The following is a 72,089-nucleotide window of genomic DNA, read 5'->3' on the forward strand; positions in this document are numbered from 1 at the left end:
TAATTTAGCTGTCACAGAAAATGGCGACCGTGTTACCGGACTTTGAAGACAGATGTCGTTACTGGTCTCAGATACGGAGTCAGAATGTAACGACAATGATCTGAAAAGATATCAGCGTTCAGGATAGTGGATACTAGAAAAAAGTTTTTGAGAAGCTTTTGGGACTTCGAAAGTAGGCGGAACATTATATGCATAATATTGTAAGGAAAAATAAAGTTGATAAAAGTGATAAAAGCAGAGACAATTTAATGTATTTGTGTTATGAAGGGGTGGAAGTAAGTGGAAAGGATACTGATAACAGTATAGTGTGTAATACTTGCCGTAATTATTTTCATCCGTCCTGTGAAAAAGTGGAATCAACCAAATTAGAAGAAATATTAAACACTTGGTGTTGTAGTCGATGCAACAGTAAAGATAGTCAATCAATAGTAGAGGATGATGAAGCTTCTGATGAAGAATAAGTTGCTGAAAGTAGTAATATAAGATCTGAAACAATTTTCACAAAACTGTGGAGGGAGATGACGCGTATGAATAAAAATTTTGAATAAAATTTTGGAAAAGAAATCCGAGAACCAGGATAAGAATTTTTGAACTTCATTGTCAGAAGTTGGAAGAGCGGATGAATAAAAGGATAATTGAGACTGAACAGAAGTGGCATCAACAACTGTAAACAAGAGTTGATGGAGGATTTGAGAACTGAGATACAAACTGTCGATATCCGATTGAATCAACTGAGTAAGTAAATGGACAAAACGATCAATCTTGTGACGGATTAATAGAACCTATTCTGACGAGCACTGCTCAATGGACCACTAATGTGATTGAAGATATGACGGTATATGGTGAAAGTACGGATGGTAAAACTGTATCATGTAAAAGTACGAAAACACCAAATGGACTAGTCGAAAGACCTTATAAGAAGATAAGGAAACACAAAGAACAAAGCACAATACAACAGTTGAAGAAAAGAAGTAAGACGATAATATGGAAAAATAGAAGCTGGAGAAAAAGAAGGAAGAAAATAAGGGAAAACGAAAGCAGAAGCAGAAGAAAGAAAGACACTGACAGAAATCATCATCAGAAATCGGAAGCGTAGGAAAAGGTAAACCATTTGTATGGAACGAAACAGCTCTAACTCCTTTCGAGAAATTACGTATATTAGCTAGTACACCTCCTTGGCTTGGACAACCAGACTTTACTTTAAGATTCAATATCTTGAGTGATTCGTGCGCGGAAAATCTAGCGGGGTATTTAGCATAGTTTCATGGAACTGACGAAAATCCATCAGTTATCGGTTACGCCAGTAGACGATTAAGACTTCATGAATTATCGTATTCTGTGTTTCAACTAGAATTAGCTGCGATCTTATTGGTGTGCGAAGGTTTTGCTAATTTTATTCTTGGGAGAAGTGTAATTGTTCATTGTGACAACAAAGCAGCCACTCATGCTCTCACATTAAAACATATGGACGCTAGAACTACGAAACTAATACTAAAACTTCAACTATTTGTTTTACGCTTTCAGCATATTGCTGGGCAACACAATAAAGTTGCACATGTTCTAAGTCATTGTCCACCTGACTGTGAGGAATCTTTGGAACTGTTAAATGTAAGAATTTAAAGAAAAGTAAATATGAACTTTTCAATTAAAGTTTTAAATAAGAGCTTGTAAATAGCGAGTTCTATGTTATTAATGTTACTGTTTTAAAAATCGTTTAGTTGTAATTTCTATTAGTTTATACAGTCCTGAGAGATCAAAAGATATGAATGTAAAAAAAACTATGAATAGTAGAAGGTAAAAATTTTATGCTGGTCTATCAGGAATATAAATTTTTTCCGGTTAAGCCGTGGAATTATAACGATCTGAAAAGTGATCGCTACAAATCTGATTTGTTTAGTCTACATTGTAATTATTTGATTGTTTTATTTTATTGTAAATACTGTTCATTTCATTTTTAAGATTGCTGTTACTAATTTTAAAATGTTGTTATCAATTTTCAACTCAAATTTTATAAAAACGAGTCGATAAATTATAGTTGTTCTGGAATACTAAATGAGTCACTGGGAGGAAAGTGCTTTAAATTCTGTATATATGCATTTTCATCTTTTACTTATTATTTATCGATTGATGGTTATACAAGAATAAACAGTAAAAGTTGATAAATGTAAAACCGAATTAATTTGACGTTTAAAGTAATTTTAAGTGTTATTTATTCGAACGGCCATAAATATTGAAAACTATATTTTTTGTACAGTAAATAAATATAAATGGTATGATGTGTTTGTGGAATATCGTTGAGATGTACCATAATATGAATTGCTAAGATCTTATCTCCGCCTACTTCCGTATCCCAGATGATTCCCAATGTTAAATTATTATGTCAGATTTTGTATGCAATAACTATTTTATTAAATAATATGGAGTTTCCGGAATCTAGAAAGCTAATATTACAGCCTATGTACTAACACGAGATGGATGTTACGGATGTTTTTTTGAAATGTATTCTTAGCAATTGTTTATAAAGCTCCGCAGTCATGTGGAAATACGTCGTTGTCTTGAAATAATATATGTCCTAACTGCAGGAAGTAAAGTGGTGAGATAACTGTTGTATCCTACAATCCATATCGTTTGAAAGCAGACAGCTGTAATATAGCTCTTGTATCCTGGTATTTAAATAAACATTAATTTTCGAGCTGAGATTTGCAATCGATATGACTATTGTTATGTTTGTTAAATGCTCTGAATCTGCTTCATGATATCCGGTTCTGCTCGACTGGTGATAATTAGAATGGAAGTCCGAAATACAAATTACATAAAAGTTAAGGTTTTCTTAGGGCAACGAATGGTTGTTCCTCTTGAAAGAAAATGGGAAGTACTAGTGAGTGTTTTAGAAAGAATTTATCTGTTACAGTGCTTATATTGCATGTTTATTTACATTTAGTTCAAAAGAAATACTTAAAGGACTCCTCGTTGAAATTTCTAGAAAAATCAGTTACTCTTGGATGGGTGAAGTTAGACTGAATAAATGCAAACAAGCAAACTGGAAAATCATATAAAGAAGGAAAGGAAGTTGATTCTTTACAGGATAAAAGGGTGAATTGCCTTATAAGAGATACTTTGGAATGATTAGTTTGTAAGCCCTGAGAATGCGCCTTATAATTATATTCATTAATTCTTTGCTAAACACATTACGTTCTCACTGTGAGACAGTACGAATCAAGGTCGTAGACATGTGTTGTTATGTTGTTACTATTTCCTCTGGAAAGAAGATCGTTTCAATTCTAAGGCCGAGAGAGGTGGAATATTTTTCATGTTGTTATACGTCAGAAGTATCAATAAGTAAATGATAAAAATCTCCATATTGACCTATGCGAAATCGAAACCAGGACCCTTCGTTACGAAACGAATGCTCTAGCCACTACCCTGACACGGCTCTGTTAAATAAGAGGAAACAATCTCGCGTATGTATCAAATTCCACACTTTTACGATTCAAAGGCTTCAATAAAGTCGAAACACTCTTATTTTGGTCAGGATAAAATAAAATAGTGCAGAAATTTCTAATTTACATTTGAAAGCAAAAGAAGATGCACAAACACACAAGGACATAAAGGGGAAAGTGATCTTGAGAATCATTCGAACCCTTAACTGGAACATCGTGCTTCAGACCACTTTCCTTTTTTTTTTTTTTTTTGTTTCACTGAAAATATCTCCGTAACTTGTCTCGATTTTCTACTAGATTAGGCTCGTTTTGTAGTTCCATTAACTTTGAACGACATGACACGAACACAGATATGGAGAACATATAAGATTTCAAAAACTCTCCCATAGTGAATTCAACCTGAGTCCCCAATAGTGAAGTATCTGGTGGGTAGAGCAAATGGTTCGTTTCCAAAGCAAGTAAGCCTGGGAAGTTGAGGTGGACAATACTGTGCCCGTGGGTTTCTGTGGGACACTCTCGTACTCCTGATTCTTCTCATTTTCTCATCCCACCAATTCGTCCTTCATAATTTACTTGTTTTAATAATGATCTCGCTTAAATTAACAGCCATAATCGTGGCCATTAAACCCCCCAAAAATATTTCATTTAATTTTCAAATGGTTAAACGAAACCAAACCGAACCGAAAAACATTTTTATTTTCCATTGTTCATTAACGTGCTTTTACAATTATATACATATACATATACATATATATATATACATATATATATATATATATATATATATATATATATATATATATATATATATATATATATTTAATATATATATATATATATATATATATATATATATATATATACACAGAGAGAGAGAGAGAGAGAAAGAGAACATGTGAAATGGTAATACCATTCAAAAGTGAAACAGAATACGGAAGCATTACATATCTTTTGGAACTTTTTGAGAATATGTTTGGATATTCTAAAAAGCGGCAATATAATGTCTGTTTTCAAACAAAACTGAACCATATTACAGTTTTGTTTCTGAAATAAACTGACATATTTTGCTTGAACCTAAACGGAATCGAAACCAGTTAATCGAGTTTTGGAACGTGTATAGTAGCTAGACTGTCGTTTATGTTCTATTATCTCGTGAAATCAACTGCCATTATGTAGTGTAAATTTGGTGATAAAACTTATAATCCCCTATTCTCGACCATATATAATGCCTGTTTTACAATTCGTATAATTTTCTACAACACTGAAAGCTTTAAACTATTAAGGTGAATTTACGCATTCTTCTTGAAAAATGTCTGCGTTTTTCAAGTTTTAACAGTAATGAGAGAAAGTCATCGTTTTCTGGACACGTAAGCACAAAACTTTGTTTTCTTATAGGAGATTCAATGCTAATTTTTGAAGCAGCTTTATCCAATGATTATTGGTAAGGATTTCGGGGCCCATCAGTATTATTTGTCACAAAATGCAATAACACTCATCCTAAATGATAGTATACTGGTCTCGAACATTATTTTTGTAAGTCTCCTCTTTTGGGTGCCAAGCGTCGTTAAGCAGGTGTCGACGAAGTGTAACCAAATCCCAAATTTTATTTCGGAAACGCCAGTAAGCTTCAGCTTAATCAGAAATGTCACAGAATTGATGCTCTGATGCTCCTTGCATAGGCCAGTGAGTGATATTGGGCTATATTACAACCTCTAAAATTCACATACAAAATCATCATAAATATCCGTAGTAGATACTATAAGAAGGTATTTTCTTTAGATGAATTAATATGAAATCCGGTGTTATTTTGATAACTCACCGCCTTAGGGGAGCACAGGGGGTGAAACATGATTGTGAATATTTATATGAGATCCAAATGGCTATGGAATTGTGGAAATGGCTATGAGCGTCGGATTAATCATATATTTCACAGGATTAATATTCCCATGCTTCTTGCATGTGTCAGTGACTGGTGTGTGTTTACAGCTCGCGTAAAAATTTCACATAAAACTTTGGTATAAATATCATTAGCAGGGACATATGGGAAGAAACTTTTTTGGTCAATTAATGTGAAAATTGGCCTTCTTGTAGTATAAAAGGTATGCGTTTTTGAATTTTGGATTGCAGTTTTAATAACACAGCGCCTTGTAGGACGCAGGGGACGTAGGAAATGATGTTGAATCTTAATAAAAACTCCAAATTTTATTCTGAAAATGAGAGTGACTGCCAGATTATGACAAATGTTATAGAAATAATACTCCGATGCTCCTTGGACATGCCAGTGACTAATGTACGGCTACAGTGTGTCTTGAAAAATTACATGAACAATTTACCATAAAAATCCTAAGCACAAACACACTAGAAGAAGCTCTGTTTTGGGTCAATTAATCTGAAATTTGATGTTGTCCTATTAGGCAGATATGAAATTTTCAAATTTGGAATGCTATATTTGTATCGGGCAGCCTTAGGGTGACACAAGGGAAAAGGAAGGGGTTTCTTTTCTTTTCTTTTTTTTTTACAAAATGCAAATTTTTACTAGAAATAAAAATGAGCGCCAAATTGATTCAAATGTCGTAGAATTATTATTCTAATGCTATTTTCGTATGAATATAGGGCTACGCTAACCCTTCCAAAAGTTATATCAAAATGGACGATAAATGTCCTTAGCATGGATATACGGGTACAAGGTAGATGTTCTGTATTTTCCATTATTCCAAGCAAATTTTGTGATTTTTTTTAAAAAATCTGAAATCCACTGTAAATAATTATCTCCTATCACTGTAACAGATTATACACATAGCTTTGTTCTTATGGTGTCACTGGAATATAATCAGATAATTTCTATTTGTTAAAAGTTAATTGGGACTCTTCTTAAAGCACAAGATGAAACACATAAGTCGACAACGTACTTTCTGCGTACCTAAGGAAAACTAGGTCGAAATGTGAGGTTCTTGCGACATAAAATAACAACGGAAAATGTCGCAGCAACCGCAAAAAATCTTAATGAAAAGTAACATTTTAAAAGTAACAAGTTTAGTAGGTTAGCTTTACATTTCAACAATGTTTTCTTTATAAGTAAATAGAGTGTATCTTTTTCATACTTCTTCCACAATAACTGCAAAATATCTATACTATCATTTAGGATATGTGATATTGCATTTCATAACAAATAATATTGTTATGCCCTAAAACCCTTCCAAATAATGACTGGAAAAAACTTCAAAGATTAACATAGAATATTCGTGAAGAAAAATCACATTTGTGTTTATGCCACCAAAACAGGGGCTAAACAAGACTTTCTCTCATTTGCTGGTAAATTTTTTAAAAATTTAGACATTTTTCAATAAGAATACCGAATTTCATATTAATAGTGCGAAACGTTTGTCTTCTTCCAGTGCTGTATAAAATTACACGAAGTGTGAAACAGGCTCTATATAGATATATATACTAGGGTGGAGCGAAAAAATCAAAAATTGTCCGATTAAATAGCACTAGGTTTCAAATGTTGTGTATTGACTAGTATAACATTCTTCATTTTTTTCAGAATGTTTGTACTTCATCTTCATTCCCCGCAAGGACACTAAAACTATTGACTACTTTATTCATGATTTTAAAAAATAATTTACGTCTTTATTCCCCACAAGGGCCTGAAATTTTGCTGTTGTTATGGAAACTTCTAAGACATATTGTAGAGCATTTAGATGGCGCAATGAAGGTTCCTAAAATTATCGGCAACTAGGAAAAGGTTTAATTTATTGTGAGGATTACCAGTCGTTACTTTTCAAGCGAATGAAGGAACGTTCCCAGCCATGGAAGAAAATGGCGTCAGAAACGAAAGATACAAGTGGGATATTTGCAAAGCAATCTCTGGTTGTGAGTGTTCACCGAATCTTGAATCAAGAAGTCCTGGAAAATTATTCCATGCAAGATAGACCACTACTACAAACATAGTGCTTAGAATGTACTTAAGCATTATTCATCCATCTTCGAAGTTGAAGGATCTCGTTTTATTCATCGTGAGAGTGTATGCCCCGATGTGATTTAACATTAAATGTAACCCTACACTCAAGGATGCTCATGTGAACTTAAATCGTACTATAGCTTTCTCACGGTGCATAAGAATGAACTGAAGCTCACTGTAGGTAGGGCAAGTTAGAAAATTGTTTTCTCGTGCATCCGGAAAATTTACTTGTATATATACTCGCCGAAAATCGAAATAATATTCGAGAATTAGGTACGGGTAGAATTATTGACTCAAGGTCAAAATCTCAAACCAAACACCTTCTGTATGCAAGTTCATTGTTCCAGCAATTCGCTTTAGTGCTCAGCATTACATTCTCTTCTCAACTGGCAGGAACGCGATGAAACAGAGTCACCCCTGACGAGACATTTGTCGGAGAAGGATCCACAGAAATGTATAACTGGAGGTTCATCTGTCCGTCCGCTTGTTTTCCACCTGCCACGTCATACCCAAGGAATCGAGAGGTACGCTAAAACTATTACCTAAGCTTCATCTGATGTGTGTGGTGTCTTACCTCGAGATTGATTTATCACAGCAAGACTTTTGGGAAAAAATGAAATGAAATCTTTGAGTTTTAAGTCCCACGATTATGCCGGTTAGGCTAAAGGAGACGGTGATAATGAGTAATGAATGAAATGGTGGAATGAATAAAGTGGGAGGAAACGGGAGAACCCCGAGAGAAAAGTTACACGTTGTTTGTCCACTACAAAGTTCACTTGGCGGGAGCTGGGATCGTACCTGGGATCCCAAGCACCAGAGGTGAACTCTCTACCACTGAGCCACCGCAGCCCCCAAGACTTGTGGATATGTCAACTATGTCCACATTGGAAACAAAATCTGAATACAAACCCATGACTTAAAAAGATCATTTTTAAAGGTAGAGTGGATGGGTGGAAATCCTCGTGGTGAATGCTGAGTGGTTCAAAAATAATTTCAATCCAAAATTGTTAAATTTACATAGTGTGTCTTAATATTATGTTTAATATATTTTTAGATAGTACTGTGAAACTGCATTTTAAAATTTGTTTGAGATAACTAGGATGAAGGAAAAATAATTTTAAAAATTATCAAAATTATACTAGTCACGCACAAGGCTTGAAATTCAAGGATGTTAGTTGACAGTTCTTGGAAATTGTCAGTTTCCAATGAATTTTGAGATTTACTGTATGAGTTCCAAAATGTTAAGGCCTATGTAGGTAATAAGATAATGCACAGACACTAGTTAAAAACCATAGGTGTTATGGTAGTGAACACAACTCTTCTTAAGCAAGTGCGAAGTGATCTGGTGGATTTTGGATATATTTTTATATATTTCAAGTGAAATTTCAAAATTTACCATTAAAACTGCAAAATTCCAGGCCCTTGTGAGGAATGAAGATGCAGGTTACTTTTAAAATCATGAATGGAGTAGCCAATCTAGTCATTATGCAACCTTTATTACCTAGTTCGAATTTATTGGGCAGCTTTAAGAAAAATTCAATTTTTTTTAAAAAAATGAAATTTTCATAAAAATTGAAATACTTTGATGCCCTCTCAGGGAATGAAGATGAAGTACAAAAAATCTTTTAAAAATCACGAATGTTATACTAGTCGATACACAACTTTAGACACCTAGTTCTATTTAATTGGAGAAATTTTGATTTTTTCGCTCCACAATAATATATGTGGTCGGAAATAGGGCATTATTGGAACATTATCTCCAAATTTACACTACATAATGGCAGTTGTTTCACGAGATAAGAGAAACATCAACTACTGTCTAGCTACTATACGCATTCCAAAACTCGATTAACTGGTTTCGGTTCCGTTTAAGGGTCAAACAGAATGTGTCATTTTATTTCAGAAACCGAATATGGTAATATGATTCAGTTTTGTTTGAAAACAGACATTATATTGCCACTTTTTAGAATATCCAAACATATTTTGGAGAAGTTCCAAAAGATATTAATATTTTCGTTTTAATTTAAAGTATTATGAATCTGCTGTTTCACTTTTGAATGGAATTACGATTTCACATGATTTTTTCTCGAGACCATTATTAAAACAACTGAATTATGAAGCACGAATTCGTGGAATGAGAAAGTTGCAGGAAACGGGAGTACGGGAGTGCCCCGAGACAAACTACGTGCATGATGTTGTCCACCTCAAGTTTACAAGCCTTAGGAACGAACCACGTACCCCACCCACTAGGTTGTTCACTAGTCGGAGTCAAGAGTTTGATTCCCATCGTGAGAGCATTTCAGCCCAATTTCGGCGCAACACAACATTATTTTAATATATTTTTTACTGTAATAAAATTATTTAATTAGTAGCAAATAATTCTCATTCTTTTAAAATGGACCTAATCTGATCGAAAAAAAATTAGTTCGTTTGAAACTGTTGTTGTTCCTTTGTCAGTGTTGCACCAAAAATTGGATTTTTAAGGTAAGAGAGAGGTGCAGTTTTGAATAATTGTTAAAATATTTACAAATAATTTCAAGCACACAAAATACGTTATTTAGTATTTAAAATAATTCCCTTTTATGCTTTGTAAAGTGCTATAAAGAGAAATAGTTGGACTTTATATGTTAAATCAGTGCTTTGTTTTTAATTTAATGTTGCGTTTACGCAACGTTGGCTCTTCGCGTTGTCTTTTCAGTTTGGTCTGACCTGGTACAAATGCGCAAAGCACTTAGATTTATCATGCTCCGGGACGAATAACATGTATTTATACGTTGTAGTTGCAGTAAACTTATAGCAAAGAATATATGCCTTTGTATCTACAGAAGAAGCAGAAGACGAAGAAAAAGAAGAAGAAGAAAAAGATGATATTTTAGTGAATGGTTGTATGAATTGTTTACAGAACAAGAGAATTATAGGTTAAGATGTGCTAGTTTCAAAATTTGGTCACATTGTAAGGTAAGTAAATATATGTTTGTAGGCTTTTAGAATCGAAAGTAATCAACAATAGGTACTCGGTATTATATACAAGAAAAGTACACAAATATATTTTCATTGATTCTTATCTTATAACATTGTTTAGGGTATTGTTCAGTGTTTCTAATTTTTCTTGCAAATTAGAATACGAATAATAAAGTATATTTCAGTGAAAAAAATTGGATTTCATCATTTTATTTGAAAATAAATATGTAATATACTTGAAAAGTGCAAGAGAGAAATAAACTTAGTACAAGCAAATAGTTGCTAGTATGCAGAACAGTATGAAAAAGTCGGCTTCCAATGTTATTGTTCGTGATGTATGACTATTACAAATGTTTTTACAAAAGTAAGGATCATGTTTCAGTTTAGGAACGAATTTAGTTATGAAGCATTCTAGATAACATGAAATTTAAATTTACTTTATTATGTGTTAAATGAACTGTTTCTAGCAAATTTTATATTTGCGGTTTTTCAGTTCATTTTAAAATTATTTAAATTTTTTAACACCTTTTTCACTTGTTACTCTTGTGAGTTATTTATGTAATACATACTTATATTTATTTCTAGATGTATACGGTGAAGAAGTTTCTATCCCTTGGAGAAATAATCGAGGGCCTCGATGGAGATTTTGGAGACGAAGGTGCAAATATTGTACTGGTGCCACCGAATGGCGATGCTCGAACAGACGAGGAAGCAATTGATGAAGATGATGTGCTCATAAACGATGATGTGAACTTACCAAACGATGTAGTCGGCGCACTCTAATTTCACGTTTCAACAGACAAGTCTGATAATACAGAAACAAATAATGTATCTGAAACGTCAGCTGGTGAAAGATAGGCACATAAAAAGAAGAGAAAGAAAATTCTTGAACCTCATTGGGTGAAGACAAAACCTAGATACATACATGCTAGTTCGAATAAAGAGGATAAAGTAGTTAACTATTTGAAATCAGAGTATGGAGAAATGGACCCCTTTTCAATTTATTTTTTGATGAGGATCTAACTAATTGCATTATTAAATTTTCTAAGAAGTATGCTAACGATACTAACAATCTCCACGACAACAGTGTTGAAAACTACAGAATTGCAGTAGGAGGGGAAAAATTGAGGTGGCCCTTATTCAAAGACATTATTGATAGTATACTTGTTAACACTTGGAAATTTTATAATCTAGTAAGTGAGAAGATGTCTCAATTAGAACTTAGGTCTGTAGTAGTTAAGTCGCTTGTGTTTCGTGAATCTGAAGTACCACAGCCTCAATCTAGAGCAGCCGAAGAAGTGAAATTAGAAGAAACTTACGTACAACTAGGACGACCATCTTCAATAAGTCTGCCTTCTTCTGTACGCTACGGCAATATTGGTCATTTTGCAATTTCTCACCCTCAGAAGAAAAGAAGAAGGTGTAGAGCTTGTCAGTCTCAGACAATTTATCTTTGCAGCAAATGTAATGTTCATCTTCACTCAAACATCTTCATGTCACTTCATGAAAAGTAACTATATGCGATTTATGTAATCCCATCAGTTTATTCTGTACATTTTAGGTTTGTTACAGGGCTCGAGTTACTATAGAAACTAACTCGGAACAAGACAAAAAAGTGTTACGGTAAAGTGAAGACAAATTATTTATTTCGCTTATCAGAGTTTATAGAATTATTATCAATTTATTAAAGATTTATAATAACAGCCATGATCATTGTGAAATAAATGTAGGCAACACTTGAAATAAATATTTTGGAATTTGAAGATATGTGAAATAATTTTAATGTGAATCACACTTCTAAATATAATGAACATTCTTACAGAAGTAGTGGTCAGACGAAAGACAACACGATCAGCCAACGTTGCGTAAACGCAACATTTTTTCCCCACTAAACTGTGCGGCACAAAAATTTTTTTGTCGTTATTTCCCTTCGAATGAGGCAAAATGTATTCCAAAACTACTATTGGTTTCGACCCACCTCTATAATTTCGATCCTTGGCCTCTAATGGCTTAAATTATATATGTTATTGATGTCCGTGTTCGTGTCGCTGTTGTTCTTGGTAAATTGAAGTGTAAAACGAGTCTATCACTTTGTTCTTCATGTTCTTGCATGTTTGTATGTCTTCTTTTGACTATGCACTGTAGTATTTCGTACTTGTTAAAAACTTTGAATTGTAAATGTTTGCAATTTGTTATATACACGAGAGGTTCTTCCTCTCACTTAACATAACCATCTTAGAGTAGTGTCGTGAGCATTCGTTTGGTAACGAAAGAGTCCTGGGTCCGATTCCGCATAAGTCATTGACGAAATTTTTATAATTTACAATATTGATATTTCTGATGTATAGTAACATGAATAATATTACGTTTCTCTCGGTCTTAGAGTTTGAACGACCTTCTTTACAGAGGAAATACTAGCCAAAAGCGACATATGTATACAAACTTGATTTGTAATGATTGACAGTGAGAACGTAACATGGTTAGCAAATAATACATGAATAAATAAGGCTCATTCTTAGGGTCTAGACAGTAACCCTTCCAAAGAATGTCTTATAATGCAATTCAAATTTAGACCCAGTAAAGCAACAACTTCTTTACTTTTTCCTATCATTTTCTGTATGCTTAGTTGCATTTATATTAGTCTAATTTCACCCATCCAAGTGTCACTGATTATTCTAGAAATTTCATACCGAGAAGTCTTATAAGTATTTTTTTAACAAATGTAAACAAATATTCAATATAGGAACTAAACACTAATTTTATACAATTAGTGCAGTTTACAAATGTGGAAAGTAATAAACTTTTAATTATTTCATCATATCTTCATGTCTAAAAAATGAATGACAATCTCAGACCGAATTTCGAACACTCGATCTTCAAATTTCACAATTCTTACAAAAACAGAGCAGCTCAAGATGCTTGTCTATTAGTGGCATATGTACGGCTTGCAGCTAGCACCTATATAAAGAAATGAGGGAAAATGTAATTCCCTCTGTATATATCTGCTGGAATTGTGACGGATTTAAGCTTATTTTTTGGACTTATTTCTCGAACAAGTTTCCAAGTTTATGTGAATAGTAGCCCGAACTGCCACAGCCTGAAAATATCCTCAATCTTGTTGGAATAGGACGTAATATTGAGGTCTCAAATCTTCAGTAATAATAATAATAATAATAATAATAATAATAATAATAATAATAATAAATCTAGAATACAAATTCCGAATGAGGATAGATTGTATTAAAATCTGTAAAATGGCCCCTAACATTAGGTAAAAGTTACAAAATACTCGGGATTGGAGAGTAGTGTCAGTACCACCAGGACATACCACCTGGGTATGTCCCTACAACTGGATAAATGTTAAACGAAAGGGTTCCATTAAACCTTCATGTAGAAATTACGCCTACTGAACTCACGTTTTAAGTAATATAACTGTAATAATGAAACACTGAATATCAGTGAACAGTAGGGCATCTAATAAACTAACTTTTAGAATATGCAGAAATAATTATAAAATCTTTGCTAGGAAAATCCTTCACAGACCATATTTCAATGAGCTCTGAAATAAAAAGTAACATTATTGCACAAAGAATTGGTCTACAGAGCACTTGTTACTTAAAGAATGCACATACACTATTACTAGAATCTAAATTTGACGAGAATCGTTTACCATACTTTTCGTCTGGTCTCGAATCTCATTTTAAAACTAGACGATAATTTGAGTTAGCCTTATCCTGCCTCAAGTCTAAAATGTTAATTGTCTTGTCGATTCTATTTGTTTTGTTTTAATAACGAGAAGAGAAATTCCTATTTTCGTGGGCAACACTAACAAAACTGCAATATTCTTGCCAAATGGCATCTTCCTGTTTTAATTCTATGATCTCAGCGATAATAAGCTCGTAACGTTTAATCTTTTACGAGATAATCGTTTCTATTACTGAAGATTAGATACTTCAAGTATTAAAAAATCCACGTACTCAAATATCTGAAGAAAACAAAAGGTGTCTCATCGCCAATCAATTGGCAGGAAAAGGTCTAAAGAACTGCTCATCAGCTAGAGAACCGACTCGGGTACTTTCAGATCATGGGCGGAACACCTTGACCACTAAACCACGAATACTACACGAATAGAGGTCCGTATTTAGTGTTTTACGTCAGGTTCCTTTCCCTCCAGTTACAAAGTTATAGCTTAAATTTCCTCGTTTCAAATAGCCATTCGCATTTCTTTTATTGTGATATAAATCAATAGTATTTCGCAGAGTTTATATTAATAACTTGAGTTGTTCTGAGACTTTTGGTTCACAATTTAGTTTCTTCTCCACATTAAACTAAGAATATGAGAAATTTAATTCTCATACTCAGATTTTGTTCCAAAGCAGTTGCTATTACATGGTCAAGGATTTATGTCCGCCACGATTCGTAACAATGATTTGAAGAAGGGTTAAACAATGTAAACCCACGACAGATAATAATATATTATTTCAGCACTCATGACGTTCCTTTTAGATTTCAGCGTAATTGATTGAATACCTACCAAGACAGACATGATTCTATGGTAGAAAAGATATATCAAGTCAAATTAAAACTTTCATTCAAAGGGTTGTCTTAACGGAGATTTATCTACTTAAGTATTCATTCGGCAAACGGAAAGTTCCTGAGTTTATTCCTTTTTTTGAAAGAAATCAAACATTTGTTTCCGTTTTTTCTCCCTCCGGCCATCATTTCGTGACGTAACACTCAAGTTATGAGATATTGGAAGAAGTGAAAGAAGAGCCGAGGTGTTACAAGGGCTATTCTAAAAATCGTGGAGTCGAGAGTTCAGATCCAATGTAAATAAATTTAACACTTTTAAATTTAATTTCTTCTTGCAAGGTGTATGATGACATCTCTTTACTCAAAGTTCCCAACTATAGATGAGATGCAAGAATCATGCAGATAATAACCGAGAGAAAAAGAAAGTGGAGATACCTCCAATTGAAATATTATCCGAAAAACTCATCGATATTCATATTTGATTATGTTTTAGTTCATTTTTGTTTATTTCTATTTACGAAATTACAGTTTTCGATTACTTAGAACATAATAAGGGATAGTGAATGATATATTATTGCCTATTAGATGAAAGAACTCGTATTATTTTGATATCGTATATCCTTTACTAAAATGTGTTTGTATCATTAATTGGGGATTAAATTACACGAATTCATATTATGTGTACACAAAATATGATTGTCATATTTGAGACATATAATATCTTTTTTACTGATGCAATCGTTTTCGAAAAATTGAATTGACGCACATTGCATACTTTGTTTCTACTTTCTTAAATTATCTTTCTTTTTTTCTTTTTCCTTTCTTCTTTTTTTGTTTCATTGCCGAAGACACTGGAAACTAGTAATATAACTTCAGAAAATATTATTGTTAGCTTTAATGTGTCAATGAAAATAATAATTATAATAATAATATATTTTAAAAATAAAAACTACGATAGTTTTGCTGATAAAAATATTCTCGCAAAACAAAGATGGGAGTCAAATCATCTTGACCTGATATTTTTATAAACTTTACTAGAAATATTAAAACTGATAAGTTTCAAAATTGAAGGTAGCGTTGAAAAGAATAATGTAAAATTTTCAGAGATTTTACAAAATACTGTAATGTGTGAAATAAAATGAATCTGTGGGCATCATTGATTTTTCTTTCATATGTCTAACGTCATATACTATTTCTTTGTAACTTTCTTATGATATCAATCGCTCTGTAGATACTAAGAGGCGTGTTCTACGTGACTTTTTATTCGTTGGAGAGACTTGGATATTTTTCAATTTTCTTTTGCTGTCTGCTACACCGACATGTTTCCAAGAAACTATTGCACTTGTTGAGCGCCTTGTGTTGTTCTCAACCGACCAACCTTGAGATTATTGCTGGTTGGCGAACGTTCCAGGATATGAAAAATGGAACTGTGAATGTACTTTTTCTCGTGTACATACAAAGCATCCAAATAACCGCCATGTTATTGATAGATATTATCATTTACCCAATATATCTATTTCAATATAGCTGTAGCTCACAAATAAGCTTTATTTGACGCTGTTTTGTAGAAAAGAATGACAACGGGCACTTGACTAGAAAGAGATATTAATGAATTTATATTAGGGGAAAATTCCTTTGCGTGAGTTGGATTATTGGTTGCTATCTTCCTACTAACCATTAATGTTTTCAGCGATGCCCACTGTACATTTCCTGGCATCAAGTGGTACTTATATAACTCCCTAGTAGTTTGATATATACTGTATATACTTCATGTTGTTTTCACAATACAATATCAGTCCGGAGAAAATTAAGATATAAGTACGGTTTCCAAACATGATCAATGTTAAGTTTTTACAGTACTGGTAACTGACAGTTCATAACTTTCTTCATATATATTTGACACCAAACTGGTAGCTGATTCCATGCCAAATCACTGACTACAAATAAGATACATTTCGTGTAGTATTTTTATCGTACATCCTCTGTTTAGAGACTTGCAAATGATACAAGCAAAAAAGGAAACTGCAGGCTGAGTTTGAAAGTCAATGCATCTGCCGGAAATATGTGTGTAAAAATTGATGAAACTGAATTGTGTAGAATAAAGGTAATTGATTGCCCACCCTAGAATCCCTACCTAGAACCATGTGCCTCCTGATTCTCTCCTCACGTAAAGCTTGTAGTCAGTGGAAACATTATAACATGATTCAAGGACCAGCTCAAGTTACTAATTCCGGTCTTGGCAATATATCAGACTCAGTACCGTTTTGCTTTTGATAAGCGTTTGTATAGCCTTTGAAGGGATGTGGTATATGATGCAAAATTCATTCAAGGATTGTAAAGGTAAATATATGAGTACAGTTCACAGTATCATTTTTCGAAAATTTACTTTGTGAATGCCCCTCAGATTTTGAAGTACTTAGGTAATATTGTTCAATCGAATAATGTATTATCCATAAACAAATATTTCAAAATACTGTTATTCACATAATACGGATAAAATAAAATAGTTAATTATATTCATTATATTGTTATGAGGAATGCATTATATTACATTCGTAAGTACTCATTCACGAATTACATAAATTCTTTTATTACATTCAAAATATAATTTATATCACATTCCAGTTTAATTTGTATAATATTGAGAGTTTTATGATTAATTATATTTTCAGATATTTTTCCTTTCACCATATGACATCCCACATTTAATGTTTTCTAAAACAGGAATTAATGTGCTACATGCTATTGGAAATGTTACTGTTACTTTGAAGGAAATAGTAACAGATGAAACAGTAGCAAGCATTCCAATTGATGTTCGACGTTGTCGCTTCATCAATGAAAATGAAAACGGAATATTATTTCCTTTCTATAGTTACTCCACGTGCTTGTTTGACTGTAATTACAAGAAAGTATTGCGTCATTGTAACTGCTCTACTTTTTCACTTGATGGAAATCATGGTAAGTCTATTACATAAACAAAATTTCTAATAATAAATATATTTAATTTAAAGCAAAACATATGTCCATAGTGCATATTATGGAACTTTATTATAAACTACCTAACTATTAAAAATGTGACGTATATCAACATACTATATGTTTCAGCCAATATGACTTAGGTTAAAATTCTTTCTATCTCAAATTGCTTTATCTGTTCTGCTATGCACAAAAACAGAAATTGTTTACTAATACTCTTCTTAAGTAATATGTAAACTAATGTGCTGGAGTTATGGTAAGATTCATAGAAGTGGAAACACAAGTAATGTATCATCTGATTATATTAATTATTTTAGAATAATATTACAATGTAATCCAATAGGATACAAAATCAATTGCCTTCGATCTTTCACAGGCCATGTTAAATCTTTTCTGTTAAACATATAGTTTCCATCTCCGAAGACATTCCATTGGCCCTATAACTTACTAGTTTCTGAGGATCTTCATGGAACAAACTGCTATTTTAGTGTTTATTGCAAAAATATGGATGTCGTTTTTGATTGAAGCGCATGTGAACTATACTTTAGTGCCTTCGCTGGTGATGGCATAACATTCAAGTGTGGAAAATGGAATGCAAGTTAATATCCACAAATAAATTGTTTACTAGTAGAGGAAGCTGACTTTAGAATGATGATTCATTCTAAGCATGTATCCCAGTATGGGTTCATCAAAATCATTCCCATTAGTGATGACATTGATATAATGGTATTAGCATTATTTCAATGGCCTACTCTACATCGAATTGGTTTACCAGGAATTTGGTTACACAATGGAATTGTTGATTCCATATGACTTTCGAATGTTCATACCTTTCAAAGTAAAAATGCTAGAAGTCCTGTACAAATTGCTTCCAGCAATCCATGCTCTTTCAGGGACTTACAAATAGTAAATTCGATCGACAAAAGCTGCTATTCATTCTGCATCGAACATATATTTGGAAAATTTTGTAGTGATGTGTGTCCGGGTTGATGTAGAAAAAGGCTTTAAAATTGCAGCAGGAAAACACTTAGTACAGGTACCGATGAAACGATCCCATTGCAATCTATAGATGAATTCAGGCTATGTCTAACGTTTTAAGCTGAGATCATCAATCCCTATATAATAACATGGAGAACTTCTTTCCGAAGTATTACGAAAACTGTTTGTCTTATGCAGTTTAACATTTCTGCAGATGTTAACGTACCCCTATACTATATGTTCTCTTTTTTGTTTTTAAACTAGCTCTTATAATTCATTAACATTACATTTTAAATATAAATGTGACAACGCTGAAAATAATATAAAAATAAACACAAATTCAGGTATTAGAGAATCAGTAGGGTTTCTTTTCCTGTTTATGAAGTTGCAGATACAACATCTCCTGATTCATTCACACCATTGTTCCTTACTGATCTTCAAAAAGTTGGTAGGGGAGGATAACAAGTTATGAAATGAGAAAAGATTGTTCATCTAATAATGTGGAAAGTGTATACCTTCGAAGTTACGTTAGTTGACAATTTGATCATATGGTTCGGAAGAAGAAAGGGTTGGGGAAGGCAAGACTGGCTGCTGTCAGAAATGAGACAAACTTATCTGCCTACACATCTTTTTACTTGTATTTTATAACAAGCCTTGTCAAACAGGATGCACTTTCTCTATTTTCATTTTTGACCATTTCTAAGAATACGTCTTGATTTTTGCGGGGTGAGAAACATGAGACACAACAGTTGAAACGCAAAACTAAAAGCATTATTATCAATATTTTGCTTTCCAAAATAAGGAATGTAACTTAAAAAAATAAAAGTTATACCTTTGAAAAAAATATCTGGGAAGATGAAAGAACAAATCATAGAATTTCAGGCGTATGCCTAATAGTAATATATAAAATAAATAAATAAATAAATAAATAAATAAATATTACAATATTTCTGAGGATCTAGATCATTTGGACCCGTTACTTGCATTCCAAGGATAAGCAAATGAAATATTTTTACAGAATTGATTGAAACGTTCGGGAGAAACAACGATAAATAATTTTAAAACCGAGTGAATTGGTTACAGGGTAATAGGAAACAATAACAGTCATGTTAGCTGAATTGCGGAAACAATTGAAGATTAAAAAAAATAATAAATATGCTGTTGTTTCAAACTTGAACTCTTTCGACAATTAAGCTCACATAAGTGTTATCATTGTTTTCCTCCAAGCTCTTTAATTATATATATATATATATATATATATATATAGGGTGATTCAATAAGAACGTACCAGGCCTATATCGCAGCTAATACTGCACGTAGAGCTTTCAAACCAAAAATTGCAGTACCAAATCGTATGTGTAGAATGTAATTAAAATAGTAACGAGACCAGTGGCATCTGGAGAAGACATCCAATGGAAGGCAACTTCAAAATTTGAAATGGAAAGTGGTACAACCGTTGGAATCGTTCGAAAGGACATTGAATGTCATGCAACTTTTAGAGGACAAACTTTGTCATATCCTTTCCAGTTAGCCTATAGTAGTATTGGCCAGACCTGATCTCACTTTGGACTTTGACCCCGACATTTGTGACATCATAGGTCAAAGGTCAATGACCTTGGCCAGGGTTAATGACCTAGGGGTACTAAGGACCACCCCCTCTAAAATATGGCAGTTGTACCTTGACCCAGCCCCTAAATGTTGGCAGGGGCGCATAGGACCACCCCGTAAATTTTGGAAATTGCCAAATCGAAAAATTGGGTATGGTAGCCTAGAACCATAGTATGTACCTCTATCAGTATTGGGAGTCTATGTCCTTCCCTTCCATGGGAAACAAATTGACAAAAATTCAAATTTAGGAGGTTTTTGACCTAATTTATCGCCTTTGATGAGGTGTTATTATCCTATATGGTTATATGGGCGTATACAATGGTAGATTACCTTTCATAAGGCATGGGTATATTAATGCACATCTTGAAAAATTTGGGGGGGGTACCTTGGCCCACCCCTTAAATTTTAGAAATTGTCAAATTTAAACATTTGTTATTATAGTATAGACTCCTAATATAAATCACTATAAGTTTGGATGGTCCAGCTCGTTCCCTTTTAGGCGTACAAAGTTGCCAATATATAAACGTAAGCAATACGTTTTACCGCGTGTTTGTTTTTTTACCTAAGTTATCCCCTTTGATGAAGTCATATTACGTTATATTATTACAGTTGTCCATTTCCTATCATAAGACATGGGTATATTGATGCACCCTTTTTAAAATTTGGCATGGGTCCTCTCGTTCAATTTTTGGAAATTGTCCAATTTAAGCATAGTACAGGACCTCAGTATGTATCATGATAAATTTCGGTGGTCCTTTCATGCATACAAAATAGTATAACCACGTGTTCGGTTATTGACTCAATTTAACCTCTTTGATAAGGTTATAAGGTATGGACGAGTATCCTCTTTCAATTTGGTAGGACCCTTAGGGTGTCAAATGCTACTATGGTCCCGTGATCGATGGTTTGTTTTGATGCGCGACGGGTCCCTGGTTAATGTTCTCTAGGAATTAGATGGAAACTTCGCCCAGGGTTCTCGACTTATATCGCAAAGTTCTTTAGGAGAATCTGATAAGGTTGTATGTATCATATTGATGGAATGAACAATAAAAACACATAGATAAGCATAAATTTTATTTTATTCATTTTTCTGGTTTCTTCTTTTTCTTTCTTATTGACAATGTTTGTATATTGAGCTGGGTTTCTTCATTAGACCTCCTCCTCTTCTTGATTGCAATGATTTGTTTCCATGTTTCGCAGCATAGCACCGGTTTGCAAAGCTTTGTATTGTGAATTCTGTAAAAGAACGAGGAAAAAAGATGATTAGTATAGAAATAGGTGATGATGAAACAAATCCACTCTCAATGATAAATATGATAAAATTATCTGGACTGTATACTGTAGTAGTCTACGATCATTAACCGTGAGTACTGTTGCGAATAGGTATTGAATTTCACGCAGAGATTTTCCTTGGGCTTTACAGCACATATAAAAATAAGCATCATAGCCACATACGGATGAACCAAGACTTTGCATTTGGCTATTATTACATTTATAGTACATGCAATGAAGTTTTAAGAATGCAAAATGTTGTGGTACATAAAGAGGAAGGCCATAGCTGTCAAAATATTCTCCAAAACCGCGATTATCAATATAAATTGCAATCCAATGGCTTCCTAATTTTGTGGATGGATCTGTATTTACAATGTTTGCCAGAGGAAGATAAATTCGTGAGGGCAACTCATCGCTTGCAAATACCCCGGTAAAATAATTTCTGAATAATGGACTACCATTTAAAGCACTAGCTAATTGTAACGTATTCAATATCGTTAATGGATATGATACATAACGTATACGTACCTCGTAATTTAAAAGTCCAGAATAATGTTGCGCTGGTGGTCAATCTTTAGGAGTAAGAAAAACTCCCCATACACAATACAGTTTGCAGGTGCTGCTAATTTCTCTTGGAAATGATCTTCCAATCGGATGGCTCCTGTCGTTGAAAATTCCAATAGTGACAATCTCCAGCAGAAGAATCGGGAGTTAGGTCAAATACAAACAGTGTATATCCATTCTTGTAGTCGGCTCTTGAAATTGTATTTCCAGTATTGGTAAAATGTATACCAGAGCCTGAGAACAATGTGTGGTACGATGAAATGTAGAGATTTTCTTTAAAGCTGGATTGCGACGGTTTGAAGGTACCGCTTTTCCATCCACATGTTTAAATCTTGAAATTCAAATGGACTGCTGGTAATAGTTCCACTGGATGCTTTATTCGATGTAAATCCTACAATAATACGATTTGGCAATGTTCCCATAAACAGGTTATCAATAGTTTTGGATTGTATATACTTCGGGATGGTAAATGATTTCATTTCAAACCTTGTCAGAGGATACTTTACCAGTGTAGATTGTAAAATTTTATTGTGTGCCAATTTGACAGTAGGGATAATGCCGACTTTTTTCACTTGCAGCGATGCATATAGAATATTGATTTTTGCATTGACACCACTTTCACTGGCCATGAGACAAAAGTTTGGTTTTGCAGGAGTACGTTTTACACGTAATTCCACTCCATGAATTAAAAATGTATCTTTATTAAAAATGTTACAATGAAGATGTCCAATCATATCGAATTTCATATTTTGTTTTGTCAGTTCATAGCGTTTTTGAAATCCTTTGTTCTCATTGGTGGTTGCGTTCATATAACCAGCCGTATCTTAAACCACATTGCTGTTTGTAAATGTGTATATTTAGCTCCATCACTATAATTGAGCAGTTTTTCCAGGTACGAACGATATGGATGGTTATGTGACGGAAATGAAATTCGTTTATTGTTCAAGTAGATTTGTACTTCACTAAACATAGCATTTAGAAAATCATTGACACGTGCAATTGCTTTATCAATTTCGGTGAAGGAGGAACCATGTGATTTCACAATTTGTGCTTGAATGTACAATAAGGTTTCTGGCAAATCAATATATTCATCACTGCTACCACTCACTACAAATTCTATTGGTGAAATGAAATTCTATTTTCAGCTATTGAACTAATTGGTTTGTAGCTAATAATACGATTGTCCAGAACACTGGTTTGCGTGGGTAACTTTGAAAAAATGTCCAATTCACTTTTTACATATTCACAGGATTGATGATGTAAGAAAGCCATCGTTGAATTAATCAAAAATATCTGGTGACGATGCCAATGATCTCTTCTTATGTGATAATTTACGTCTCTTCGTAGGATTGATGATGTTGTTGATCGTTGGAAGGTCAACCTCAAACTGAGAGCAGTCATCCCATCTTCGTTTATGATATCCACTTCCCAGCATAGTTTTCAACTTATTTTTAGCTTTTCCTTGTAAATCTGTTTTGCCTCTTGCATACGTTGATGAAACGATTCTTCCAGCGGTTGATTCGAGATCACAACATCGTTAATCATATTGGCACCTGATTTTAATAATTCTTTTCCCACAGTTTTAGATCCTTGCTTCACAAGTGGTAACACTGAACGAAATAAGCCACCAAGGAAACTTCCAATGCCATGTCCTGCTTGATAGCGACTTCCCACATAGACGTTGCCGATACCGGATAACGCTTGTTTTTGCTAGTATTGCAAACACGGATCAGTCATGATGACGACGACGGAAATGTAGTTTCGTACACACCGTTTCAAAGGTGAATGGCATAAGATGACCTGTGCTATCCCTTATATCGATTTGTAATTGCTCAAAATTCATTTTTTTTTCCACCGGAACATAATATGTAGGATTAAAGATTTGTGTTGCATGACTTCCAAAAGTATGATTCACAGGATTCATGTTGACTATTCGTAGCAAGGGTACCATTGTATCTCCAACAATGACAGATTCAATAATGTCACAATAGACGTACATTTGTGTCGGTAAACCTAATCGTACATTCGGTGTATATTGTCCCTTTTGCATATCTTTTAAATCAGTTTTCGGTTCAAATCCAAGCGTTAAACTAACACTTGGTGAGAATTGTACAGAAGAATGGATTTCCTTATTGGGATGTCTTATAGGCATATATTATTAGTTGCATTATGGGATATAAATAAATTGGTTTCTTTATAATGTGTATTAATTGCATAAATAAGATCCCGTATATTGTTAAAATAGCGTACAGGAATCGTTACAACTTTCCACGGTTCCTGATCATTACTACTTGATGATTTGTAATATATTTTATTGTTTTCACTGTTAATGTTCAGCAAAGAATGTGGATAATGAATCTCTACAATTGCCACATCCTATTTCTGGCGAAACTCTACACGTCGCACAGTGGGGCGAAAACGCAAAAAGCTGTCCGAAAGTAAAATAACGAAAGTCAGTAATATAGGGATTTTTATGTGGTTGTTTAGAGTGATGTTAGAAGGGCCCAAATCCATAAATAGAATAGGGTTCTTATTTTATTCCGACTACCTGAGCCACTCTTAAGTAGACCCTTCAGCAGGTCAAGTGCGTAGAGAACAATAGAAAAATTGTGACGCGTCCGTTGAAACTGGTGTACTTTCGAAAGCGTTTATAGTTTTTAAATCTGTAAAGTTTTCTTATATCGTACTGGTAAGTAGAATAAGTGTATGAAGTGAAAAATTAATAATAATGATGTCATAATTTATAATTTGAATCGCAAATCAGGCAAAATTTTTACATTGTTTATATATTTTATTAACTTAAAGCGTTGAAATCATTATGTGCACCCTCGTGCACCATGTTCATATTTTGTAGAATTGTAGTCTGAATATTAATTAATACGGTCGAGAAAAACGTAGCTACCAAAACGTGCCAATTACGAAGCGTGTTGATGTTAATTATTGTTCATTTAATGTTACAGTGACAAGCCGTTGTATTTATCATAACCGAACCAAATACCAACAATTTGTGTCATTTAAGTAATAATATACTTCTAATAAATAAGAAAGTAAGTAACAAGGAATTGTTCATCAAAATATGTGAAAAAGTTTATGTTGTTAAAGATACATTGTGAAAATTACAAAGTATCTTGACATTCTTTTTATTCCGACATTTTGGATCCGCTATTGTGTTTTTTTAACTTTAGTTGCAGAATCGTAATCAGCAATCTCAATAACTCCTTTATCGCCACCTTGGAGAACATTTCTACGAGTTGTTCGACTTTTGCAACTTTTATTCTGCCATTTTGGATCCGCCATTTTGTTTTTATCAACTTTAGTTGCAGACTCGTAATCAGCAACCTCAATAACCCCTTAATTCTAAGTTTCATTCAATTTGAATATAGTTATCATATATTGGCCAGACTTTTGCGTTTTCGCCCCACTGTGCGACGTTGCAATTTCGTAATATATGAAGTAAATTTATTTTCTGCAAAATATACTCTATGGAATTATTACTGGGAAGTGTAACGTAAAATCTTGATCAGGTTTCATTCTTCTTCTTCTTCTTCTTTTTCAATGAAGTTGCAGGGATCCACGAATTGAATGAGGTAGGATATCCTTTCCACTGGACGAGATACTCCTTTCTGCGACCTTTTGTTCTTGTGCGTAATATTTTATCGATGAGAAACGTCGAAGGGAGCGGTACTGGCTTAATTCTTCTCTGTAGAAAACACCATCGATGAGTTGATGATTTAAATCCTCTAGTCGATACACTGGTTGGTTTCTTGGTAAAATGGCTTTTACTCTAAATATTTCCAGTTCTCAAGGTAACCCTTGTCAAAGATACGTTTTGTTTTACTAATACGAACAGTGTCACCAACAGATAAATCCGTATCTTGTTTTGAACGCTGTAGCTTTTCGTCGCTTTCGAGTTATGCCACAACTCCAGCAAATTGTCCTGAGAAACGTTTGCAGTTGCCATTTTAATACTGGAATGCCGACTTTCATTGTATGTTTTTACAAGTAAATGCAATATTTTGATGTAAATGTATGTTTGATATTTGGTAAAGTATTTCCACATACGATGTTTCAATGTCTGATTAAATCTTTCTGCGATGCTGGCTTTAATATCTGGATCCTTTGTTGTAACATGTTGCACTTTGTGTTTCCTGAGAAAGTTTTGTACTGTTTTGTTGGTAAATTCAGTTCCTTGATCACTACGTGGTACAATTGATTTCCTGTCCTGGAAAAACATTTCAAATGCATTCACTATATCCTCGGCACTTTTTGATTTTAGTGGTACAGCCCACCCGTCCCGACTAAACACATCAATCACTGTAAGAATATAGCGGTAATTGTCATTATAGTTTTGAAGTGATTGTAAATCATTTAAGTCACATTCCCATTGATCATCAATATTGCTGACAAGATAAAAATCTCTACGAAAACGACGACATACAGGACGATGTAACGTGTAGGTGGGTTGTTTGTTTAACCAATTTTTTATTTTGGTTAGAGGTATAGATTTTCTGTGGCTTGCCATAATTTCTTTGCAGTAGAAAACGATGCAGGATGTGCCGGATTGTAATAAATGGATTTCTACTTTCTGTTCATGGTTTGTACGTTGACCATTGTGGAATGATACGTTTTCTTTTTGGTCGGACTTCTAGAACATCATCATCGTCTTCTTCTTCTGATTCTCCGGAAGCAAACAACTAAGGTGCAGGTTTTGGTGGTGCAGATCCTTCAGATGCTGTTGCACTATTCTGCTAGACAATATAGTTTAATCTTCGTGGCTTACCAATCAATTCTTGAGGTGTGTTTGACGATGCAAGGTAGTTGCAAAACAATTCCCAGCCTTGAGGATTAGAATGTTTCCTCGGTCGAGTCATATCACAAATTAAATCTACAATATTGGATCCATGTAGTTTATTAACATTGATTTGCACTCTTCCTTTATGATCCCATGTAATTGCGTCATCTTGTTTTAAAGTTCGGAATAGTACTTCGGCTTTCTTACGATACATTGTGGTATTGCTTCCTGCGGGAGCTAATGTGGTTCAGATTCCACGTTAATCAGTAGGTCCACGTCTCATATAGCCCCGATGCTGAACGGGACGTTAAACCCAAAATCAACTCAACTCACCATTTGTGGTATTGCGGCTAAAGTTTCTTGGTACGTACTATCATCAACTTTCGAAACGTCACCATCAGGTTTCATTGATGTAATAGTAAGTGGTATTGGTTCTTCTTGTTTACATATCACATAAATATATTTCTGTAATATTCTATTGTACAGGTTCCATTTTTCTTCATCACTTGGATACGATGTATTCAATATAGATTGCATTTCACGATCCAGATTAGATTCTCGATTTTCACTCGCACGGGATGATGATGCATGCTTTCGTTCAAGCATTTCTGGTGACACTAAAACCATCTCCTTGCTATGTGCCATGATGTTTATTGTTTAAACAAAATACTGGATAACACACTTCCTACAATAGGTGCAAGTAATGCAGGTAAGAATCCTCTTTGTTGTACGGCTAAATGTTTTTTCCTTTTATCCAAAGATTTTGTATTGTCCACGAGCTAGCGGAGCGTGTTCTTGTAACATTTTAATCTTGCCTTCTGTGCACTTGTCAGTGGAACATTGCCTTTTAAGACATTATAACAACATTCGCAAATACTATGAATTAATGAAGCGTCTGCATTGGCAAAAATAGCTTTACGCAGATCACGTAGCAGATCAGCGTGTTTCCCTGTAGGAAACATCGTGACTGACTAAGTCATTCTTTTCACATACACAATAATTTAAACATGTTTTGTTGGTACGTAAACGTAAGGATGCAAATCGTCGGGAAAAATATTTGTACGAAATCGCATTTCATCGGGTGTATCTTGTTTAAGATCCATCAGTAAATAGCCATGCCGATTTCTTGTTGCGTCTGCATAACTTGTGACTTGTCACGTGGATTTTTAAACAACACCAAATACGAACAATTTAAACTCATATTTCTATTTGCTTTACTTTGATGAAATATATTTTGTGTTATAAAAATCACACTAATATTTCGATGATGCGATCCTTTCGTGAACATATCAACAATATCACTATTCACTTCTCGCATATGGTCATCAATAATAATCAAATGTGGCCATGTTGAGGCTGAAAATCTTTCATTCGTGGAAGTCCTTCGTAAAATTCTACTGGAACCGGTATTGTTGCATACTCGTCTTGCCATTCTGCATAAAATCAGTATATCTTACGAAATTTCGCATTGATCATGGTTGGAAAATGTGACAGTAATCGCTTCACAAAATACGTTGTTCCACACCCACTAGGTCCTGCGAGAATACAGGAAAACTGATGTTTCTCCTGTGTATCCATGATGAACACTGACACCTTGTTTCAGATATGATGCGTATTTAAAGTGACTTCAATTTTTTTTTGTTTTAGTTTGTAAATTTTTGCACTTACTGGTAAATGTTAGAGAGAAACGAAAAAACCGTTTATCTGTTTTTCCAATAGTTTAAAATCGTTTACTTGTTAATCGAATAGTTAAAAAGCGGATCAAGTTTAACGGTTAACAGTGAAAGTTCATCACTGTTTGCTTTTAAATTCTATTTGAAAATTTTCCGCTTGAAATTAGTTGTGAAATTTTTGCTTCAAAAATTGTGTTTGAATTTTTTTGTTTCAAAATTTTGGTTACAAATTTTTTGTTTAAAATTTTTATTTTGAATTTTTTTCGTTTCAACATTCTGCTTCAAAATTTTTGTTTTGAAAATTCTTTAGTTTGAAATATTTTTTGAAATTTTTGTTTATAATTTTTTTGTTTCAAATTTTTTTGATTCAAAATTTTTTGTTTCAAAATTTTTCGTTTTAAATTTTTGTTTTGAATTTTTTTAGTTTCAAGATTTTCTTTAAAAGTTTTCGTTTCAAATTTTGCTTGGAAAACTTTGGTTTGATTTTTCTCAGTTTGAAAGTTGAAAAAGTTTTAAATGCCATGAATCTTTGCTTTCAAAGTTTCCACCTAATTCCTAGAGAACATTGACCAGGGACAAATAATCGATCACGTAACCGTACTACCATTTGACACCCTAAGGGTCCTACCAAATTGAAAGAAGATACCCGTCCATACCTTATAACCTTATCAAAGAGATAAATTGAGTCAATAACCGAACACGTGGTTATACTATTTAGTGCGCATGAAAGGTCCACCGAAATTTATCATGAGACATATTGAGGTCCTGTACTATGCTTAAATTGGACAATTCCCAAAAATTGAATGGGTGGACCCATGCCAAATTTTAAAAAGGGTGCATCAATATACCCATGTCTTATGATAGGAAATGGACCCCTGTAATCATATAAGGTAATAGAACCTCATCAAAGGAGATAACTTAGGTAAAAAACCAAACACGTGGTACAACGTATTGCTTACGTTTATATATTGGCAATTTTGTACGCCTAAAAGGGAACGAGCTGGACCACCCAAACTTATAGTGATCTATATTAGGAGTCTATACTATAACACCAAATGTTTAAATTTGACAATTTCTAAAATTTAAGGGGTGGGCCAAGGTACCCCCCAAATTTTTCATGGAGTTCATTAATATACCCATGTCTTAAGAAATGTAATGAACCCCTGTATACGCCCATATAACCATATAGGATAATAACACATAGGATAATAACACATCATCAAAGGCGATAAATTAAGTCAAAATCCTCCGAAATTATAATTTTTGGCAATTTTTTACCCATGAAAGGGAACGACATAGACCCCCAATACTGATAGAGGTATATGCTATGGTCCTAGGCTACCACACCCATGGGTCAAAAACCAAACACGTGGTACAACGTATTGGTTACGTTTATATTTTGGCTATTCTGTACGCCTAAAAGAGAATGATCTGGACCATCCAAACTTATAGTTACCTATATTAGGGTCCTTACTATTACACCAAATGTATAAATTTGGCAGTTTCCAGAATTTAAGGGGTAGGCCAAGCTACCCCTCCAGGGTGCATTAATATACCCATGTCTTATGAAAGGTAATAGACTCCTGTATACACTCATATAAACATATAAGGTAATAGGACCTCATCAAAGGGGATAACTTAGGTCAAAACCAAACACGTGGTACTTACTACGTATTGCTTACGTTTATATTTGGGCAATTTAATAACCCTAAAAGGGATGGATGTGGACAATTCAAATTTATCATAATACATATATTGGGTTCTGTACTATAACACCAAATGTTTAAATTTGGCAAATTTCTAAAATTTAAGGGGTGGTCCAAGGTACCCCTCCCAAATTTTTAAAGGGGTGCACCAATATACCCATGTCTTATGATAGGGAAAGGACACATGTATACGCCCATATAACCATATAAGGTAATAGAACCTCATCAACGGGGATAAGATTGGCCAAAAACCAAACACGTGGTTGTACTAAAATTTGGCAATTTGGTACCCATGAAAGGTAACGAGGTGGACCACCCAAACTTGTAGTGATCTATATTAGGGGCCTATACTATAATACTAAATGCTTAAATTTGACAATTTCTAAAATTTAATGGGTCGGCCAAGGTACCCCCCACATTTTTCAAGGGATGCATTAATATACCGATGTCTTACAAAAGGTAATGGACCCCTCCATACGCCCATATAATCATATAGGATAATAACACCTCATCAAAGGTGATAAATTAGGTCAAAAACCTCCGAAATTTGAATTTTTGCAATTTTTTACCCATGAAAGAGACCCCAATACTGATAGAGGTACATACTATAGTTCTAGGCTACCACTCGCAATTGTTCAATTTGGCAATTTCCAAAATTTAAGGGGGTGTTCCTATGCGCCCCTGAAAAAATTTAGGGGGTGGGTCAAGGTACCCCCGCCAAATTTTTGAGGAGGTGGTCATAAGTACCCCTAGGACATTGACCCCGGGCCAAGAGTATTGACCTTTGACCTATGACGTCATAAATGTCGGGGTCAAAGTCCAAAGTGAGATAGGTGGGGCCAATACTACTCCCATAAAATATTCACTATACACTTGGAAAATAATAATATTTATAATAAATAAATGACAAGGCAGAACATAATATGTGATTTTATTAATTTTTGAAAGAGGAAAGGAAAGATATTTAAGCAGTTAGTTCCCGGTATTTTAATATAACACTTGCGTCGAAGAGAGATCGTCACAGTTCGCTCGTCATATAATTCAATTAGATAAAAGTGGAGAACAAGAATGGAGGGTCATTCCATTGTAACGGACGGGACATTCATAGATATTTAAAGTACAATGAAGTTTAATTTTCTAGTTGTTCTTAATAATTATAAATGTAATATACACAACAGGGAAAACGTAAGTAAAATAGGCTTCATGTAGCTTAATTTCAGAATATTGTCAGAGACATGAACTGAGTTGTTAATATTTTATGGAGCGTAACGGACGGGACACATATTGGACGTGGTTCGCAACTGTCAAATAGGTAGTATAAATTTCTGCGAATTGTTAACAAGTTTACAAATATTAAGTATAGTACGAGGCGTCTTGATCTTTCAACTACTGCTACACAACATATTGTGTCAATTTGGTTTGTTGGACATGAGTTCTGCTTGATTGATTAACCATAGTATAGCGAACGGACGGGACGTAACGGACGGGACAATTTGTCCAATGTTTCAAAAGCCATATTTTATACATACTACGTTATAATTTCTAATACACGTTTTACAATATGTGTGATATGAACATAGTTTTACTGATGTAACGTTATTTGTAACTAATAGGATTGTCTATTACACAAGAACTTTGGCAACATAAAGACCATAGACGTGTTCTGTAGAAAAACAAGACAAAACAAAAAATCAGTTTTCATCGTCAGAGTACACATCAGAAAAAGACAGTTTCTGTTCTACTGCTTCTTTTGTATTAAACTTACTCAAATCCAAATCAGAACTACTGCTGCTACTACTACTATCATCCTCGTCTAACACTGTATATGCACGGAGCTCTGATAAAGCTGTTCGTCCAGCTGCAACCTGAAATGGATTGATGCCCCTAAAGTAATGTTTGGTTTGAATGTGTGGTATAGCCTTAACAGTTTTCCACCTGTTTTGTAGGACGGATTTCTGCATGTCTATTGTTCGAGTGTCAAAAAAAATAGAGTTTTATTCCTTTAAAATAAGAAGAAGCAACATGAAAAACTCTTTGGCTGAGTTGACCATCACCGTTGTTTCTTTAACCCTTTGCCAGACCGTTCTTTTTAAAGTCCCACCAACACCGTCTACAGCTCCTTTACCGTGGGATGTTGCAAAGAAATTCCATTCTCCCTGTACTCCGCAATCGTTTTCCATGTAACACATGTTTGCAATAATAAACTTGTTTTTAAACTGGACGGCACAGCCATCAGAAAATATAGACACTTCAGAAACATTGAAATTTGATCGAAGCAGTTCCTTGAATACAGCTCTTTCTTTCGTGGGCTTTGTGGCAGAGCCTTTATAACTCTTTGGATTGCCTTTCCAAGAGATTGTGGACACGAGAAGGAGCCTAGGTCACTTAACACACTAATATGTTCTTTCTCTAAACTTTCCTTTTGTCTTGCTGTGCATTTCTGTTTCCTTACCCTTTCCATAGACCTCTTTGCATTCAATAGTCTCTTATTTCCTGCCATTCTCGCCTTCTCCTTAGCACGGGCTTCTCCTTTTCTCTGAGCTTCCTTTCTTAGATGCGTTTGCCATTCTTGACTGTTTGTCTTCAGCTTCTCCCTGTATTTTCTCATTCTTAATCTAGCCTTCTCAGCTTCTTTCTTTCTATCCATTTTTACCTTGAAAAGAATAGCAGCAAGTACTAGTATCATCTTCCATAAACTCCTTTAATACACATCATTAAATGTAAAGCAAATGAATTATAAATAAAGAAAACAACAAATTAAATTACATTTATTATCTCTCCACCTCTCTCTCTCTCTCTGGAAACTGTGAATGAATAAAGACTTTTTTTTAGTTTTACGTACAACGGTTATGCCAGCAAGGCTAAAGGAGATAGTGATGATTAGAAATGAATGAAATTCCAGAATGAACAGTGAGGAAACGGGAGAACCCCGAGGAAACCCACGCACATAGTGTTCATCCACCATAAAGTTCACTTGGCGGGGGCTGGGATCGAACCCAAAACTCCAAGCACCAGAGGTGAACGCTCTACCACTGAGCTACCGCGGCCCCCTGAATAAAGAATAGGGTCCCTAAAACACATTTGAAAAAGAAACATGACATATACTTTTCAAGATAGCCAGTAGAGGGGCCATAACGTGGTTGAACTATTTCAGTCCGCGTGATTTATTAACCTTACTAATGCATAATAAAAGAGAGTTTATTAAAACGCATGTTCAGAAATGTAGTCGTTGGTTTAATTCTATTTATCTCTATCTTTCTCTGTCTTTATCGCTCTCTATATATTCATAACAGTTCAAGTACAAACCACATAATTACAGTACGAACTGAAGTATTGTAAGCACAACTATACTTTTATATTCATCAGATTAGTAAACATTAAATGAAATGCTGATATTCTTTTCTTTCTTTTCAAGCACTTATAATATAATTTACATTAATGTAAACCAAGAATAACCTTGACCCTACGTCTGTACGAAAGGAAACAATTAAATGCACTCAGTCTGAAATCCGTAACGGACGGGACATTTTTAGTAGAACAATACGTGAACTTCAATAGCACATGATCACACAACAGTTAGTAATTTATAACTTACTACCTGAATACTCTTTAATACCAGCAGCACAAATATTAATTTTACGAACGTCAACATAATAATAAACTTTCTTACCTTTCAGCGTAACGGACGGGACACAACGCAATCGATATTTCATTCACACTTTCCTAACAGCTCCAATGATGTATGTGGCTTGAACAACGTCAAATAAACTCTACCTTCCTGCCTTCTTTCCTCACTAACAAACAACTAAGAAACACGTGAATACATTGATTGCTGCATGGGTGCAAACATTAGACTATTCTCACTCCGTAGTTGCTCCCACGCGTACCCTTGATTTCAGCGAAGCCAGATGACCTAATTTTACTTCACCGCGAAAAATGTTCTCGTATTATTACCTGGAGACTTTCTCTCACATGACTACGTACTGAATGTTTTTAATTTTTTTTTTATATCAATGTTTGTAAAATGGTACCCAGGCTCAGTTCGACGTGGAATGACCCTGGGGTGCAACTTTTTTGTGCCAAATTTACGTGTAAAATCTGTTAATTCAGAAACGAAGAATTTATTTATGTAGGCGAATAACATATAACTCATGTAACTGAGATACAGCGCTAAAAAGTTTGCCCCATCAGCATGATATAGTTCTATGTGAACAATGCAATGAACATAAGTATTTAGTAATATTATGAAGGTTAATTTACATGTATGCACTAATAACAAATATATTCTGTTGAGTGGTATATTTAGGGGGGGCTATCGAACTCGAAGATCCCCTCGAAATAATTTCATTATTATATTTCGCATTATACGCACAACACAAATGCATCTTACGGTATTGATAATATATGAATCGGTATTATAAGCAGTAATAGTATATAAAAAGTTCAAACCTGAATTACCACAGAAATACGAACATGTAAGATCTTAATAACTGTAGTCGTATTGTCGGACGAAGTTTTAAAGGGTTGACCTCTTGAATGAAAATGGCATAGACACTTGTTAATTTGCATTTGAAACTAACATCTGTACAAGTCCATTGGCAGTTTATACTCGAAAATATTTCACTGTGGCGCAAGAAAACAAAGCTGGACATTGTATTTTTTACCTTTTTAAATTCGAGACGAGGCAAGAAAACACAACCATTATCGTCTCGTTTTCGAGACAAGCAGTTCCTCGATTCCTGTGGGCAACACTAATTCACCCAAGTCTTGAATCTCAAACACTATTTTAGTGTCACATGATTCATTTGTAATAAACTACAAATTAATAAAATTATGGTACGAAAACAATGAAGGGCATTTATCTACGTCATTACACAATTCACTCCAAAAATAAGTATGGTTTAAATGTTGTTATACCACACTATTCATAGACCAATCGTGACGCAGAACGGTTGTGATAACTTCCTGTTGAAATTAAGAAAAACAATTAGGCATGATTTTTTTTACATAAATTAACAAAACGGAAGAATAAAATTTCGAGACAAGAGCGAAGGAAGCCTTCGAGGACAAGACAAGACATACTAAATTTAGTAGACCAGACGAGAAAACCTTATTTCTCGTCTCGTTTCATGGAAAACATTATTTGAACGAAATATTTATCACTCTTTCTTGTAGCGACTACCTGGCAGATATTGATACATTTCTTTGCATGAATAATCAATGTTATGGCATATCAATCTGCAAGCATATAACCAATCTTTACGCCATTATTGGGGAATAGAGCAATGTAGAATGCATTAGGTTATTATTTAGAAATGAAATGAAATCTGTGAGTTTTCCCACAGTTATGTCGGCTAGGCAAAAGCACACGGTAATGATCAGAAGGAATAAAATGGTGGAATGAAGAAAGTTTGAGCTATTCAGTTCATTATACAGTTCAAAACTATTTTTATAAGATGAACACTTCTCTCACTTGAAAGCAGAACAGAGAGCTTTTCTGAAACTTTCGTACGTTGTTAGTTCCAATATGCCTCTACAGGTAACGATTTGCCGAGATGTTTACGCAGAATCAATGAAATCTTTATGATCTATGAAGAGAGAAAAAACTGAAATTGCTCATATCTGCTGTTAATCTGCATTCCATTGGTATCGTCGAGTGCGAAGACAACCCAAAATTCACACACGTGACCTAGCGAGTGGCAGAGAATGAAACAAACTCCATGCTGAGCGTTTTATCTGCTGTTCTGCATTGTTGCAACATAAAGACCATAAATTAAACAGCTTTTAAATGGAAGAAAATTAATTTTTAATTAGCGAGCTTTAATATCACTCTAGCAAGAAAAAGTAAAATGAACATGCAATATTAATACTAACAAACATTTTGACGAATTTGGAAATGTATAAAATAAATACTTTTCATAATATTTTGGAAAGAAATATACGATGTTATTATATAGGGAAATCTCATCGCATTCCGAGTGTTGGACACAGCCTTCAGGGTTTGCCAGTATCATCATCTCAAACTATAGACATTAACGGTTTGCCACTACCACTCCAAATTGACATGCCTATTGGAAGATCCAGCATATAGAAAAATTGACAGAGATCCAACCAAGACCAACGAAAAGAAAACCTCCAGATTAATACAAAGTTCCAGTCTGAATGAAGAAGAAAAGAAGAGGCTTAAACCTTCCGGTTCAATACCACCAAGGATTTATGGCCTTCCGAAGATACACAAGAAAGAAGTTCCATTACGACCCATAGTTAACACCATAGGAGGCCCCACGTACAACCTGGCCAAGAAATTAACAGGACTGCTACAGCCACTAACAGGAGAGTGTACACACCTTATCACAAACTCCAGCCATTTCGTACAACTACTACACAACATCAAGAAAACGCAGATGACATACTCGTCAGCTTTGATGTGGTTTCTCTCTTTACGAAGATTCTATTAAACTCCTGGAATCGCACTTCAGCAAGGATATAGTACATCTCTTCAGACATACCCTAACGTCTACCTACTTCAGTTACCAAGACAGTTTCTTTGAACCAAGCGATGGTGTGGCAATGGGCTCTCCTCTCTCTCCAGTAATAGCGAACTTCTATATGGAGTATTTTGAACACAAAGCGCTAGAAACAGCAACATACAAACCTACAGTATTCTACAGATATGTAGACGACACATTCGTCATATGGCCCCATGGCAGACAGAAATTCGACGAATTCCTGCAGCATCTGAATTCTATACACCGCAACATCCACTTCACAATGGAAACAGAAATAGAAGGTAGACTCCCGTTCCTGGACGTACTCGTATACAAGAAGCCAGATGGAAGTCTAGGCCATTCAATCTACAGGAAACCCACACACACTGATCTCTACCTCGATGCGACTAGTTTTCATCATCCTGCACAGAAGATGGGGGTGTTAAATACTCTAATACACAGAGCATACCAAATAGCAGATCCAGATAATATAAGCACAGAACTGTCTCACCTGCAAACAGTATTCAAATTCAACGGATATTCGTCGAAACAGATCAACACAGCCATGAGAAAATACAGTAGCAGAGATTGCACCACAAAAGAGGACAACACGACAGACAAGGAAAATATTGCACTTATTCCATATATGGGAAAAACCTCCAACCAACTAGCAAGACTATTGAAGAAATTCAACATTAAGACTGTACACTGCCCTCCACCGAAGATCAGGAGTTTACTACCAAGTGCAAAAGACTCATTGGGATTAAAGACACCAGGCATCTATAGGATCACCTGTGAATATAACGCCACTTACATAGGTGAAACAGGAAGGAACATTGAAGACAGAATGAAAGAACACCAGCGACACACCAGACTCAAACAACCGGAAAAATCTGCAATAGCATACAATACAATCATACGGCCATGTGGGACCAAATTGAAGTACTAAAGAAAAGCAAACAGTTCTGGGACAGGAAAATACATGAATCTCTATTCATCCGTACCAGCACACTTCAACACATAGCTCTGAAGATGTTGCCACTGTATGGTAACGAAAGCTCAGCACAGCAACACTCACTCTGGCAGCAATCCCGAGAACATTGGATTAATAGTAGACGCCAGCAAAGCTTCAAGATCTTAAGGAAACATGTTGTTCCTTTTGCAAGTGTAAAGGAGTCGCATTCAATTCGTAAAAATCCTTTTAAGATAAGACCATAGAAAGCTGGTGTTGATTCTCGTTGCAGTATATTATATTCCGTTTTACATATAGTTAATTTAAACCTTCTGACGCACCTCATATTTGTAAACAAATTAGTTTTTAGGGAGGATATTGACGTTATGTTATTAATAATATTTATAACAACAGAATTAACGCAGCTGTTTATAAATATTATCTTAATAATTAGTTATTCTGTTATAACATATTTCAGTTAAAAGGATTTGATTGAGCGCGCAGTTTACTGGATTAGAAAATTATTTGGATGTTTAGTTCTCGATACTAATAAGAGAAACGGATATGTGCGTTGGTCTGAATATATCTGTTGATATAAATGGTTTAATATATCTTAAGTACTATTTAAATAATGTATATTTTCCTCATCTGGAACAATGTTAGAATTAATGTGAATTGCGACTTCAGATGTACTCTCTTCGCCAGTAGTAATTACAACATACTATCGAAATTTCATGTTGATTAGTCAAATATTACCAGCGATATAAAGAATTCTGTGATTGAATAGACGCCATCGTGGGTAATATCATGTGTGGAGAATTTGTCGGATGACCACGTAAATTGAAATTAGTTACAAGAACATTTGTTTAACAGGAATGAAAAATTATAACGAAATTCTGTGTTAATTTCAGTTAAATTTACCAGAAGTATGAATCTTTTTGTATTGAGCAGCCGGCATCATGGATGACGCCATCTCAGAAAAATTTCTCAGGTGTTCATTTTAGTGAGCAAAATACTTACTAGGATTCCTGTTAAGCAAACCTTAAGGAAAAAGCGAAATTCCATGTCAATCAATCCAATATTAGTCGAAATATGATCACTTTTGTGGTTAAGCAACTGCCATCTTGGATGACGTCATCCCAGAGAAATATCGAGTATTCACCTTAGTAAAAAGATACGTACTTGGACCACTGCTAAGCAATCCTGAAAGAAAAGAACGAAATTAAGTGTTAATCACTTCAATCTTATCCTAGATATGAACATTTTTGTGATTAAGTAGCCGCCATATTTGATGACGTCATACCTGGAAAACGTACCAGATGTCGGATGTCCACCCACGTAAAAAGTTCCTAGTAAAACACCTACTAACGATTTCTGAAGAAAACTTCTCCATACTGAAACTTTTCTACAGAACGATAGTCAGATCCTGGTCTATAATGCACGTTCGTCACGGTTCTCTCGATATCATTTACGTGAATACAACGAATATGCGATGAACACACAACTCTGATTTCCTTTCATACTGCTAAACAGTAGTTGATTAACTTCCAGTATTTTTCTAATTTTGTCATACGTAGTTTATACATAAAGGATGTAACGAGTCCGTAAAGATTCAGGAGAGAAAGAAAAATATAAACAAACAAACCGAACCTTCCTGAATAGGGCTATTTGGGCAGAGATCATCCCAAGCAACTTTCTCGCGATTAGCACGGCTCAAACTTATTAATCTCTTACCTTATCGATAGCAATTCAGTAGGACTCTCACCCACTCACCCACTAATCGTCTTACCCAACTTTTATCCTAGACTCGCCCCCTGGGTGGAAATAAGACTATAACTGACTTCTTCAACCCAAAGCTAGCCAAGTTCTAAGCCTCCAAGACAAGCTCACACGTTCCCAAAGAACAATCCTGCCGTTTCAGGAATAATAGATTGCGCATATCACGGAAATGGTAAATGAAGTAATCGAATTTACTTCGATTAATTGGCAAAAAACGACCCGTTAATTAAATCACTATTAATATCATTCATTTGAGTAGATAGGGGTCACTTGGGGGAGTTTTTTTCCTACTGCGCATGCGCAAACCCTCGACGCTGATTGGCTGGTGCAGGTCACGTGACCCGGCCACGCCCCTTGACGCTGATTGGTCGGTGCAGGCCACGCCCCCGGCCACGCCCCTTGACGCTGATTGGTTGGTTCCGGCCACGCCCAAAGCCACGCTCTTTTATGACCTCATTTTAGGAGTATCTACTGCGCTGACTGGCTGCCAGCGGACCCCCGCCGATTGGCTGGCGTCGGACCAAACCGATTGGCTGGCACCGGACCCCGCCCCCTTAACGCCGATTGGCGGACCACGCGCACGGTCCGCGCTGATCTGCCGGCGCCGGATCCCCGCCCACGCGCATGTCACATAAGATTCGTTCCCTTTTATGAGCACTTTTAACATAGCAGAAATTACAGAGACTACGAGCCCATAACATAGCACATACAACATAGCAGGGGTGCACTCGTTCCCTTTTATGAGCACTCTTTTTTAAACATAGCAGAGAATAATTCACCCTCCATTTTGAGACCAATTTTTGACCTACTGCGCATATGCGCAAAACTGTTCCGATTTCGCCGTTAAAAAATAACAACACACACACACACACAGCAGACCATAGACTGTTCCAGTTCAGGAGCAGATTACTGCTATGCGCAGAAACATAAAATAAGACATAACACCCCGTTCTCTTTTACGAGCACTTTATAGCAACATAATAGAGCAGAGAATAAAAAAATAACAACACACACACACACACACAAACACACATACACACACACACACACACACACACACACACACACTTGATTGCTTATGTGCAGTAAAATTAAATTTCCAATTAATTACACATTGCACGCATGCGCAGAAAAATTACACTAGACTACAGACTGTTCCAGATGCAGTGCTGGTTCCGGTTCAATAGAGCAGACTACGTGCAACAAGCAGGTCATAAAAGACTATGACCTATTTTGCATCCCCTAAATAACATAGTATACACCCACGCTTGGTTGCGTATGCCAAATCCAATTTAGCAGAAATAACACGCATGCGCAGAAACATTTATATTTCCGATTTGACCATGCTGGTAAAGAATACCACACTTATTTCTACCTGGGTCTTATAGTTTATGTGGGATACGCCCTTTCTATGACAATTTTATCCGATTTGGATGAAACTCGGTATACAGGGGTTTTCGGCCATACTGATTACGAATATTATATTTATTTCTACCTGGGACTTATAGTTTATGTGGGATACGTCCTTTCTATGATAATTTTAACCGATTTGGATGAAACTGGGTATATGAGGGTTTTCTTACATGCTGATTACAAATATCATACTTATTTTTTAACTGGTCCTATAGTTTTTGTGGCATACACCCTTTCTATGACAATTTTATCCAATTGTCACGGATCCACATATTGAGGTCGTTTTTCCACATTTAGTAACGGGTCAAAAGCAACCACAAGTTCCAAAATAATGACCATCGAGGTCAAAGGTCAACATACTTAAAACCTAATCACTCGAAAACTGAGCCAAATATTGAGGTGGTGTCTCCACATTTAGTATTTGGTCATCAGGTACTACAAGTTCCAAAATAATGACCATCGAGGTTAAAGGTCAAAATACTTAAAACCTAATAAGTCGAAAACGGGGCCAAATATCGACGTGCTGTTGCCACATTTAGTAATTGGTCATCAACTACTACATGTTAAAAACGTACTGACTTTCGAGGTCAAAGGTCAAATATTTAAGCCTTAATAACTCGTAAACGTAGCCAGCAAGAGGTTTCTGTGACCTATTCATTTTTTGTTCCAAGCAGAAAAAGTGAAGAATGAATAAATTTTAGTGACTTATTTGCTATTGTACTAACGAGAAATCTAATTTGTAACTAGCTCAGAATTTCTGTACATTTTGGGTTATTCAAAATAATTTGGATGGACTAACGAAAAAGAAAGCAAAGATATGCCATTTTAGCTAGCTGAGAATTTAAAGAAACAAAGGCAACCTACTCAATTTTCTATCAACGATTAATACCATTTCAACTACCTCAGAGTTTATGTGCCTTTTTTGTGCTAAGGTCTATTTTAACTCTTCTTGACTAATTAAATAAACGAAGGAATATTGTACCAATCAGAAATGCCATTTTTTTCTAGACCATGTTCTAATATTTAAACAAACGAAGGGGTGGATTTGAGTGACCTATTCAATTCTGCACCAATGAGAAATAACGGCGTATTTTAAACAAACAAACAATCGGATAAATTTAACCGGCTCAGAAGTGTACTATTTAAACAAACGAAGGTCTCTTGAGTGAGATTTCCAATTTTGTAGCAAGAAGGACTATTTTCTAACTAACTCAGAATTTCATTTCATATTGTAATACTCAAATTTGGATGGAGTGTTTAGTTTTGTTCGAACCAGAAAAATTTGATTGGATTATTTCCTTATGTACCAACTGGGAAAAGTGAAGGAATACATTTGGGAAGAATATTTAGTTTTGTACCTAGCAAAATAAGAAAAAGAAGTGAAGAACGAATAAAATTTGGATGGACTATTTTCTTATGTACCAACAAACAAAATGGAACACCAGCGACAAAAAAGAAACCGAAGAAGGAATAAATTTGGGTGACCTATTCAGTTTGCAGAATCAGCATTCTATACTTTTTCTGCCAGTCATTGGGGCTGTCCTATTTCTTTTTGTGACAACGAGACCATTTTTAACTGACATAGAATTTGTACCAAACAGAAAAGAGGAACTACACGATTAAACAAAGCAATCAATTTTTAACTAGCTCAGAATTTATGTACCTTTTGTAACGAAGAAACAAATTTGAAGAAGGATCATTTTAACTAATCCTGCTGCGAGTAGTTCAATTAGTACATAGTAAAAAAATAAAACAATATGGCATTATTGCGACTTTCATTTTCGAATACAAACGGATTAAGCCACTATGGCAAAAAATACTATTCTCTCCTGTGCTTTAGAAACCCGATAGTAGGGCGTCGATTTGGTAAACTCTACATCTAGTAAAAGAAAACGAACAGATAATTTTGAGACAGTTCCATATGGGTAAATACAGTATTAGTAGAAACGATAGTTTTTAATTAAGTAGAGATAAGGAGAGAGTGAAAAAATGGAAAATTAAATTTTAAATCATTATTATTATTATTTTAGAGGTCAAAAGGAAGAATAAATGAATTTGAGTGGCATATGTACGGAATTTAGTTTTGTACCGGGCAAAAAAAATTGAATGGAATATTTTATTTTGTACCAGCTGGTAATTTAGTGTTGTACCATTGTATCAATTTAAGTATTTTGTACTATTTAGTACCACCGAGAAGGTGTAGAATATTTAGTTTTGTACCAAGCAGAAATTTGTTGGCTTCTTTATTTTGTATTAACGACTAAAACTTTTAACACATACTTGGTTGTGTGCATTACAATGGCTGAAGTTTTTCATTTCCCTGTGGTACAACGTAATGGTCGCCCCGCTTATTCTAGGTCTACAGTTAGATATTTTCGATTGGATAATGGTATACAGCCACGTTTTGTTGAGCACAATGCCCACTATAACGATGTGGTAGACAATTATTTGATGGATAGATATTTGTTTAATAGTCGCTATAACAAATGGTATATGATAGAATTTGTTAAGCATTTATCGCAGGTAGATATTAAGATAGACTTTTTTGTCGTTGGTTACGCGTTTAACCGCACACAGTTCTCTTTTCCAATCAGCTACCTTTTTTGCCATGGAAACTAAGGGTAATAGTTATACTGTGATAGCTTTCTTTCGCTATGGGGAACGCAGGACACTTTGGATGAGTGATTAAAGTTTTGGAATCATGTGTGCGAGTTCAGGCCAAGTATCCAGATTGCGGATTTACTGGGTTGCTTTACACGATGTGGTAAAACTGGCCTTTTTGCGGTATCTCCTGATACCTATCTGTTGGACCTCGCGGTATTTGGAAACTTGGTGAAAAAGAATAACAAATGTTTTTTCTAACAATAAAGCTATACATACAGAATTATCCATTATGGCAAAAAAATACTACTTTCTCCTTATGCTTAGTTGGAGTAGACTTCGATACATTGTGTAAGAATTTCCAATTAATAACGGTATTGCACTGTACTTATAATAGTCTGTAATAGTGCAGTTTATTGTAGTCTACCAGCAATAATGATCTCTAAGAGAGTTATTAGGTAAAGATAACAATTACACCGTCATTCTGCGAACACATTTATACGATCCAATTTCTCAGATTTAAACAAAGAAAGACCATATTCTGCTACTCAAACAAACGAAGGAATAAGCTCAGAATTTCTATACCTTTTTTTGCTATTCAAATAAACCTATTCACTTTTATACCACCTTTTAGTTTTGTACCATCCACAAAAAAGGGAAGAAGGGCCATTATAACAAGCTCACTATTTTTATACCATTTTGTATTATTCTATTTCATTTTTGTAACAACCAGAAGAAAAGTGAAGATGATACATTTTATACCTTTGTGGTGTTACATTTTGTGCATACATACATCTTAGTTAGTGACCGGATGTTTGGGTCATCCAGAGAACAATTTACATTGCCTCTCCCCGACAATTCAGTTGCCAGAGTCCAATGTTTGCTCAGTGTTCATTTACAGAATTAAATAATTGTTTATCTTTCTCTAAAAACATTTCTACTATTTTGTTGATATAATAATCACACTCTGTAATGTATTCATATACCAGATTAAATTTTTTCTCCAAAGTATAAGTGTTCTTAATATTACAACCTTTAAAATGCTTCTTTATATAAAGTTTATAGATTTTTTCTCTCATTTCACGTTTAATTAAGATCGTCCACACGTTTTGCAATAATTCGTAATCATGCTGCAGCAAACAGTTGTGATCTTTTTCATTCTCATTATGTTTAGAACATGCTTCACATAATAATACCGAATTTGGTGTATACTCATTAAATAATTGTATAACACATGTATGACTAATACTTTCACTAGTACACTCGCACTCATTAGCTTCCAGTTCAAAACAGGTAATATTTGAAACACTGTCATCATCACTTTCCGGGAGTATTTCATCATTATACCTATTATAGCGTCTAAAATAATACACTTCTTATATTTCTTGTGTTGGATATATGATTCTCACTTTATCACATAATTCATCTGGCAAATCAGGGTCAGACGGCTGGATTAACAGTATCGGTTTCTCGTTTTCACGCTGAATTTCTTTTTCTCTAGGTGAAACATAAACAATTTCCGTGCTAGTCATTTTTCTTCTCTTCAGCAAAAATTAAATCAAATAAATAATTTTATATATCTACAATACAAGCATTCTATGCATTCTCCGTGTTTAATAATATGTTTCAAGCAAAATAAAACATAATGTACTTTCTATTATTTCCAAATATACCCCATAAATTTATATTCCATTATAATAAAATACATAAATGCAAAAATATATATTTGTCTTTTTTGACTTAGACGAGGAAGGAAAGTCTATAAATAATTGAATCGTTGAACAATAGGCAGTACCTTAGCAATACAAATGTTAGGTAACGCATTTGTAACGTTGTTTAAATATCTGCAGCAACATGGGACTTTTAAAACTTTTTCTTACTTTGCTATGATCTCTTCTTCTGCTGTGATCAAAAACGGCCATGCATGATGTTACGCAAATTGCTATGAAGTTTGTTCTACACAATTATGACGCAACTCTGGTTTGTTAAACCTCATGCTCAAATATTTAGTTAGTGACCGGGAAACTTTGACCTTTAGCGGCGTCGTTAGTATTTTGTAAACCTAATTCGCTAAACACACGTCAATACCCATATAGTGACGGGAGAGGCAATTTAAATTGTTCTCTGGATGACCCAAATATATACAAAATGTAACACCACAAAGGTATAAAATGTATCATCTTCACTTTTCTTCTGGTTGTTACAAAAATGAAATAGAATAATACAAAATGGTATAAAAATAGTGAGCTTGTTATAATGGCCCTTCTTCCCTTTTTTGTGGATGGTACAAAACTAAAAGGTGGTATAAAAGTGAATAGGTTTATTTGAATAGCACAAAAAGGTATATAAATTCTGAGCTTATTCCTTCGTTTGTTTGAGTAGCAGAATATGGTCTTTCTTTGTTTAAATCTGAGAAATTGGATCGTATAAATGTGTTCGCAGAATGACGGTGTAATTGTTATCTTTACCTAATAACTCTCTTAGAGATCATTATTGCTGGTAGACTACAATAAACTGCACTATTACAGACTATTATAAGTACAGTGCAATACCGTTATTAATTGGAAATTCTTACACAATGTATCGAAGTCTACTCCAACTAAGCATAAGGAGAAAGTAGTATTTTTTTGCCATAATGGATAATTCTGTATGTATAGCTTTATTGTTAGAAAAAACATTTGTTATTCTTTTTCACCAAGTTTCCAAATACCGCGAGGTCCAACAGATAGGTATCAGGAGATACCGCAAAAAGGCCAGTTTTACCACATCGTGTAAAGCAACCCAGTAAATCCGCAATCTGGATACTTGGCCTGAACTCGCACACATGATTCCAAAACTTTAATCACTCATCCAAAGTGTCCTGCGTTCCCCATAGCGAAAGAAAGCTATCACAGTATAACTATTACCCTTAGTTTCCATGGCAAAAAAGGTAGCTGATTGGAAAAGAGAACTGTGTGCGGTTAAACGCGTAACCAACGACAAAAAAGTCTATCTTAATATCTACCTGCGATAAATGCTTAACAAATTCTATCATATACCATTTGTTATAGCGACTATTAAACAAATATCTATCCATCAAATAATTGTCTACCACATCGTTATAGTGGGCATTGTGCTCAACAAAACGTGGCTGTATACCATTATCCAATCGAAAATATCTAACTGTAGACCTAGAATAAGCGGGGCGACCATTACGTTGTACCACAGGGAAATGAAAAACTTCAGCCATTGTAATGCACACAACCAAGTATGTGTTAAAAGTTTTAGTCGTTAATACAAAATAAAGAAGCCAACAAATTTCTGCTTGGTACAAAACTAAATATTCTACACCTTCTCGGTGGTACTAAATAGTACAAAATACTTAAATTGATACAATGGTACAACACTAAATTACCAGCTGGTACAAAATAAAATATTCCATTCAATTTTTTTTGCCCGGTACAAAACTAAATTCCGTACATATGCCACTCAAATTCATTTATTCTTCCTTTTGACCTCTAAAATAATAATAATAATGGTTTAGAATTTAATTTTCCATTTTTTTCACTCTCTCCTTATCTCTACTTAATTAAAAACTATCGTTTCTACTAATACTGTATTTACCCATATGGAACTGTCTCAAAATTATCTGTTCGTTTTCTTTTACTAGATGTAGAGTTTACCGAATCGACGACCTACTAGCGGGTTTCTAAAGCACAGGAGAGAATAGTATTTTTTGCCATAGTGGCTTAATCCGTTTGTATTCGAAAATGAAAGTCGCAATAATGCCATATTGTTTTATTTTTTTACTATGTACTAATTGAACTACTCGCAGCAGGATTAGTTAAAATGATCCTTATTCAAATTTGTTTCTTCGTTACAAAAGGTACATAAATTCTGAGCTAGTTAAAAATTGATTCCTTTGTTTAATCGTGTAGTTCCTCTTTTCTGTTTGGTACAAATTCTATGTCAGTTAAAAATGGTCTCGTTGTCACAAAAAGAAATAGGACAGCCCCAATGAATGGCAGAAAAAGTATAGAATGCTGATTCTGCAAACTGAATAGGTCATTCAAATTTATTCCTTCTTCGGTTTCTTTTTTGTCGCTGGTGCTCCATTTTGTTTGTTGGTACATAAGAAAATAGTCCATCCAAATTTTATTCGTTCTTCACTTCTTTTTCTTATTTTGCTAGGTACAAATCTAAATATTCTACCCACATTTATTCCTTCATTTATTTGATTAATGGCCCTTCACTTTTCCCAGTTGGTACATAAGGAAATAATCCAATCAAATTTTTCTGGTTCGAACAAAACTAAACACTCCATTCAAATTTGAGAATTAGTTAGAAAATAGTCCTTTTTGCTACAACATTGGAAATCTCACTCAAGAGACCTTCGTTTGTTTAAATAGTACACTTCTGAGCCAGTTAAATTTATCCGATTGTTTGTTCATTTAAAATACGCCGTTATTTCTCATTGGTGCAAAATCAAATTCACCCTTCGTTTGTTTAAATATTAGAACATGGTCTAGAAAAAATGGCATTTCTCATTAAATGAGTTAAAACAGAGCCTAGCACAAAAAGGCACATACATTCTGAGGTAGATGAAATGGCATTTCTCGTTGATAGAAAATTGAGTAGGTTCCCTTTGTTTCTTTAAATTCTCAGCTAGCTAAAATGGCATATCTTTGTTTCTTTTTCGTTAGTCCATCCAAATTTTGATTAACCCAAAATGTACAGAAATTCTGAGCTAGTTAAAAAATGGCGTTGTTTTGATTTTTTCTCGTTAGTACAATAGCAAATAAGTCACTAAAATTTATTCATTCTTCACTTTTTCTGCTTGGAACAAAAAATTGAATAGGTCACAGAAATCTCTTGCTGGCTCCGTTTACGAGTTATAAAGGTTTAAATATTTGACCTTTGACCTCGAAAGTCAGTACGTTTTTAACATGTACTAGTTGATGACCAATTACTAGATTTAGAAACCGCACCTCAATATGTGAATCCATTTTCGAGTCATTAGGTTTTAAGTATTTTGACCTTTTTGGGGCATGTAGTTGCTGGTGACCAATTACTAAATGTGGAAACACCGCCTCAATATGTTGCTTCGTATTCGAGTTTGACCTCGATGGTCATTATTTTGGAACTTGTGGTACCTGATGACCAATTACTAAATGTGCAAACAGCACCTGAGTATGTGGATCCATTTTCGAGTTATTAGGTTTTAAGTATTTTGACCTTTGACCTCGATGGTCATTATTTTGGAACATGTAGTAGTTGATGACCAATTACTAAATGTGGAAACACCATCTTAATATGGGAATCCGTTTTCGAGTTATTAGGTTTTAAGTATGTTGACCTTTGACCTCGACGGTCATTATTCTGGAACATGTAGTAGCTGATGACCAATTACTAAATGTGGAAACACGATCTCAATATGTGGATCAGTTTTCGAGTTATTAGGTTTTAAGTATGTTGACCTTTGACCTCGATGGTCATTATTTTGGAACATGTAGTAGTTGATGACCAATTACTAAATATGGAAACACCATCTCAATATGGGGATCCGTTTTCGAGTGATTAGGTTTTAAGTATGTTGACCTTTGACCTCGACGGTCATTATTTTGGAACATGTAATAGTTGATGACCAATTACTAGATTTGAAAACACGATCTCAATATGTGTCTCAGTTGTCGAGTTATTAGGTTTTAAGTATGTTGACCTTTGACCTCGATAGTCATTATTTTGGAACTTGCAGTACCTGATGACCAATTACTAAACGTGGAAACACGGCCTCAATATGTGGCTCCGTTTTCGAGTGATTAGGTTTTAAGTATGTTGACCTTTGTCCTCGATGGTCATTATTTTGGAACTTGTAGTAGTTGATGACCAATTACAAGATTTGAAAACACCATCTCAATATGTGGGTCTGTTTTCGAGTGATTAGGTTTTAAGTATGTTGACCTTTGACCTCGATGGTCATTATTTTGGAACTTGTGGTACCTGATGACCAATTACTAAATGTGCAAATAGCACCTGAGTATGTGGATCCATTTTCGAGTTATTAGGTTTTAAGTATTTTGACATTTGACCTCGGTGGACATTATTTTGGGACATGTGGTACCTGATGACCAATTACTAGATTTGGAAACAGCACCTCAATATATGGCTCAGTTTTCGTGTTATTAGGTTTGAAGTATGCTGACCTTTGACCTCGATGGACATTATTTGGGAACTTGTGGTACCTGATGACCAATTACTAAATGTGGAAACACCATCTCAATATGTGTCTCAGTTGTCGAGTGATTAGGTTTTAAGTATGTTGACCTTTGACCTCGATAGTCATTATTTTGGAACTTGTAGTAGTTGGTGGCCGATTACTAAATGTGGAAACACCATCTCAATATGTGTATCCGTTTTCGAGTTATTAGGTTTTAAGTATTGTGACCTTTGACCTCGATGGTCATTATTTTGGAACATGTAGTAGTTGATGACCAATTACTAAATATGGAAACACCATCTCAATATGGGGATCCGTTTTTGAGTGATTAGGTTTTAAGTATGTTGACCTTTGACCTCGATGGTCATTATTTTGGAACTTGTGGTACCTGATGACCAATTACTAAATGTGGAAACACCATCTCAATATGTGGATTCGTTTTCGAGTTATTAGGATTTAAGTATAGTGACCTTTGACCTCAATGGTCATTATTTTGGAACATGTAGTAGTTGATGACCAATTAATAAATATTTAAACACGACCTCAATATTTGCCTCCGTTTTCGAGTGATTAGGTTTTAAATATAGTGACCTTTGAACTCGATGGTCATTATTTTGGAACATGTAGTAGTTGATGACCAATTACTAAATATGGAAACACCATCTCAATATGGGGATCCGTTTTCGAGTGATTAGGTATGAAGTATGTTGACCTTTGACCTCGATGGTCGTTATTTTGGAACTTGTAGTAGTTGATGACCAATTACTAAATATGGAAACAGCATCTTAATATGTGGCTCCGTTTTCGAGTGATTAGGTATGAAGTATGTTGACCTTTGACATCGATGGTCATTATTTTGGAACTTGTAGTAGTTGATGACCTATTACTAAATGTGGAAACACCATCTCAATATGTGGCTCCGTTTTCGTGTTATTAGGTTTTAAGTATGTTGACCTTTGACCTCGATGGTCATTATTCTGGAACATGTACTAGTTTATGACCGATTACTAGATTTGGAAACAGCATCTCAATATTTGGCTCCGTTTTCGAGCTATTAGGTTTTAAGTATGTTGACCTTTGACCTCGATGGTCATTATTTTGGAACTTGTGGTTGCTGGTGACCCGTTACTAAATGTGGAAACACGACCTCAATATGTGGATCCGATTTTGAGTTATTAGGTTTTAAGTGTCATACAAACGACGTATCCCTCATAAACTATAAGACCCAGGTAGAAAAAAATATGATATTCGTAATCAGCATGTTCGAAAACCCTCATGTACCAAGTTTCATCGAAATCGGTTAAAATTGTCATAGAAAGGGCGTATCCCACATAAACTATAAGACCCTGGTAGAAATAAGTGTGGTATTCTTTACCAGCATGGTCGAATCGGAAATGTAAATGTTTCTGCGCATGCGTGTTATTTGTACTAAATCGGATTTGGCATACGCAACCAAGTGTGGGTGTATACTATGTTATTTAGGGGGTGAAAAATAGGTCATAGTCTTTTATGACCTGCTTGTTGCACGTAGTCTGCTCTATTGAACCGGAACCAGCACTGCAACTGGAACAGTCTGTAGTCTAGTGTAATTTTTCTGCGCATGCGTGCAATGTGTAATTAATTGGAAATTTAATTTTACTGCGCATAAGCAATCAAGTGTGTGTGTGTGTGTGTGTGTTGTTATTTTTTTATTCTCGTGAAAGAGAACGGGATGATATGTCTTATTTTATGTTTCTGCGCATAGCCGTAGTTTGCTCCTAAACTGGAACAATCTGCGGTCTGCTCTATTATGTTGCTATAAAGTGCTCGTAAAAGAGAACGGGGGTGATATGTCTTATTTTATGTTTCTGCGCATAGCCGTAATCTGCTCCTGAACTGGAACAGTCTGCGGTCTGCTGTGTGTGTGTGTGTGTGTTCTTGTACCATTGATAAATAGAACGGCAGTTCTGCTCCGGCGGAATCGGAACAGTTTTGCGCATATGCGCAGTAGGTCAAAAATTGGTCTCCATTCTCTGCTATGTTGAAAAAATGTGCTCATAAAAGGGAACGAGTGCACCCCTGCTATGTTAGATAGTCTTATGTTATATGTGCTATGTTATGTGTTCGTAGTCTCTGTGTAATTTCTGCTATGTTAAAAGTGCTCATAAAAGGGAACGAGTGCACCCCTGCTATGCTATATAGTCTTATGTAATATGTGCTATGTTATGTGTTCGTAGTCTCTGTGTAATTTCTGCTATGTTAAAAGTGCTCATAAAAGGAAACGAGTCTTATGTAATATGTGCTATGTTAAATAGGCGGATGGAGAATGTGTTATTGATCTGCTATGTGTTCGTAATGTGCTCATAAAAGAGAACGAATTTTATGTGGCGGGGTCCAGCGCCTACCAATCAGCGTCAAGGTGCGTGGCCGAAACCGTCCAGTCAGCGTCAAGGGGCGAGGTCCGACGCCAGCCAATCAGCGTCAAGGGGGAGGGTCCGGTGCCAGCCAATCGGCGGGGGTCCTGCGCCAGCCAATCGGCGGGGGTCCCGCGCCAGCCAGTCAGCGCAGTAGATAGGAGGTCGTAAAAGAGCGTGACCAATCAGCGTCAAGGGGCGTGGCCGGGGGGCGTGGCCTGCACCGACCAATCAGCGTCAAGGGGCGTGGCCGGGGGCGTGGCCAGCCAATCAGCGTCAAGGGGCGTGGCGGGGTCACGTGACCTGCGCCAGCCAATCAGCGTCAAGGGTTTGCGCATGCGCAGTAGGAAAAAAACTCCCCCAAGTGACCCCTATCTACTCATTTGCCAAAAATGTTTCTTAAACTAGGCCGGCTAATCGCACTTGCATTCGACTGCACAAACGTATCACTTTTCACTCATCTTTACTTCTCCTTTCTTCCTTTCTTTTTGTTTTTTTAAAGAGAAAATATTTTTGCATTCACTTTCCGTACAGCAATTCTCAGGTATAGCTTTTATTTGTCTTCCGTCTCCACAATCAACACGTAAAACATCACGCTTCTCTGCTCACGCGAGCAGGAAAAGATCGAAAGTGTTGCCTGTTGAGAAGATTAAAAAACACAGCCTCAATAATGTTTCTACCTGTGAATCGTTATTTTTCCTTTTTTATTATTGAATCCATGTGTGATTTTTTTTTACAAAATAACACGGAATTGCATTCAATAATATTCTTTACTTTTAAAATAAATTATGAAATAAATTTAATGAAAGACGACCTGACGTTCTGCAGGTATTCAGGGTTGGCTTTCGTTACAAGGATTTGCTGCACCAGTCAAGGGGGACCCGATTGTAACGTATTCGCGATGATAATATTTATATGTCAATCGTTGGTTTGATTGCTTTTTTTCAAGCAACAGCAAATGTAGGAAAAAACATTCATTTACAAGATTGGCGAGGTACCAAACCACGTGAAAATCATTTAAGTACCCCGAGTTGCGTTAAACTTTGTTGGTTTGGTCATAATATTCCAAGAAATAGCATATTTGTTTACAAACACATTTTTCGGCCATATTAGAATATAGATAATACTCTCTGATATTTTGTAGGTGTCAACTATTGAACATAAACGTAAACACTACATATCTCTTCTCCTACACCAGTGGTTTGAGCTGACATGCGTTCGATACATAGTACGGCATTGTGAGATGTCGCATTTTTGAATATTTCAAATCTTTTCGTCATCTACTTATCAACATTCATTCCAAATTTAGTTTTCTTAACTTCAGCAGTTTGGTATGCCTATCCTTTCGACACAGGTTTTAAATGGCCTTCTTGGATTCAAGGTTACCATAGATTTTTAATTATGCTTTTGTTTACATTTTGACCAGTCGCCATTTTGCACACGTTTGTCTTAGAGAGACGAGACTTGCTCTACCTTCTTTCATTTAAACACAGTTTTCAAACGATATGCTGCTTAATCCCCTTGCCATTTGAAACTTTTGAGTTGAACCCCTTCTGGGACCCTGGGGCAAACTTATTACCCCACAAAGCGTGTCCTTGAAAATGATGGAATACTTGTTTGCCCAACCCTGTTTTCTCTTTACCCAATCATTTCCAAACAAATGACTCGGTCTAAACTATTCGACCAGGTATTTTTTTAACTTTTTCAAAACAAAATATGTTGTAAATCACGATGTTTTGCCCGCTGGCACGTATAATTTTAGGATTCGTCTAGTTATAACATATCAAATGCAAATGCTATTGTCTCGTTCGGATCTCAGCGGGGCAACTTTGTGACCCTCCCTTGTTAGAAGTGACAGCCCATTGTGCGAGCGAAATATATTGACCAATTTTAAGAAAGAATATAAAATAATTATCAGTTTAAGTAGGAGTTGACTACAGGTATTAATTTAGATATTGGCAATTTATGTAGGATAAACACTTGTCGTAAAACGTGATGATTTTACAAATTTGGACAAATTTTACAGCACATGCGTGACCGGAAACATAAGCCGATTTTACTGTTTTCTCTACTCCTTTCAAACCTTCATAATTCGCAACGTTTCCGCTGTATTACAACTTCTAAGACAAAGTTTGACATTTTCGTGTCACCCTAATGTGAGAGTCTCCTCTATAGGATAGATGTGAAGGCATCATCCATCCATTGTTAAGGAAAATCCAAGGTTCACTAAACCACTGTTTGCGGTTTCCCAAAGCACGTAACTCAGAAAAATGAGTGAATCGCATATTTTTTATAAGTTTATAGATCGTTAATGCAAATATTTAAAAACAAGGTGTTTTTTTAGTTTATTGTTAATAGTTTATGACAATTAGTTTTCTTCTATAAAAATCTGATAAAAATTCATGGCCTTGCCAACAGAGATCAATATAGGAGCATGTACACTAATGTCCAAAATAATTGTCGCATATCAATAACTATCTACTTGTTAGAATATAATTTGAGGGTGCTTTTAATACTAATACTATGTGTATAATCGGGAAATGTATATTTGTGGTAAAGTTCATAGGAAAATAATTATAAATACGAAAATTAGAATGAGTAAATCAAATGTTGCTAAATGGATAAGAAAGATTGATTTTCGTTTATTGTTCTTATTTACTGTTCTTTTGACATGAAATTTCCCACATACATGTCTTTGCCGATTATTTAGATATTAACATTATGAGAAATACCGGGCGAATTTGTTATCAAGTTATATTCCTGGAGCAGCATATTTATAGACATGCAACAATTGGTCTAAACATGAGTGTTAATGGGTGATATCAATAAAAATAAGTAACTACTCCTGAGAAGTCCTGCTCGAGAATCGGAGTAACTACACCTGGAGTAATCACCTCCGTCAATTTCGTATCAATAAAACAAGCCACTACTCAGGTCTAGTCTGCTCCAGATTTATGAACGTTTACTCGCGCTTCCTCTGCACGTAGCACTGAGTCGTATCAATAAAAGAAGTTATTACTAATTTCTCCCATTCATCGCGCAGTCATTTCGTTGTTTTTAACCTATGGCGTGTATCTTAAAAGGCATGAAACGGGCAAGTAGCAACGATAGCTTCAATCAAAGTGCATTTGTGGATATTCTAAAAGAGTTTCCAGTGGTACTTTCAAAGTCACAGCTACCAGAAAGTAAACGAAGGAAAGCCGAAAGTTTGAAGGTAATTACACTGAAATGCAACGAAATATCAAATACATCTACGACTGAGACACAAATTCAAAAGAGAATCTTTAATATTCGAGCGAGAATAAAACAAAAATAAAAAAGAAGAAAAAGAAACGGGAAAGAAGAAAGTAATATTGAAACCATGCGAATGAACCTATTTGAGCTGACGGATGTTGATTGGAACCCAGCAATATTAAGATTAACACGACAAGCGCATATCACGTGTTGTCCAAGGTCTTTGTAGATTGTTTGGCTTTAAGAACGAAATCAGACACTTGGCTCCTTTGTTTTCTTTTTAATAAAGTCCAGCCACCCACGTCATAAATCACGTCCATCTGATTGCGTTTTCCACACCATACGTGTCCCATTCTCATGTATACACCCTTTCTATCAACGTTGAGTTGAGTTGATTATTAGTTTAACGTCCTTTTCAGTAGCGTGCCTATATGAGACAGAACCCACTGATTAACGTGGAATCCAAACCACATGAGCTCCTGCCGGGAATCGAACGCGGGTCTCCTATGCCAAAGGCATGTACGCTAACCGCTTAGCCACGAAATAGCTCTTCCTATTAACGCATTACTCTCCAAAATACTAGGTTTCTTTAATGCCACTTGTGTATAGTCAAGTGTTCCGATAGCACCCGGAAATGTATATTGTTCTTGCCACTCTGCCTTTGCTGTATTACGCACACTTCCGGAAACAATCCATTTTCAGGTAGTCATAGACAGTACTTTGAGCCACACCAGAATCCCCTGACATTCCGACCTTGAATCCCGGATAACTCACGTAACGCAAGAAAACCAAGGGCACCGATTTCTCTGTAAATTGGAGGGGGGGGGGCATTCAGATGTAGAAGGTATATATATCAGGATTTTAAGACAAATTGCACTCTAATTAGGCCAAATATTGTATATTCATAAATACAATAGGGGGCCCACATGAGCTTTGGGGGGCCCGGGTCTCCTGGCCCCCACAGGATCGGCACCCTTGAAGAAAACCCGCATCTTTTCATCATTACGTAGTCCACCACCCCGAATTTCGGTTGATTCTCCTTATAAAATGTGCTAATCACTACATTTTCTTTCATAAACTTATAATGCTTTTTGTAATCTCCATTTCCAACATTTCTATGCAGTTTATAAGTTTTTCTACGTAATAAAACAATCATATACTCTGCCATATTTCGCACGGAGTCACCTATTTAGCTTGCTCCACAAATTTGGATAAGTTACTAGCATCACAGAGGAGTCTTTGATTTTTATCGATATCAAACGCGTAGTAGTTACTCGGCTCGAGAACAGAGGTGTGGTTACTTCAAAAGGGCGGGGCTTCTCCGAGGTCAGCCGAGACGACTAGTGCTCAGTTCTCTTTTTATTGATACCAATGCGAGTAACTACTTCAAAATTGGGCGTAATGAGTAACTTCTCCGTTTTATTGATATCACCCAATATCTGCAGAAGAAAGAAGCACGTCGACTGCATTTCAAGATTCCCACAAACCACCTGTATATCAAGAGCAGCTTTCAAAAGTTACGTCGTAGACAGATAATATTCCAACTACACTGGGATTATCAAGAAGATTAATAATGATGCTCTCTTATCATTAACATCTCCCTCGTGTGGATAGTATGCTGCGTGGAACAGTGTTGATCGATGATCCGAAAAATGTTGATCGACGATTCAAACGAAATTTTCGAGGTAAATACTAGACATGAGATAAAATAACCCGTACTTTTCGTTTCGAGAAAAAGTAGTTTGAATTCTTTTCAGCAATATAATTGACAAATACCTCGAAATATCCAAAAGAATACCAATAAGTTGTAGCAAAAGACGTATGCACAAACTAAATCCAAAATTGAGGAATACGTTCATTTTTTTCTTTTCAGCTAGAATATGGTTGCAGGAAAAGCAACAGCTCTAGGAATTTAGACAAGTTAGGGAACTATTTATGCAGCTACTACACGTAATTATAAAAATATTACTCATCTTTTTCCTTTCGGCAGAAAAGTTGTTTGAAGGGAACTAAGGCCCTTCTAAGCATTTTCAAAAAGGCTCGATATCTCGATAATGGCTCACACAATTTTCAGTAAAAGGAGTACGCACACAATAAATATTCAACTAAAACGTTCGCATTTGTTATTTGCTAGAATAAAAGGGGACGCAGATCCCTAACCAAATGATTCCAAATAGTTTCGAAAAGCTACAATAGACTCGAGATCACGAACAATTTAGATGGAGGTATGTATGAGCATGTTACACATGAAAAGATGGAACACATATTGCATGTGCGTTCCGCTACTGTATAACACAGACAGACAGTTCCATGAGCACAACATATCTTACGCAACAAAAGAGTCATAATAAATATATTCCGGAAAGAAATACTATAAACAAAGTGATATATTACACCAACCACAACGAATCACATCTACCTGTCTTCAAATGTCACATGTCGGGATGTGATTCGTGGCAAAGAAGAATTCTGCTGAGACTGAAATTGTGCTGGCTTGTTTGATGTGTAGCCAATGTGATACCAGACTATTTGATGACATCTTTGAATCTTAAAGAGAAGAACTGATTATCTGTGAAAGATTGTACTTCCATTATGTTATCCTGTAGATACAAATTCATATCAGATGTTATAAGATTACTATGTCCAAAAGCGGCACACAAATGTCCTCCATAAGCAAAAAGATTCACATCTAGTAGCTTTAACATGTTAAATCTTGATGTATTGTAAGTAGAACTGTATATTTGGGTTCCAGTTCAAGGGCAAGTAGAGTATTTTCATAATCTTCACTACAAGGGTAAAGTAGAAGAACTGTTTGACGCTGTGTTGTAGAGAAATACACGAATCTAACCAAATACGGAAATCTTCCTTCGTAAGTTTGCTTCATTTTTTGGTTGGAAGATAAAAGTTATGGGGGCGAAACACAGTGTCGTGCACGCTTAGGCCAAACTAACCTGTTGGCTTATTCAGAACAATCAGCAATGGTGGTAGCAAGGCACTATCGGCGGAGATGTTAGTTTGTATTGTATAATTGTGTATTATCGCATTTACGGATTGGATAAATAAACCCAATTTCTTTATTCCCTAAGCAACCGAGATTCGACCGCCATTCATTGCTAGTTGGTAACCATTTTGATTAGAGCTGTACGTATTATCTGGGCCAAATTGTATAATACATATCTAAAACCTGCATACAGTTATCATTCCATTTATTTGCAAACGACATTGGAAGTTTGGAAGTGGTCAGGACCATAATGTCCTCCTTCCTCCCTCTTTGCGAACATTCCCAAATATGTCGCATATTTTCGTCACGGACTTAAGACCTCTAAACACGCTTTTCCACAGAAAACAAGACATATGTCTTTCGCAAACACAGGTTCATCTGCACCGCATTTGCTCCTCCGTGGATTGGGAAATTAATAGAATATGTTGGGAGCCATTGCGCCCCCATTATTGTTTTCTCGATGGAAAGATGCAAAAACATTTTGTGTCATTTGTCTTCTCCTTTTTTTTCTAGGTACACCATTTTCTGCAAATTGTGAGTGTAACTTTGGAGATAACAGGCTTTTCTTTCTTGAAACTACATCAGAAAAGGCTTCAAAATCCCAAGAGGGCGTCTAGTGGTGTGTCGGTGTTTTGTTGTGCTCTGATATTTTTTAGTTTCTGTCTGGTTTACCCATGTGTTAGAGTGCTTTGGTTATCTGTAACTGCACGATGGTGTGATATTGATAAAACATGTTTTTCTCAGTGCTGTGTTTGAGATCTGTCTTGATCTGTAAGGATGTTTTTTAATCCGGTATCATCCTTATCTGAGACTCTTTGAACTGCCATTACGAAACCTTCTTCTTCCGAGCAGGTTCACTCAAGTAAGAAATCTATCAATAGATGGCACCACCTACTGCTGATCGTTCTGCCCAGTGGCGATATCCATCTCAATCCATCATCCATTGAGGGCCATGCCCTTTCTATCTATTTTCAAAACGTTCGCTCCGTTAAAAACAAAGTGACAGCGAAATACATTTGATTGAACTTTTAGAATGTGACTGTTTAGTTTTTTCTGAAACTTGGATGACTGATGATATTCTTGATTGTGAACTGCCATTCTCCGACAGCTTTGCTATATACGGACGGGCAGGAGTTCACGAGAGGGTGGTGTAATGATATGCGTAACTTCTAAACTAAAAAGTAAAGAACGTAAAGACTTATACAGTAAAGACTATGAAATCGTATAGGTTGAAATAAACGTTCTAAACGGCCCAAAACAACTCATAGGCTGCTTTTATCGACCACACAAAAACTCTCCGTTGTACATATTGGAAGCTTGTCGTAATTCCATGATTGCCGCCGTAGCAGACTGCAATGCAACTCTTGTTGTTGATTTCAATCTCTCCATTGACTGGCTTTCCACCACATATGGTGTCCCAGATTCTGAAAATTATAATAATGACTCTTGGTTTTATGATAAATGTATACATGGTCTTGGATTAGCACAGCATAATATGCACCCTACTAGAGGTGATAGTAACCTGCATTTTGTTGTGTCAACTCACAAATCAATTTTTGTGGTCTCAAAGTTAAGCTTTTTCCCATCAGATCACGACTCTCTCAGTGTGTTTTCCCCTCACATCAAACATAAAATATCTCAACGTCAAAAATCAGTGCATTGTTTACCCCAGTGGAACGTTTATTTCCAGTGAAAAGGCCCCTTGGGATGAAATACGTCAAGCTCTTCATACTTTCCCATGGGGCTTACTTGTCTTAGGCTAAGTTAATGATGCAGTTGACTTATTTGCTTACGTCATTCAGGCTGTAGTTAAAGACTTTTTGCCTTTCCGTAAAAGACTTTCTTCAAAGTTTACCCCGTGGTTTGATGAAGAACTAAAGTGCATATTTCGCAACAAAAAATATGCATGGATGCTAAGAAGGATTTCCCCAATGAGTATACTTACAAGAACTTTACAGATATTAGAAGACATAGCAAATATATTGTAAAAACAGAGTATGAGGAGTACATGAAAAGATCACAATTGATACACGTAAAAACCCTAAGCGTTTCTGGACCCTAATAAACAATCGAAGAAATAGTTCTCGCATACCGACAGAACTGACCTACAAAAATACTTGTGTAAATGAAGAAGAAAGTGCAAAGATATTCAATGAATATTTTGCTAGCAGCTTTGCTTGATCCCCTTTCACCTCTCCTTCGTTCCTCTACCCTCTTCAACCTGTTTGTTCTGAGTCTTTGTCTTCTATCAGTACCACACAGACTGAAGTACTCTCTCTTCTCTTTTCATTGCCCCAACAGCGCGCCTTAGGGCCAAATAATATATATACTTGCTTTCTTTTGGTTTTACTAAATCGCTTTTACGCAGAAGGTTTCTTTACCACCAGTTAGAAAACAGCTCATATCACTCCTGTTCATAAGTCTGGTAAAAATAAAAATGATTTGTCCTTCTATCGACCTATTTACGTATTACCTCCAGTCTCACTTGTTACTGAAAAGATAATCAAAAACAGGCTCTTTCAACTTGTTGCTCCAATTATAAACTCCTCACAACACCGCTTTTGCCAGGAGAAGGTTGTCTTACTAATTTATCAGTTCTCCTGTCCGATGCTGCGGACAGCATCTCAGAAAATTCTCAAATCGACATTTTGTATTTGGAACTGTCTAACGCTTTCGATTCTCTTCCACACCATCTTCTTCTATACAAGCTCGGTTCTAGATTCAACATACATGGCAAATTACTTTGTCATCTAGAAAAATATCTCAGTAATAGGACACAAGTAATAGGAGTTTCAGTTTCAGGTTACTTTTTTGACTTTATTCTCGTAACTTCTGGAGTTCCTCAAGGCAGTGTTCTGGGTCCACTTCTATTTTTTATTATACAGGAACGATCTGCTTTCATTTCTCACAAACAGCTCTACCAATATTCTTCTATTTGCTGCTGATTGCAAACTCTACAAACAAGTTAAATCAGAGTACGATGCTCTTGCTCTTCATCATGATGCTTCAATTCCTCTCAACTAGTGTAACTCTTGTAAACTTAGTTTAAACATCGAAAAATATGCTTGTCTTACAATTTCTCTAAAAAAGGAACCAATAAACCACATCTACAAAATTGGTCATCAGAACATAAATCGTGTCACCTCTTTCAGAGATCTTGGCGTTATCATTGAGAGTAAGCTTACTTTTGCGGATCATATAAGAACAATATCTTGCACTGCTATTAGAAAACTGGGACTCCGTGATCGCTTCACTGACATAAAACATCCCAATTCCTTAAGCCTGTTCTATAAGTCATATGTTGCGCGCGCTATTGAGTACTGTTCTCCTATCTGGTCTATGACCTATCCTACTCATTTGAAAAAATACATTCTGTAACTAATTTATTTTTAGCCATTGTACCCTACCGAGTACCTCACCTCTTAACACTTACCAAAAAAGGACGTTTTAACATTTCTCAATGTCAAATCTCCCCTAGTCAGAAAGAAATTTTTTGACCTAATATTTTTGCATAAAATTGTTAATGCCCATATACCATGTTAACAGTTATTAAGTCAGATCAAATTTCGAGTACCCGCTCGAATAACACGGTCTAGTGGCCTCTTTTACACTTGAGCTGCGAGAGTTAATATTGTTCAAAGGTCCTTTCTAAACCGAATTGTTAGCACGTATATTCAGTTACCAGAACCTGGAGATGTCTTTTCAAATGAGCATATTTTAAGATAATCTATAAATAAACTACCTTTGTAATGTTGCCATTGTACTGTACCGTCTTTATTTCAAATTGTTATTCTATTGTTATGTTACATAATTGTTAAAATGTTTCAGTGTAAAATGGCTTAGTGCTGTATCTGATACCTATTATAAATAAATAAGTAAATAAATAAATAAATATAACATTTTTAAGCTGAAAAATACGTATTTATCATGTTTCGTCTGGTATCTGCATATATAGCTTCTTTGGATTTGCTTGTGTTCTTTTGTCTATTTTGTTCTTTGTAATAATATTTGGAGATATTTGAATGGGAGCCGTTGCTCAAACTGCTACCTTTTTTCTGACAGACAAAAACCGTATTCCTTTGTCTAGTATGTGCATACTCCTTCTTCCGCAAATTGTTTGTGTCCTTTTGGAGGCTTCGAGCCTTTTTGGAAATACTTCATGATTTATAGATATATTATAGCAATTATAGCTAGATCTATATAGGTAAATACGTCGATATAGATCTTAAATTGTAAGGGAAATAGAAAAAATAGTTCCTTTTTACAATTAAAAACTTAATTCAGAAGCAAACTATGCTAAGTCTCTTTTCAGTCGAAATTCAGTTACAATGCATTACTTAATAATTCCAAATGTTCTTTCTAGTGATGTAAAAATGCAAATCATACTTCTTTTAATATAGAAACTTGTATCTTTGCAATCAGACTAAGTCAGCATAGGAGTTATACGTAAACCTGTACTATATATACTTAATTTTTTTTTAGTTTTGCATTTTCATCCAATTTTTGGTGTAACTTTATTACACTGTTACGATAGTATTTGAAAGTTAAAGAACATATTAATATCGATTCATGGTCGGAAACACGACATATTAAATCAGAAATAATTATGTAATTATAATGTCAAAAGAAAAACTATACTTAAATTATTCCCAATACGTTTAGTTGAGAGAGTATTATATTTCCAAGAAAGCTTAAAATAGATTATTTCCCCAATGGAGGTAACATGTTGTTCTATTTCTATTTGAAAATTATGTAATTTCAATTACATAGCTTATAGAGAAAAATAAACGCAAAACGTATTGATTACTGTGGAATAAAACAAAGGCTGAAAAAGGTGATAGAAAAATGGCTTCACGGCTGTACAAATGCAATAAACCTTAACTTTCAATGAGTACTATCATTATAGGATGACAATTGCAATTAACCCTAACGTGGTTAATATTGTATTTACATCTTGATTGCTTCGTAAGTTTCCTGCACTTATGACTATAAACCAAAACGATTTTGTGCGAGCCATACTTATTGAAGTCAAGTTCCCAATATGCTGTTAAACTTGTAAGAAAAGAGTCTTGTGGAGATTATTTCTTGTTCAAGATAAGGACAATTAATTCGTGTGTATTGTTCCACAATTTTTCGCTTCCAGCTAAAATTAAGTGGGCCCGAATTTCTTCTACACCCAGAGATTTGTGTTTCTTTAATTAATTCTTTATAACTATTCATCTACAACTCTACATCTATTCAGTTGTGTTCTGAAATATACTGTTCTGCGTTATGTATCTCCCTTCCTCCACGCGGATTAGTTTTTGGTTATGTGTTAAGCAAATCGTCAAGGAAATCTTTCCATCTATTTAAGACGCTACCTGTATCAGTGAGAACTGTACCTTCAGCTTTCTTTAATATATGAGCACTAGTTTGATATGCACTAGAATGACTTTCTTAATTTCGTTGATTCCCTTATACATGTTCCGAATGTTTTCATTTTTACTATTATATTCAAGTTTCTTAATTTTAGCTTTCAAAAAATTGCGTTCCCTTGTTCTAAAAGTCTTGAAAGTTTTCCGACTATTGTCTACGAACTTTTGTGTAGTTATTTCATTCGCATATTCTAGCCAATGTAATTTTGTCTGTTTTCTCTTCTCTGCTACTTTAATCCATTGTTTATCGAACCATGGTTTGTTCCTACGTCCCAATTTTTCCGTGTGTCCCAATTTTTCTTTCGATGAAATTTTAATGCTATCTCTAATTGCAATCCAAGCGTCCTCAACACTAGTGCACTCCGAATCTTGTAAAGCAGAGAATCTATTCGAAACTTCCTCTCTTCTCCTGGTATTCCTCTCTTACCTGGCTCTCTTCTAATTTCTTTAACTTAAATCCCTCGGTTTTCAGTCATTGAAAATTTCCTTTATTCAACGACAATCTCTCTCTTATTATCGCTGCTACCAGGTGGTGATCAATGTCACAATCAGATCCTCTAGACGATCAATTATGCTAGATGGACTTCTTCTGTCTAATAAAACGTGATCAATTTGATTGTGTGTTTTTCCGTCTGATGAGGTTTAAGTGTATATACGGACGTCACAATGTGGGAGTTTTGTACTATACACTATAAGATTTTCGAATGCTGTTAAGTTCACGAGTCTAATACCGTTGCCGTTACTTTCCTTATGCAGACCTTCTTTCCCTATAACCGGTTTGATAGTATCCTATCGTCCTCCCTTTGCATTGAAGTCCCCGAATAGAATTTTTATATGATCTTTTATATCTTTTATATCGTCATCCTTATATTCTCTTGGAGCGTGTACATTTAAAACAATAATATCACATCACAGACCCTTAATTGTAATTAACAAAGTCTGTCAGTAACAAATTCAACACGCTAATAGCTTATATTATTCGTTTCTCAACGAAAAACATTGTTCCTAATTGGCGATTTTTATTTCCTTCACCATAAAAGAACGCAAAATTTCCGGGATTCACACTTCCATTCCTTCCCACTTAACTTTCTGAATTTCTACTATCTCCAACTTGTATTTCTCTGACTCACTCCTTACGGATTTTAATTCGCTTGCCCTATGAAAACTTCTAATATTCCATGTTGAAAATCGCGTGTCCATTTTTATTTTACGAGGTCGTGCCAAGTTATAAGTCCTTGTACGAGGATTCTGTGAATGTTTTTGAACAAGTTTCTCTTTTACAGGACGAGGTTGTCAGCCTTAAGCAAACCCCCACGCTGGAGGACCACTCCTTACCGTCTGTCAACGACTGCTTATTCAGTATATTCGTAGCAAAGCTCTATATGTAGAGGCCCTCCCCTCGATCCACAACCTGAGGACGCGCCATGTGGTGACAGGAACCTACGTTTCAGATATAATATGGAATACTCAGCTATAACCTATGTCTTATAAATTAATAAAAGTCATTAATTCACTATAAATATTCTATGTTAGTGAGCCTCACTATCACGCCATAGAGTAATCGTGAGACAATGTTAGTTACGTGACCCCCACAAGTTACAAACACCAAGTCCTGGCAGCACCATCTTGCCAGGATCAACATGTGTGGGTACATATTTTCACAAATAGCCAAATACTATATCGAAGCTTCGGCAAACATCGTCCAGTCGTAGCCTTCTTCCCCCCCCCCCCATTACCTGGTCTTTGTCGTGGCTAGAAGGTTTGAACTTTGAGGATTGGCCAATTTGGCTTATAAAGCTACAAAGGAGGAATTGTTCGGATGGAATAAAGGAGCTAAAATTACAACTTAGATTACTCTAATTAGTAACTCAAAACCTATTGAACATTCTTGTACCGTATGATCTATCAAACAACTCGTGTAGATGGGCAGCTGACGTATACATCATGAACGTACTGATCTGACAACGTATGTAGTGAAATCGTGAAAAATATAGAAATGGAAATAATACACCGAAAGTGTCAATTCTAGTTGTAATAATGAGTCACATTAGTTATGATACCAAATGGGTTCCTGTTGCCTAGACATGCTGGAAATGCTTTTCTCAACCTTATAGGCCCAAGGGCCACTGATACAGGATATTTATAGTGAAATAATGACATTTATAGTTTTTTGGTTTTATTCGTTACTGTAGGGTATAGTTGAGTAGTGCGTATTATATTCTTAATCTACTTGCATTGCAGATTTTTTTGTCATATAAAACATATAGATCAAGTTGTGTATATTTCCAACCCTGAATAAGTGTGGTCATTTCCAGGCACGGCATTGACACATGTTTTGGAACTTACTCGAGAAACCTTTTCAGGAAATAAATAGATTAACCCTAGATCCAAGGTTCATTTTTGGATTTATTCCTGGTAAGATGGAAACTGCTATGGAGATTTACAATCTGCGTTACACAAATGTTTTCTCTATATTTCACTTTATTTGATCTGATATATGTTGCCAAACTGATGTTTGAAGATACATAATACTATCCATTGTTATGCACATAATTGTTGCATAAAAAGTATAAAATGTAGATCGAGGGGTGGGCAACCTACGGCATCGGTAGTATTTCATTATGAAACAAAAGGATCCATTTTCTTGAGCAACTGTTCAAATCGCTGGTCACTAAACGTGCTCCCTAATACGTTGTACTGTACACACACACACCATCATTCTGTATTCAGGCTACTTTAAAGTTTTTAGTTTCTAAATGAATGCTCTTCCGTAATTACGTTTTATTTCTTCTAAATCCTTTGTGCGAGTTTCACTTTGCTTTTGTGTAAGCAAAGTCATTCCAATAATCAATTCCCTTTGGTTAACACTAAATATTGTTTTGTAGGTCCTTACGAGATATGTGATTTGAATAAATGTCACTTTGAAGACACAAGGGATTACTGGAGAAGTAAGTAAAATTATCGTTTGTTTTAACTGCATTTTAATCTTATTTTATTACTCTTAAATGTTTATCAGAATAAAATTTTAGGAGCAACTAGATTCTAAAGTAGAGTTCTAATTGTAATATTCGTACTACGATATGTTGAACAGTAAAACTGAATTATGAAACTGACATACTATTATAAAATTTTCGCTGGTATATTTATTTCTTTTTTAGTATTATTGATTGCTTCATAAGTATATAATAATTAGGTGATCAACTATGTTTCACTAACTTTGAATTGGAATCGAAAACTGTTCCATTGTGTTCAGACTAAAATGCTTATTATTATCATTATTATTACATCATATTAATTCATTTCGTTAAGCTCAACTCACATATAGGATGCCTTTAAAATATAAATTAACACATTATCGCTTTCCTTCACAGTTTTTAAATGTTATAATATTCTGCACATACAAAACGAAGTAGTCTGTTGGTAGATTGTAACATAATACCGACTCTAGACATTTGAAACATCGTCTCGTTTCACGTATTAATGAAGAAAAACTTTAAAAAATAACTATTGAATGTATTAACAACGTTTGTGTAACACTTTCGGCAATGTAGCATCGCCCAAATCCGATGTGTTATGAAAATCACTCTACGAATAAAAACTTCAATTAAATCATAATGTGGCAATAGGGTGGGTTCACTTCCCAGAAACAATCAAGTTCTTTATTCCATTGTACACCTCTACTTGAACACAACGTAAATTTTTCATTATAATAAATTTTTCATATTTTCTCAATTCTTTGCACACCAATTCTAAATTTTAAGAACTTGTAAGTTTTCTAATTAATCAATTAATCTTTGATATATTTCTTACTCTATTGTTATTCTTTTCACTCCTTACCTTACTTCACTTTTTTCTCCAATCCTTCTATTTCTTGCAATTTGATTCATATTACGTTTCTTTTAAGACTGCATTGTTCCTTCTTCTTAACCTGATCTCGCGTCTAAGTTGTGTTATTCTTTATCCATCTATTTCATCTTTATTGTGTGTCTTCCATGTAACAATCTCTCTAACTTATTCTAGGTCCTACTCTTACCTCTTCTTTTTCTTATATATTTTTTCTCTCCACTTACACAATATTTGAAAAGAGTGCTTTGTATAACCGAATGGATTGCTTCCACTATGAAGGTGGTGACTTAAGGTCGATGATAATGATTCACTTAACATAATTACACCCTTGATTGAAGGTAATAGGAGTGAATATATTATTAACATGAATATTAACGGCAATGCATGTGAATTGTTTTCTAAATTTTCATCTCAGGTTCCGCATCACTTTTCCACTTGGTTTGCGCATTAAATTAGAACTTGATGTTTGATATTACCACTACAACTAATACCTCATCACTTCAAATTAAGTGTACAACCCTTGACATTGTATCACTTTGTGACATCTTAAGACATCTTCACATGTAAACTTATAAACACGAATTCTAATTACAAAATACCTAACCACAATCTAATTCACACTGCAGATGTTGGTAAGGTTTAATATTCTTCACCATTTTGCGTAACTTATTCACCTCTATCTATTAATTTGATCACATCTTTTTTTCTGTACTTTCCGTCTGCGTTCTTCTCTACTCCTCCTCAATCTTTTGTTTCCTTTCATTAGGGATACTTACCACTTCTCCCATAAGTACCAATACAACATAATTTAAATTTCCCTCTCATTATCAGTCTTCCAATGTATATCGATTCTTTTTCTCCTAACATGTTGTCCCTCATATTGTGTGGGTCTTGAAGGAGTTTCAACCAAACGTTCAAATCCCACTAATTATACCATCTCCCTCTTTATTCATTATCGGGAAATAATTTATATAATATTCTCAGACATACATCTTCGATAACTCATACATAGATATATTATTTCTCCTCGTCTACTTCCACTAGTTCACCCCTGTTTTGAGGATTGAATGTGTTTCAAATTGTATATTATTTATTAAAAAATTTGTAATATTTAACAAAAGCTGACTAAAGCACTGAGTTTATTAATACCATTTTTGGGTATGTTTCAAACATGTAACATTACCTTCATTAAGAACATTATGGAAAATCAATCCCAGGATGCAACTTAATAAGCAATATAAAGTAAACGGTCACTCTCAGTTCACCTCATTTTCGATAGCTAACCAAGATATTCCTTGTATCATTTACATCGACACATGCAACATGCAAATTTGATTTTCAATAGAAAACTTCCCCAGTTATCTGCACAAGTGTTATGATATTAAGTAATACGAAATTTTCCAAGGGAAGGAACTTCAAGGAGTTGATGAACATCTTGCTGTTCAGAGTCTAACATAAAATGTTTGCTCCATCCAGAATGACAGAAGATTTTCACTCATGTTACTTAACTCTGTTAAGCAAGATAAAATCGTAACCCTTAGCTTTGTGAGCATGCAAAGTGATATTGTATATGTTTGAAAATCACTCTTGCAAATAGATAAGAACGTCAAGAATAGATCCAGAACATTAGACGTATGTTTCGCCGATCAGAAACCTATTCTTAAGCTTTTACATTCGGTCGGAATGCTTTCGTTGTCGCTTTGAAGAAAGAAAAGAAACGATAATCGTTAAATTGGGAAATATAGCTCACTGGTAGAATTGAGTGGTATCTGAGATGAAAACGAGCGTTTTAGTCTATAGGGCATGAGAGGTACAATAAATAAAAGTAAATATTAAAAACAAAGAAAGTTGAGGGTTTTGGCTATGGAAGTAAGAAAAGGAAAATCGTTGGCGCGGTTAGGACTTTGGATGTGTGTACCGTACCTTAGCTCCTGGACGTCGATTGGTCATCTCCATGACTTCGCTTTTGTTCCAAATTTGGCGTGAAACATGAAATGAATTTCTCCAGAAATTTCTCCTGCTGTTCCTCACACTCGATTCTCCTGCGTTTCTCTTGTGCTTCTCATGCACTTCTCTCAAATTTCTAGTGCACTTCTATCATGCTTTTTGTGCACTTCTCTGACGCTTTTCGTGTATTTTCCCCATCCTTCGGGTCCTGGGATGTTGTATTCCGTCCAAGGAAGGAAGATGGCCGTCGAGGGTACGAAAAACATACTAAGTACGCATCTGTAAGGATTTTGGGAAATGCAAGTTAAATGGAATTTTAGATTTATTTAGTTATTAGATAACACTTAGAGAACAATTCGGTTACATCAGCTGTTACATAATTTACATAAAATTACATAGATTGAAGAATGATTAATCGTCTACTGAAGATAATTTTGAAATGTTTTTATCTTATTATTCCAAGTTGTATCTTGTTATTACAAGTTATGTGTATCTTATTATACCAAGATTTTCAGCATCCACAAAAGTAACGAAATTAAAAAAGAAAGATCGTTACTAAATCATGAATCGTTTTTACATTGAATACTAATAATATGGGGAAGTCCAACATCACTACACCATAATATTGTTATTTTCTAGCCAAGTGTAATAGATATGTTGTACCAGAAGTACATTAGGAACGTATACAAACACATTGTCATCTATTTTCATGTCTTCCCTGTCTTGGATGTCCCACAAAACGACCTTTGGTTTTTGCAATCAGCGTAGTGGGGACATCAGGCTTTAGTTATTGTCGATCAGTAATCCTAAAATATTAATGTGAAGTTGGTTCTATCTTCTGACAATGCGTGGAGTATGTTTCGAAGCATTATTGAATATGTCGTCTGTATGTCTAGATAATGTAAATATTGAGTTATTTATTAGTGTTCATTATGATCTTGCAAAGATGTTCTCCGGTATTTTATGTGATTGTTATTAGATATCTCCTCTTGAAACGAAAACGAAAACGACTGCATACGAAAACGATTCTTGTCTTTCTGACATAGGGAACACTGTGCATGTCGCATAACATTTTTCACATGTATATTACGATGACTATTATTGTAAAGCATATATAAAGTAAAATTTAAAGGCGAAGAGTGCAATTAGGGATTGAGTAACATAACAATGTTTCCTATACGTGTTAAGTTTCTTCGATTTCCAGTACTATATCCCCCGTACAAGATGTATTTCCCTTACAATACTATAGACGGAAGTTCTCAGATGAACATGTAACTGAAAATTCTCAGTCACTTAAGATCAATGGTGTAAATTACTGTGAGCTTAATACATAAATCATCTACTCGCATGTCGAGGAGACATTTTCACTCATCTTGATACTCTTATGCCGTTACATAACTGTAGAAAGAAAAATTGTTTTTCCGAATGCGCAGAAAACTGATATCACCAATTTTTCACTGATATCAACACTCGCTGCTTCGCAGCAACTCCACATTTAGAAGTAGTTAGTGGACCACACTTTCCTCGTATTTGCAAGTAATATATAAAATTTAAAAATGCACAATAAATGAATCACGAAAAGAAATCAACCATATTCTCGACTATTTCTCCAATGAGGCCTAAATGCTGATCGGCGTGAAGTTACGGACTGGCTATATATCACTCAGCATGGTTTATTGGTGTTAAGAAATTATAACAGATACGTCTGTGTTGACGAGTAATCTCATCTGAAAAAGAGAAATATCATACTGATGTGTTTAATAATGAAATGGGAAATTAAAGGTAATAACAATATCCACAAGAATAAAAGTATAAAGATAAATTAAGATAGCTGAGTGATAGTACTTTTTTTCTACAAAGAGCATAAATGAAACTCCCGAAATAGTACTTGATCCATTATTTCGTTATAGTTTTACACAGAAAAATCATAAACTCTAAATTAGATTTTAAAAAAGAGAGAAAGAAAAGAAACTTATACATGAACCAACAACTAAGTGTTAGGATAGGGGAAGAACTGACGGAAGAGAGTGGAATTGGAAGGGGAGTTCGACAAGGATGCTGCCTCTCGCCAACACTATTTAATGTCTATCTAGAAGAGATAGTGAAAAAGAGCCTACATGATGATGATGGCATTTCGGTAGGAGGTAGAATGATTAGATGTATAAGATTTGCAGACGATATGGCGCTTGTTGCAGAATCTGAAAAGAAAATCAATAAAATGTTAGAAAAAATAAGAAAGGGCTTTGAAGAATATCGGATGAAAATAAATGTTAGAAAGACAAAAACCATGGTGATTGGAACGAAGGGGTATCTGTCAAATATAAAAGTAGGAGAGGAGAAAATAGAACAAGTGAATAGTTT

The sequence above is a fragment of the Thermobia domestica genome, chromosome 3, assembly GCF_964235325.1.
Source record: "Thermobia domestica chromosome 3, izTheDome1.hap1.1, whole genome shotgun sequence".
Classification (NCBI taxonomy): Eukaryota; Metazoa; Arthropoda; class Insecta; order Zygentoma; family Lepismatidae; genus Thermobia; species Thermobia domestica.